Source organism: Mya arenaria, chromosome 9, assembly GCF_026914265.1.
Source record: "Mya arenaria isolate MELC-2E11 chromosome 9, ASM2691426v1".
Classification (NCBI taxonomy): Eukaryota; Metazoa; Mollusca; class Bivalvia; order Myida; family Myidae; genus Mya; species Mya arenaria.
Genome location: NC_069130.1, coordinates 2,585,495 through 2,657,583, shown reverse-complemented (window position 1 = coordinate 2,657,583; position 72,089 = coordinate 2,585,495). Strand labels below are relative to the sequence as shown.

At 35.0% G+C, this 72,089-nt stretch overlaps 3 protein-coding genes and 2 long non-coding RNA genes across 5 annotated transcripts; all 5 read right to left on the bottom strand.

The window, feature by feature from the left end:
* Nucleotides 1-14,231: 14,231 nt before the first annotated feature.
* LOC128246630 (sodium-coupled monocarboxylate transporter 1-like) lies at nucleotides 14,232-19,735 on the bottom strand. The gene is made up of 2 exons (XM_052964928.1): nucleotides 19,606-19,735; nucleotides 14,232-19,089 (listed from the first exon to the last, which is right to left on the bottom strand). Exon 2 carries the CDS (start codon nucleotides 18,798-18,800, stop codon nucleotides 16,920-16,922), a length of 1,881 nt encoding a protein of 626 aa, XP_052820888.1. The 5' UTR covers nucleotides 18,801-19,089; nucleotides 19,606-19,735; the 3' UTR covers nucleotides 14,232-16,919.
* A 10,112-nt stretch (nucleotides 19,736-29,847) lies between these two features.
* Nucleotides 29,848-33,778, bottom strand: LOC128246631 (sodium-coupled monocarboxylate transporter 1-like). The gene has a single exon (XM_052964930.1). The coding sequence runs from the start codon at nucleotides 33,643-33,645 to the stop codon at nucleotides 31,765-31,767; it is 1,881 nt and encodes a 626-aa protein (XP_052820890.1). The 5' UTR covers nucleotides 33,646-33,778; the 3' UTR covers nucleotides 29,848-31,764.
* Nucleotides 33,779-45,759: 11,981 nt separating this feature from the next.
* On the bottom strand, nucleotides 45,760-50,656 carry LOC128246633 (uncharacterized). Its single transcript, XR_008263302.1, has 3 exons — nucleotides 50,531-50,656; nucleotides 46,712-46,863; nucleotides 45,760-45,868 (listed from the first exon to the last, which is right to left on the bottom strand). It is a non-coding gene; the product is annotated as an uncharacterized LOC128246633 (long non-coding RNA).
* A 1,486-nt stretch (nucleotides 50,657-52,142) lies between these two features.
* Nucleotides 52,143-53,654, bottom strand: LOC128246632 (uncharacterized). The gene is made up of 3 exons (XR_008263301.1): nucleotides 53,461-53,654; nucleotides 52,709-52,851; nucleotides 52,143-52,337 (listed from the first exon to the last, which is right to left on the bottom strand). It is a non-coding gene; the product is annotated as an uncharacterized LOC128246632 (long non-coding RNA).
* A 6,080-nt stretch (nucleotides 53,655-59,734) lies between these two features.
* On the bottom strand, nucleotides 59,735-71,856 carry LOC128246629 (sodium-coupled monocarboxylate transporter 1-like). Its single transcript, XM_052964927.1, has 2 exons — nucleotides 71,787-71,856; nucleotides 59,735-63,931 (listed from the first exon to the last, which is right to left on the bottom strand). The coding sequence occupies exon 2, from the start codon at nucleotides 63,641-63,643 to the stop codon at nucleotides 61,763-61,765; it is 1,881 nt and encodes a 626-aa protein (XP_052820887.1). The 5' UTR covers nucleotides 63,644-63,931; nucleotides 71,787-71,856; the 3' UTR covers nucleotides 59,735-61,762.
* Nucleotides 71,857-72,089: the final 233 nt, after the last annotated feature.

Genomic DNA, 72,089 nt, shown 5'->3' with positions numbered 1-72,089 from the left:
TAGATACAGAACAACACTGCTTCAGCTCACTTGCAATTTGATTATTGTTTAAATGAATTTCTCATTTATCTTCACTAAGTCCATGTTCTAATTGATCTGTTCCTGGGTATTCACATTCTGCTTTAGAAGTTTCAATTTCAGTATTTATTTTCTGCACTGTTTCAGCATTGTCAGTTTCCTTCACGTTGGCATCACGATCGCAATCATTACATGATCTTTCCATCTTGCTATTCTGTATGTTTAAAACATCTTGATTGGATGAAACCAGTTTTAATTAAATCTTCTGATTCAACTTTTGTCCTAAATATTCAGATTCCTTACCATTTGATGTCACACTTTCATTAAGAGTATCTTTTTATTATTATTATTTCATCATAATAAACTGATAAGTACTGATGCTGAATGCTTTTTGCCCTATCATTAGCATGTTTTCTCAATTTCCTTCTTATAATCAACTTTCAGTTTACCTTCTGTTTCTTTATTACAATCACCTTTCAAATCACCTTTTGTTTCTTCATTAAAATCACCTTCTTTTTCCTGATTATAATCATGTTCAAGTTCACCTACAATATCTCCAGGAACACATTTTAACTTAATCTCAGTGAGTTCAATAAATTCTACTTGTTCTACATCAATAACACTAACTTCTTCTTCGATAGCACAAATCTCTTCTTCTTCTATAACATAATCAACTATTGCATCCATGTCAGTTAACCTCCTCTCACTGACCTGTTTAGCTGAGTATTTGGCAGCTTCCTTTTCAATAAATTTAATCTCATCAGCAACTTTCTTACATTATCTGTCAAGTCTGTCAAATTCAGCACTTAGAAATTCTCTGTCAATGATACAGGTATTTTTTTCTTTTCTATTTCTGGTTATGATCGTGAAAAATAAAAAAAAATCCAGATTGTTCCGGTTTGAATCATCTTTCCATCATCAATGTTTTTTACAAGCCAATTTTGATCGATTTCTACTTATAAAAAAATTAATTTGAAATCTGTTTAATTTCTAGATTCTAAGAAGTACTTCTATTCATATAACATTCCACAATAAATTAAACACATCTTATAATGTTTCAATATTATTTATATAAAAACAGAATTTTCAATAACATTTTACACTAAACCAAAATTTGAAATTCTCAGTATACATGTTTGAAATACAACACTGAAGTACAGGTATGTTGAAATGTACTATGAGACCAACCTGTCCTGTTAGAGTTGCACAAGTCTGGTTCTCAGCTCAGCTAGAATTTCCTGCTGATCTGCATGGGACCAAAACATGTTTCTTCAAAAACTCGACCTTTTCGATGTATCTGAACTTCTACTAAGGTCTGATAATGAATTTGTTGATTTCTTGTCTTGTCCAGCATCATTTGGGTCTTCAATAACTAGTCCATCGGTATCACTGGATCTATGGTTTTTATTATCATGTTCAGTTGTCTCGTATTTCTTCACTGGATTCACCGTTTGTTGAAAATGAACTTCTGAGTTTGGTCTGAAATTGCGACATAATTACATAAACTAGGCATTCACCCCTTTTGTACTCCAGTGGAGATATTTTTGCTTCAAAGTCTTCAAAAAATCCACTTTCATCTAACTCTGATGTATGGGAAGCATTCATTGCACTTATTTTTTGAGTATCTTTCCCACCAATCAAGTTCTCCATCGTGTTTGAATCTCCTTTTTTGTTCCCGGCTTGAACTGTCACCCCTTTACACAGCTGGTCAGGCTGGGCCCAGATTGGGAACCAGCTCCACTACACTTCCTGACCATGTTATAAATAATAACACCGGTCTCCTGCAAACTCTCTCTAAAAACACTAGAATCAGAGAAGTCTTTATGTACAGTGGTCACAGTTGAGGCTGTAGGTGAGCTTTTTGTGGCACTCTGCAGGGAACCAAATCTCCCATCAGCCGACTCTAAAGAGCAAATACCGCTGTCCCTGTCCCTATTAGCAGTAGATATTCTTAACGCACTGTCACCACGCAGAGTGTGGGGGCTATTGTCAGAGTTTTTACACCTTGTGCTATAGTTGCTTCTGCTGTTAAACAATGACAAAGATTTTTATAGGAATTAAAAACGCTAACTTACAGCTTGAGGTTTCCTGGTGATTTCCACGGCCTCATGGTTAGGATGAGTATCATCCATATATCCCTGGAGCCCATCAGGGGTGGAGGGGGTGGCTGTTTCTGCCATGAGAACCCGTAACCAAGAGCCCAGCTCTGACCAGCTCACGCGCTGTCGAGAGAGTAAAAAAGATAATTTGTTAGTCAGAGTGAATCTAAATTCAAGATATAAGGTGCTAGCTTCCAGACATGACACAAACAACAGCTAATTGTATAAACATTTCAGGCTTGTTTGCACATTTAGATAACCGGATTGGTAAATAGCAATGATTGGATTGGTTAATAGCAATGATTGCATTGGTAAATAGCAATGATTGGATTGGTAAATAGCAATGATTGGATTGGTTAATAGCAATGATTGGATTGGTTAATAGCTATGATTGCATTGGTAAATAGCATTGATTGGATTGGTTAATAGCAATGATTGGATTGGTAAATAAGAATGATTTGATTGGTTAATAGCAATTGTTGCATTAGTAAAAAGCAATGATTGGATTTGTAAATAGCAATGATTGGATTGGTTAATAGCAATTATTGGATTGATTAATAGCAATTATTGGATTGGTTAATAGCAATTGTTGGATATATATTATTGATCATTCACAAATATTATGGATATCTTTAACCAAACCAATGAATAAGCCAGTTTACACAATTGACTGCTATACCCTACTAACATTGACCTTGTTCAAACATTGGGGAAAGCACTAAGTTAGAGAAACAACTTAACAATTAAACTTTTAAAGATGCTTGTTTCTGCCATCTGAACCCTTAACCATGAGCACTGCTATGTACGACAACATAAGGGCTGTGAATAGGATAACAACATAACAATGTCAATGATGAATCTAAGTCTTACATTTAGAGAGATTTTGAATGTTCTTTCCAATGATGGGCTGTAACCATATAAATTATTCAATATACAGAGCCTAAATGACTAAGCATAACAATTTCACATTAACTTTGCACTGTAAAAGCATCCATGCAATGTAACCTACCTCTATGGTGATTTTCTCACGATTATTCTTCGTCAACATCAGACCGAGTTCACTGCTGGTTTCTTTAATTGCCCGCCGTAGTGCACAGTTCTGTAGGAGGAATTCAAGCTCGCAAGTTTCGCTGGTCAGGGAGTGGTAGCACTCAAAGTTATTCTCATGCACAATACCCTAGCGTTTGCCCCATTTCCGCTTGTTGAAACTGCTGTTAATGTCAAGGAAACCTGAGGATTGTATTTAAATCAGTTGTAAATATATACAAAAAGTAAATGCCATACTAAATTTAACAGTATCTAAAACAGTCCACTTGAAACCTCAACCCAGAACTGATTTTAAAGTAATTAACAGAATCATTATGTAATAAAAACAGTACAAGTTTTTTTTCAAAAGTGTCCTCTTACAGACGTAAGAAGCCGTTTCACTAGGAATAACACCAATTTGATCGAAGGCGAAGCTGAGGATAAACTTTGTGTTCGTCCTAGCGAAACGGTTTCTTACCTATGTAAGAGGACACTTTCGAAAACAAAACGATTAACTGTATCTGACTTATACGACGATAAGTGTATTGCATATATTAGTGAGCAAATAAATGCATTAATAAATAAATGAATACAGATTTATTAATAAATAAATAGAAATATTATTTTCAAAAAGATAAACATTAGATTATTATCATGGCCTTTCTAAATACAATGTATGGGCTAGTGGGATTACTCATAATTCTCATGCACGGTCCGCTTACAACAGTAAGAAGGAACATTTTCAATAGCTCTGCTGAGGGTATAGTTGTAAATATGTAATGCATGTAGAATTACTACACTGATTGTCTGACTACTACGTCAGACTACTTTGTTGACTAATATGTCAGACAACTATGCCAGACTACTTTGTCATACTACTTAGTGAGGTTACTTTTTTCGGACTACTATGCTACACTACTTGAAGTGACTATCAAGTTATACTTGTTTATCAGACTAATATGCCTGACTGCCATGTCAGACTACGTTAGCAGACTTCAATGCTTAACTTACATGTCAGACAACTATGCCAGACTACTTTACTAGACGACTTTACAAGACTTCCATTCTAAACTCTCAGACTACAATACCATACTACTTTATTAAACTACTTTGTCAGACTACCATTTCAGACTACTGTATCAGATTTTCCTGTCAGACTACTTCATTAGATTACAGTCAAAACTCACTATGTCAAAATTGTCGGGCCCTCAGAAAATACTTCAAGATAACGAAAATTCGATATAACCAAAATACAACAAGTTTAAAACTTAACCCAGCACATTCGAAAAAAGATCGACATAACCAGAATATCGAGATAACAGAGCTCGGCACAAACAAGAGATAGGACTTCACTATGCTCAAGTACCATATCAGACTACTTCATTAAACTACTATACTACTATGTCAAACTTTTAATTAGACTTTTTTTCGAAATAAGGCAGTACTATTTTTTAAGCCAGAGTAATGAGCCTTGCGATAAGAAATAGCCCTATTGTCCCGCAGGCAACATATCGATGACAACAACACCAGGCCTATGACAATTCCTCAACAATAACACATGTTAAAGCTTGAAAAAAATGTTGAGAGTAAAATACCCAAAATTATTACAAATGGTAGGTAGGGGTTGAACCGGTTGAACATTCAAAGGAATGAATTAAAACAAAAGCTGTCACAGAGACATCGCGCTAGACCGTTCCGCCGCTTTTCAGTGTAAGGATTGAACATTTTTGGCGAAACATGCGTGGATCACTGTATTAAGTCTCAATTCAATAAATCAAGTAGTTGGTGAGATATTAACCTATATGTGCTTAAATGCAAAACCTTGACCAGAATTTCTAAGACAAATAATAAAGGGGCAAAAGTTATATTATATGCAAGATAGAGTTATCTTACTTGATTAATTAAGAAGGTTGGGTGGTTGAGTACAATTTTAAAAAGTCTCAATGCAATACATCAAGTATTTGCTGAGATATTAACCTATGTGTGCAAACATGCAAAACCTTAACCAAAATTTCTAAGTCGCATACTAAAGGGGCAAAAATTATATAATAGGCAAGGTAGAGTTATCGTATTTAATTAATTAAGAATGTTGAATAGTTGGGAGCCTGTGTATAAAGTTTCAATGCAATACATGATGCATTCGCTTAGGTATTGACTTAAAAGTAGTTACATGTTAAACCTAAGCCACAATTTCTACGTTGAATAAAAAAGGGCCATTATTTGAAGTCAATACAAAATTTAATTATTTTACTTGGTTATTTAAGTAGATTGGATGGTTGAGTACCATTGTATAAAATTTCAATACAATACATGAAGCAGTTGCTGAGATAATAACCTATGTACGCTTACATGCAAAACCTTAACCAGAATTTCTAAGTCAAATAATAAAGGCCCATTATTTGCACTATATTCAGAAACGTGTTATCTGACTTCATTAATTTAGTAAGATAGATAGTTGGGGATACATACCTAAAGTTTCAATGCAATACATGATGCATTGCTGAGATATTAACTTAAATGTGGTTACATGCAAAACCTTAACCAGAATTTCTAAGAATAAAGGCCAATTATTTTGCATTAAATGCAACCTAGAGTTATCTAACTTGGTTGATTAAGTAGGTGGATGGTTGAGTACCATTGTATAAAGTCCTAATGCAATACATCAAGTAGTTGCTGAGATATTAACCTATGTGTGCTTACGTGCAAAACCTTAACTAGAATTTCTAAGTAAAATAATGAAGGCCCATTATAATATTCAAATAATTGTTATCTAACTTCATTTATTTAGTAGATTAGATAGATGGGAATACATATCCAAAGTTTTAATGCAATAAATGATGTATTTACTGAGATAATGACTTATATGTGCTTACATGCAAAACATTAACCAAGGTGTGACGCCAACGCCGACGCTAGGGTAAGTAGCATAGCTCTCCTTATTCTTTGAATGGTCGAGCATAAAATTGGCTGAAAATCGCCCCAAAGTCATATTTGGTGGAAGTGATCATCGGGTGTAACATCAAGGGAGATCACTGCATTAGAGATAGATATAAAATGTGAAAAGTCAGTTATTTCCCTTGGTCAGTGTATATTTTTGGAACAATTTCATGATTTAATTGTGTCTGTTAATAATCACTGGACAGAGCACTGGTCAGTCATATGCGTTTCGAAAATAGGATATCAAGAAGGGGGAGTACTGGTCAGCCATTTCCCATGACCTTAGTAGTATATCACCAGAGGGACTGGTCTGCCATAACCCAGTACCTAAGTAGTATATTACAAAGGGGGGCACTGGTCAGCCATATCCCAAAACCTTAGTAGTATATTATTAGGGGGAACACTGGTCAGCCATATCCCATGATCTTAGTAGTATATCACTAAGGGGAGCTCTTGTCAGCCATATCCCATAACCTTAGTAGTATATCACCAAGGGGAGCACTGGTCAGCCATATCCCATGACCTTAGACGTATAACAGCAGGGGGAGCACTGGTCAGCCATATACCATAACCTTAGTATTATATCACCAGGGGGAGCACTGGTAAGCCATGTTTTATTTGGAAGAAGGTTCTTGATGATTTTGTAGTATATGTTCTGTAACATTCTTATAAGGTATATAAATACAAACTTCTCTGTTCATTGGTCTATGGATAACGTTCAAGTTTGTATTAAACTTTCACCAGTGTAAGAATGTTTTTTTTTAAATCTTGGAATTAATTAAATTATTTTTTGAGGATAATATTATAACATTTTGTGAAACTGTTGTTGAATTTAAATAGTGCTCATATATTGTGTTCATTATTTTGTGAGGATTCAAGACAATGAATGTTAAAAATAGCAGAATCAGTAAAGATTTGGACTTTGGACATCATTCTTAGGTCTAGGTATTAATTTTTAGCATAGCTTTTAGAACATTAAATTTCTTTTTATAAAAAAGTATACTGCTGGATTATTTATCTATTGTGATTGTTCGTCATAACAGTTACACATAGACCAACAAATGCACACATATTTGGATTAAATAAATTCTTTTTAACTCTTACTTGTTCAATAAGCCAACAGCAGACATAATCCTATCTGATATCAATAATACCCATGACAAAATCGGGTACTACATAATAATGCCTCGCTATGACTTTTTTAACGTTAATATGATTAGAAAATAACACTTAGTTTGCTAATCATTAAATCAGTTATTACATCTACATGGCTGCTTATGTACAACTATAAAGACGATTATCCAAAACTAGGACAGATCCGTGGTCTAGTGATAACACACTTGACTGTCAACAGGGATCACAGGTTTGATTCCCAGCCTCACCACTAAATTACTAATCGTCTTCCAGGGGGACGTTAAATGGGGGTTCTGTGTGACAGTGTTATACACTGGTGCACGATATAGAACCAGGGTAGCTCTAACTAGGTTTACATTATATCTGTGCACTATGGTACAAAAACCAAGAATGACTAAAAATCTTATCGGCGCACTCACCTAATGGGCAAGGCCTTAGTGCGAGTATAAAAATCTTACGTGCACACACACACACACACACACACACACACGCACACACACACACACACACACACACACACACACACCCACACTCTAGATTACCTTATAGCAGACTAGCCTGCCTGGTCAACGCTGCTAGTTTCTTGGTCCAGGATAGCTTGCTTCGGTAGTAAAGCTCACCGGAGATCACCACATCGTCCAATGCCTGTTATGGCAGGCTGACTTCCCAAAGTTATGTTAGAGACTTTCCTAGCTTTCTTTGGGCTCGGGCTTTTCTCCTTGTGAGTCTGAAGAAATATGGAGCAATTATTACATAATGCCGGGGTCAATGGGACTTATACGCAGTTAACGGGTCAACCCGTAAGAACTTGAGGGTAATCATAGGGCATGGCGAGTGGGCACTCACAATATTTCCAAGATTTGGACCTTATATATTATAAAACCTTAATAATGACCCATGACTGAAGTTTTGAGCATGCACAACTGTGAGGAAGGGCGGGCTTATGGATTAGGGTCTTAAAATATCATTATACAATTGTACAGGGCCAAGGATGATCATATTGTTTTAAGTCTAACCAGAATCACCCAAAATTAATTGATATAATTATTTAAATAAAATTGACCTGGGCAGTCTGATATGGTCTGGTGTCCGTGGCTGGATAAATGAGCCCGAGGGGTTATCAGGGGATCCCACTGACATCGCATCATACTCCTCTTTAACACAGAATTTCTTTAACAACTCATTTCACAACAAGCTTTACTACGGCAGCCATATTTACTTTTATGACTTATATATATGCTTTAATTTGATCCACTCTGTGTGTAAAGTAGCACAGTTATTGCCCCCAGTGCCAGGAATTAAATGTGAAATATTCTTTTAAGGTATTAGCCGCGTAATACACACTTTTTTAAAGCTTTAACCGACAACATAGTTATAATCACGGTACACTATGGGACTTTAAACTAAATTTTGAAGATTTATTACCGTGAATTAAAAAAGTTATTTATGTTTCATTACACCCACCCCCAAACTCCAAGGGCTGCAAAGAGCGACAAGTAAATATTTTGTTTATATTTGAATTTTTTTCGCATTATCAGAGATTATGAAATAAACACAACAGTTTTTGGTAAAATAAACATCAGTTAACAGAAAACTAAGGTTAAAACGAACACATTATTGATACACATGGAAAAAATCATTTTGATTGATCTTATGATTCTTCGGAAAAGAGCAGTTTTTCGATGTTTGAAAATATATAGCAGTTTTATAAAATTCATAAAAAAGAGTTAACTATAAGGCAATCTGCTGAAATCATTTTAGATATTATCTATGATGTCTATTGAACAATTTAAAAGACAATTTATGATAGTTTACCGTCCAGTTTTGAAGAAAATATACATAATGTCATGTTACCATACTTTTTTATAGCTAATAAAATGCTTAAAAATCAACCTTTTTCTTGTAAAAAATTATAAAGCTTAATTGGACTTATTCATAAAATGTACTCTTTCAAATAAATGAATTTTACTTATGATACTAACTCAGAATACAGAGTTTAAAATAAATGAGTGTACTTTTAAACTAAAATATGTGAAGAAACAAGAACACTAAGTGGGCTTGCCCCTCAAAAAATATCAGAGTGAAAGTTCTCAACTAATGTTTTTTTTTAATATTATAACATGTAAACAATATCTGTGGGTAATTTGATGTATATCTGTTTTATTTTGTCATTGGTATTCTAACAATTAGATTTTTTCACAATAATTCTTCACTCTTCAACATTTGAAGTTTGGTCTGTTCCCATGCTTTGTACTTGTAGTGTGTGCACAGATGATAACTCAATGCTGAGTCAATGCTGATTTGGTTTTCATGCACCTTCAGGTACCTTACCCATCAAGAATGTTTAGTGCTGTAAAGGAAAAAAGTTGTACTTTAAAGCCTTTCTAACTAAATAGTATAGATAATTATACTGCCATACATATACAAAATAAAATATAAACAGTTTAATATTTCTCAACATTATTTTGAAAAAAACAGCAACAAGCTGATACATACATGTATATATATAAAGAAAATTATTAAATTTATCAATAAAATTCATCATCATCATCATCATCATCATCATCATCATCATCATCACCACCACCACCACCACCAACACCACCACCACCACCACCACCACTTGACCACCATCACCACCACCACCACTTGATTATTGAATACAGTAGGTTTATAAAAACAAAAACCAAGTCAAATATATTTTATATGAAATACTCACATCATCTCGATCAGATGCGACTGCCTTGTGGATGGACGTGGCTGTCAAATCCGCTCTCAAGGATCCAACATAGTATTTAATGTAGGCTGGAATTCTTCATAACCCAGTGTTGTTGACTAAGTAATATTCAGACCTTTTCCTGCCTGGAAGAAATTAGACTTCTGATTATCAACCAGCTGAAACTACCACCGTAAAATACAAATGCACAAGTATTATACATTCTGCACTAAAATCTGTTTTAGCTAAGAGTAAGGGTTGGTAGGCACAAATGTGTAGTTGTTGTGCATACGGTTGATAATGATTCACAACAGTATGGGGTTTTAACGAGACCTACACCAAGCCAATGGATGTCAATAGTGTCCTAGCAGATGCGGCTTCAAGCCCCAAACCACATACAACTTTTTTTGTAAACAAATAACAGGTATGTACATGTATTGTGGTATGTTAGAAATAGGTCACGTGCCAAAACACATCATTTTAAAACAAAGTTTTAAGTCTAATATTTTTCTAAGATAAAACAATCAATTAAAAGATTACATACTCATATTATATTTTAAACATAAGTTATGTGCATAAGTACATATAAAAATATGTAACATGTACATAAGTACATGTACATGTAAAATATGAACATGCTGTCTAAACATTTAGCTAATAAAAATGATTTAAGAATTCCAAAGATAAATTAAAAAACAAAGGTTTTTGAACACAAACGTACAAAACTGCTCAAGGATACTTACATTCAGAGCCCTTTGATACGAATATCCCAGCTCATGCCGATTGTTGACAAAATCTTCTCTTACGCGTATATTTCACTTATAATCCATGTTTAACTGTAATGACTCAAATTGTGAGATGTATCGTAATCAACTGTCAGCGTGTACTTTTAGTGTTTATTTATTTTAAACGTATATTCATGAGAAAAACATCACAATGTTTCCAAATCCTACGATGTAGAAATTCCATTATTGACCTAAGAATAGCCGGGAAATACCTTCTGTTTCTAAAAATAGCAACATCCGGTACAGGCCGAATACGTCCGATGTTCGTCGCGATCTGTTACGGCGAGTGGCGATATATGTCGATGTTACCCGATGTTTCCCGAGTTGTATTATATGGCTAATACCTTAATCCAGAAAAGAAGCCAGAGTTATAACATCATTTTCATTTAGGACATTACTTATGAATCTCAGTTAAGCTAAATACTCTTTCATTCTCACCTTGGATGACCTACTAAAGGTGACTGACTTTTAACGTTATGCATACTTATATTAAGCTAAATAATCTTCAAATCCACAAACATACCCTCAGCAGAGTGTGTACTCTTTCTATCCAGGCTTTCACTGTGCTCCCCATACTTCGCATCTGGGGTTGCGATGATATGTTCATCTAAGAATCTACCGATTGTTGCGTTCGATGAGGCCCTGTCTATACGAGGAGGAAGAGGGTGTGGCTTTGTGATGCCTGCAATAAATACATCCTTTAACATATTAACTCTTTATTCTGTATTCTTTTCAATACAATCTATTCCGTGCAGAAATATAGTAGTTTTAGATTTATATAGATATACATTACATAATTACGTTACTTTATGGTATTTGTAACTTAAATCAATTCCAGTAGCTACGTTTTTGTTTAATTTGAGATGCATTTTGGCTGGTATCTGAATAAATTATATCATTTGAGTGTGTATCCTGGCAGTAATTACAACCATGATGAGGGGTTTTGAAGAAAGACCGGACCTTAACTAGAGTTTTGCAAAGTTGAAAGTGTAACTTGTTTGTATGGCCCATCATAGTCAGATAAATTATAATACAAATTTGAATGTTCAAAGAGCAACATTTGTAATAAAAGGACTAAATGAGATTTATTTCGCAATCAAATTTGGTCGAGATATTATGCCGACAAACACTGTAACCAAGTCTCCATCGTAGTTAGGTAATTGATATAGAAGTTATAGTCTGCACAAGGTTTTGCTGCTGGTTTTGATGCCGACAACGCTGTGTAGCCAAATGCTTAAACGTAAAACATAGTAGTCACCTGAAAAGGCGGCACAAAATGAAAAGCAGACAAGATTTATACATATTTCTGAATATTAATACAAACACCAACTTTAAGACTCTTTTTGTGTAAAGTTTTATAACAAAATAGCATAATCCTAATTTAAGTAACTAGTTTATGTGCTATGACATGATGTTAAACAATTTGCTGCTCTTTTTACAAAACACTTGAGCTTGCTCGCCTGAGCTTATGGATTTACTCAGGGGAGACATATCTTTCGCCTTCTCATAGCCAGAGTCGCTTCGTATCACCGAAGTTGCGGAACTTAGTATACATCATCATCATCATCCGGTGACTTGCTGCCCTTGACCTCGGATAAAATGGAAGGTCATAAAAGCAGAACTTCAATATTTTGTACACTAAAAATTAATGTTAGATGTTTTAAAGGGACTAGACACCAGATGATACATGGAAAAAAGAAAAGTGTCAAAAATTTACAAAAAAAATAAATATTGTAGTGTACAACGCGTTGAATCTTACTTCCTGATGTATCACATCGCTTATGTAACATGCATCGTTTGCAGTTTTTGCGTATTTTTCCAATTAGATATTTACTGCGTTTGTCTAACACGTAAAACCAAGTTAATTTAAAAATAATGTCTGTACATGTATCAGTACTAATCACATGATTTTCATGTGCTAAATATACACACTCTAAACTGGGAAACCATTATGCACTAATTTTAGATGAGTTAACTCAGCTGAGTTATACAAAATCATCTTTTTATTATGTAAAATGATGTATTATCCACTGCTTTTAGCTTGTATTGACAATTGTAGGCTTGTCTTGTGGAAATAATGTATTTGCCCATTTTGGGACCATCTGGTGTCAAGCCCCTTTAAAGTCGGCTGAAATTCACTTCCCTTATTCACACTTGAAAATATTCATGTAAATCAAGAGCCTTGTAGAAAACACACTAAGCCTTGAGTTATAAAATTATATTGCTTCACTGATCGCTAAAAGGCAGCCAAGCTCAAATGCATCTATAAACCTACTTAAACATAATTTAGTGATAAACATCTTGTACTGCAAATTTCATAACATAAACATTGTTCTAGATAAAAGAAAATTGCACAATAACTCAACAAAAATAAAAATAAACTTTATAAAAAAATAACTCTATATGGAATGCCCTGTTCTTGTTGATGGAAGGGAAATACAGAAACTACATTAACCGTATGATTTTGTAACAAATATATCTATCATGGTGAAGATATAGCCCGGATAAAGCTCAGTCCATACCAGTCCAATCAACAGTACTTTTTGACATTTAATCTATAAGTGATCTTTGAGGTATATACCTGGGTATAGTGCGCAACATGTCGCCTCATCATAATGAACATTCATTGCAAGGTTTTTTTTAAATCCTATTATGTATGGTCATGATATGACCTGTAACCTTGACATTTGAGGTACAGACCTGGGTCTTGTGCGTGACATGCTGCCTGATCATGGTGAACCCTCAAGGCAATTTTTATTTGAAATCCTACAATGTATGGTCAAGATACAAGCACGGTTAAGGAGTTTTTCAACCTTCGGACCTGTAACCTGTAACCTTGCCCTGGTACCAGGTACAGACCTGGGTCTTGTAGGGACACGCCGTCTCATCTCGGTGAAAATTCATGGATATTTCAAGTTATTTGAAAAGCCTATAAAGCATGATCAAGATACATTTCAACCTTAAATGTTGCACATACGAAACGGACGCATGCACATGCATTCTATTCAGTTAAAAGGAAGGTAAGCCAATTAAATTGTCTCTGAAACATATTTCTTAAGTGAGTGATTTTGTTATGCAATATGATAGTTTGTCATTAAACTATAAATGACTTTAAGAAAAGTAAATAAAATACTTCTGGATGTTGTAAAAAAGGGAGAAAATGTAATAGTAACCTGCACCAATGAGCTAAACAGCAATGATGAAAATGCCCTGAAATTCTGAACAAAATCTCCAGGGGAGCCTTTCAAAAGTATGGCATGTATGCGTACATGAAAACGCCATTATGACAACTTTGTCTCACTCACCACAAACGAGCTCCACAAAAATAGAGCATTTTGATTTATCCAGTCATTGAAAACCCCCATTTCTTTTATTGTTATATCATCCGGGCTGGAATAGGGCAAATTTTGTCTTTCATATTTTGTAAACATCACATGATTTCTGTCACACAAATATCTTTACTTTGGATATTTTCTTAAATGTGGTTGAATGCCTTTAGAAGATATGATAATTAAGTTAAATTCTTTGTTACGCTGGCGGTCTAGCATACAAACCGCAACATAAATATCTTCACTTCACATTAAAAAGTTGTATAATAAACATGTTTGAAAGCCACTTTTATGTGAAAACGGATTTATAAATACTGCATAAAGAAGGTTTTTCACCATGGTTATTAAACAAGCAAACAAACTTGTCATAAAAAACGTGCAGGTTTTACAATAACCACAAACATATTAATGATTATATGACAAGTTAGCGCAAACTTTGGTTTGATTAATTGTATTACAGAATCACAATAAACTGCTGAAAACTGATGCAAGCCCACAGAAGACGTAGAGCACAACTACATAATGAGCGTTGTCAGTCAGGAGGGTATGTAATGGCACGCAAGACTGATAGGGTATAATAGGAGCGTTCTCAAGTTTGGCTTCCAGTTACAACTTGCATTATCCTAAAAGCCACACTCTCATGGCTTTGTTCCGTGAATTTGTTAATATTCATGAATTAGAAAGGAATAAATTAATTTGCTGTATTTTAAGGCCTCTAGTAGATTTCTTATTAACATTCTGTCTGATCGCAAAAAAGCAAGAATAATAACTTTGTTAAACAACTTTTTTTACTTTTTGTCTTTGAACAAGCCATTATTTGCGAAAATGCATGGAAACCAGTGATATAAGACTGCTGACAAAAAATCCGATCGCAGTTTTTCATATTTATGACCAAAACTTGATATTTTATGCATTTTGTATTAGTGTTAGTAACACTTTTAGCCATAACTAATTCATGCTATGCACTATTTACGTTAATCAGACAAATTATTATGCTTAACAAGTCAAGGTGATTCATGATTTTAAACAAAAGCTGAATAGTTGGTGTTTCTCTAACATTGACATAATCTGCAACATGCTATACGCATACCCAGAACTCTGCTAGACATTCATTTGAAATATAGATTTTAAAATCTGGCAAAAAAAACGCAGTCGATGTGAACGAAATGCAAAAAAGCTTTCTGCCTGCCGGGTTTTCCTCAAATAAATATAGGTTTGAAGATATAAATCTTTAAAATCATTGGAGCGTAACACCTGAATAACATTCAGTTAATATTATTTATAGAAATATTTACTATTCAATCTTAATGCATAAGTGATCTAGCGTATTTTTTCAAACTCACATGAGAAGATTACCATTCCAAAAAAGCGCAAATAAAATAAAAGCTTTAAAATTCATCAAAGCCTTCAATTTGATCACGCGTTAATCGTTTTTGAGGTTTCAATATTATTTTATAAAAACATATTTCCTCACTGTGTTTTTTAAAGTTGCACTCTCACAGATTGAACTTTTCAACATTTTTTTTTATTTTTTGTCTTGGAACAAGCCAGTATTTGCGGAAATGCATGGAAAAAGTGACATAATACATAACTGACAAAACATTAGATCACAGGTTTTCATATTTATGATCAAAAATTGATGTTTTATCAATTTTCCTGAAAGATTTTAGTAACACGTTTAGCCATTAATCATTAAATTTCTAACGTAAATAGGGTAAGATCTTCTGTCAGCAGCCTTATACCACTCAGGTAATAATAAAAATTGTCCCAGTCCGAGACAAAATAAACAAAAAGTAAATCTGTGAGAGTGCAGCTTTAAGTGTCCTTGTGTTACGTCTCCAATAAACATTGTTACTCATAACTTTAGATAATACAATTATAACTGATGATAGATAAGCGTAGGAGTTGTAAATGGCTTCGTACTCTGAAAATATATTGTAGGCTTGAATAAAAAAAAATTATGAATTAAAGTGTTTTTGAACTGACATTTCACTAATTCACCAATTTCGAATCTAACCTTAATTTCCATAATCTATTATCATATTCCTTTAAATTTTTGAACTTGTGGTTTAAGTTTAAACGTTTTGAAGTCACAAAATATTAAAATTGAGGACTTAAAATCTGACACATTAATTTTGTAAAATCTGACATATTTTACTGTTCAAAATATTTCTGTAAACCATTAGGACTGAACATATGGAGGTCTTCACAAACAGGCAAATCTAAAATTGTTTTTTGGTGCCAAGAAAAAATAAAAGACAATTTAACTGAGACAAATAAAATATCGACTTCCCGCCAGAGGTTTGCACTTGCCAAATAAACAAGAAATTGAAAGGTTAATGTCTTTAATTAAATTTCATTTTACAAATGTTCAGGTCGTTAAGTGCTTACTGTGCTGTATTTAATTACAATTAACAATTAAGTTGTTTGATTTGAGTGCTAGAAATAAAGCATCGCATTAAAGTATACACAAAAAATGATATATTTCTATTTACTGTTAGAGAGCAGCTTTAAAGCAGAAAGCGTAATAGCATTTAGCACAAATCATATTACACTTTTCCGTTTGGTTATAGTAAACTATCATATATAGATTGAAATAGCAACAGATTCTTTTTAGAAAACATATATAACAGGAAGATCAAATAAACTCTCATAAATCAGTAAATGGGGTTCATATAGATTGATGTTTCGGTAACGATTTTCTAGAATGCTTCTAGAAATGGCAACATGTGCTTGCCAACAGTTAGGTACAAAGGCACAATTTTATCACATATAGAAAATGAATAACAAAACAGTATTAAAATTTCAATTAGCGGTTTGGAAGTATGACCCCTTGCCCTTCCATAGTGCATGCATGTGGAAATTAGTTTATGTTTTAGCAAGAGCTTTCTTGTTGCTCTCCGTTTTCAAGGGGTTCCGTGGCAGCTAGTGCCGCATAATTTGGCATACATTTAAGGAATCTCCGATTCAGCTTTAACATCAAATATTTTGGTACGGGTTTTGGTCTGTCTTTTGTTAACCTGCTAGCAATGAGACCAGTGGTTATTGTGACGATTGAGACAAGTAATGAAATGTACATGTACGAAATAGAATACAACCAATCCAGCCCTTCAATGCGTCCGTCAGTGCGTCCCGAGTTCAAAGGCGTACTACTGTCGCCATCAATGGAACATACAGACGGCGTGTTGTTCGCGTCTCTGCTGCCAGTCGTTGTGTTCAAAATAGTGCTTATATTTATTTGAGATTGAAAAGTGTTCTGCTGGTTCAAAGATATATTGTCGAAGGTTGTAAAGTTGTTAACTGTACATCCATCAGTGGGTCCAAGAGGTAGCCATGGCGTCTTCCTACGTCCTGGCGAGAAGTTGTAGCCAAGTGACATCCATAAGGCAAAACACAAACCAACTACGATGCAGACATAGAGACCGCGCCGTGTTGTGAACTTGCAGAATATTGAGAGATAGAATACTGCTGAAACGGGTCCATCCACAGCGCCGAGAATGCTGTCTGCAATTTGTCCCATTGGGGCTCCGTCTACGTAGCTAAAGAGTATCCCTACGCCAATACATACAGCACCAGTCAAAACCACTACGAGTCTTGAAATATTAGTCAGGTACTTTTCTGATTTGTGTTTCAAGCGTGGTCGAACAATGTCCTCCGATGCGACGGCCGAGACGCCACTCAATAAAGAGGAAATTGTGCTCAGAGACGCGCTGCATAGAGCAGCTAAAAAAAGCCCTGCAATGCCCGGTACGTCCTGGAAAAGGTCCATAACGAGATACGGCACTATTTGGTTAGGGTTTGAGATGGCTCCGGAAGCAAGTGGGTCACATCTTTTGTTTGAAAAATAGGCATAGGCCACCAAACCTTCAAACATAACAAGGGCTTGCATTATCACGAATCCGGGTATTGCGAGAGCTACGACCTTCTTGGCTTCATTTATAGACCGAGTAGAATTAAGTCTTTGAACAATTGGTTGCCGAAACGATATCCCCGCGCAAATCCAACCATATCCTATAACCAGTGTCCAAAACGTGTGTCTTTTGTAAGGATTGGGGTCGAAATCAATCAAATCCAAACGTCCAGCTGGCTTGTTAATAGCTATCACTTCTGAAAATCCTCCTACTTTAATAGTTCCATAAATGACAACTGCGCAAATGACGATCATCATTATCACCCCTTGTACGACGTCGGTGACCACAACTGCTTTTATTCCACCAAGCGACGTGTATATTACTGCAGAAACTGTGATTGCGATTATGAAGACCCATACACGGACCCTCGTCACTGATTCCATGGCTATAGCTGCCCCGAAAATGACAATTCCCGCGTATATTATCATGACAAATGTCCCCATCCACATTGCAATCTGACGAAGTAGTCTAGATTCGTGTCTCATTTCAAGATACTCATACACACTTGTAACTTGCAGTGGGTAGAACAGGGGGATTATTATGAAAAACATGGCAAGATAACCAAGAATTAATCCAATGTTCAGTAGCCAATACATTGATCCGTAGATGTAGATTTCAGTCGGGTATCCAAGGTAGAAAATGGAAGATTCGAACGTCACAAGTAGCGAAATTGCCACTGGAATGGCATTTAATTTTCCATCTCCTCTGTGAAACCGAAGTAACGTTGAATGTTTGCGCTCTTTGATTGCGTAAAAGACACCTGTTGCAAAAGATGCAGCTATTCCAAATCCAAGGACAACATAGTCCGCCAAATGGAGCCTTATTGGATAATCCATGACGGTCATTATACGAATGGAGTTACAAATACAATGAAGCTTGTTTGCAGTTCATATCGAATAATTAAACCCATTTACAAAATTATGATACAGGTATATGACGATATATAAAATCACTTTAATTTCGCCAGTTTTTATGCCAATCCAAGTTAAATTATTGGTAAACACTAATAGGCCCTGCATGTTATATTTTTGTGTGTGTGGTCCATCACGTTGCTACCAATCTAGCAGCCCAATCAATTGTAGTTATGTTCTTCATTGAAAGTAATGATCTCAAAAGATAACATCAGCATTTTATCTGTAAAGAAAGGAATGGAACATAAAAAGGGTAATTATATTTTTCTTTTTAAAGTAAGTTGCTCTCAGACTTATTTATGGATGGGTTTTAAGACAATCTGGACCCCGATTTAATTCCAGTCCGGTGGCCGTTATATTATTTAAACATAACTAACTAGCACCAAATCATTCAGAAGACTACACAGGTGCAGGTGACAGCATGACATATTACCTGGTAATATACATACAGATTCCTCATTAGATGACTGTCAGATAGTAAAACAGACTAATGTATTATTTGTGTTAATTCTCAAAACAAATGTTTTAGAAAAGATGATAATTATTTGTTGCTAATAATACTCCAATAAGAATAGTAACTGCAGTCTTTTCTGAACCATCTACCCCACCCACCATGACAAACTGTCTAGGTAAACAGGCAAGCGATTTATAGTTCATGACATTCAAATAATATCACAACAATGCAATATAAACTCATTAAAATGACAAATCTAATAAAAATTAATAAATTGTAACAAACCTGGAATAATATTAGTCCGTTTTTATCGCTATTATTATACTTCGTTATAACCCGGAAAAAACCAGATGTTACCCTGCAGCAATAGCTACAATACTGAGTGATCAGGGATACTTTTTTATTTTGACATTACGTATGCATCCCTGTAACGCTACACCTATAAACGGTATTATTTGAGCCGTAATGTCTATTTATGTGAAAGCAACGATTGCATTCCATAAACGCTCTTATTAAGATAAATATAGATCTTCTGAATGCCATTTAAAATCACCAAACCAAATGTATACATACATATGAATTGAAAAATAACTATTTTATATTCAAGATTGAAACAACTGAATGTCTGTCGTATCTTTTTTCGTTTGATTACAACATGTATGATTCAGTGTGTTTCGCATTAGCTGTATAACATCACTCAAAGTTTGACCTAAAGCAATGAAGAACATGTAAACTAGCACACGAAAAATAGTATAAGTATTAACTGATACAAGCTAGGGCAACAGTGTTGGCTGTTGTTTTTCCCTAATAAAAGCCTTGCTGCTGTTGTCGGTTGCAACGATGACATCGTGTTGCAAAGAAATCAGTCAACCTTTGCATAACTTAAAATTGTTGAAAGTATTCACATGAAACAGTATATACTAATAAGATTCTGGCTTTCATAACAGTGTTTTACTGTTAAATGTAGAGAAAAGTAGAAAAGAGAGAGAAATGGCCATTGTAGTGGATCCGTGGTATAGTGGTAATACACTTGACTGTCAATCCAGGAATTGCAGGTACTAATCCTCTACCAGAAGGGATGTAAGGTGCACGTTAAACAACGATGGTATACCTTACCAGGGCTACATTCGGTCTGAGCACTATGCTAAAAAACCAAATATGACTTAAACTCTTACAGGAGCACTCGCCGAAAGGCCCGTAATAAACTCACACACACACACACACACACACACACACACACACACACACACACACACACACACACACACACACACACACACACACACACACACACACACAGCCTAGTTTAAGCTTTCTCCGTCTTAACAGATACCCGATCTGAGTATCCTGCTGTGCAGTTTTGGAGGTTTTATTATATAAATAGACCCTAAATGGCCCTGAGCCAATAAACAAATACACAGGAAATTGGCCCCCACTGTGACGCCAGTGCAATAAATAGGGAATGCACTGCTTTCCATAATCAGCCATATCTATAGCAGTATTCATTCCGGAGTTATGGCCCTTGAATATTCAAAACTTGTTTTGCGCAATATCTAATTAATGTTTTTTGCATGATTCTGAGAAGGGAATGAAAATTAATGTACTTGTTTCTTTCGTTCCAAAATGGAGTAAAATTGACTAAGAAAGCTGCTTCATAATATTACACAGGTTAAGAACAACACGGTGAACAATTGTTCTAGCACATGAATATCAACAAATAATGTAAAAAATATAATAATATTTAATGAATAACAGAAATAGCGTTTACTTGTAAATGTAAAATGTTCAGCAGTTATTTACATGTTTATATTCGGTTATCATAAATAAAATGATTTCTCATTTAAATTCAAACAAGACACTGAAATGTATACGAATATAATAAACTGTTGCACGGTCTATAAGTAATTTTCATTCATAATATTCAGCACACATACACACACACTACAGGAATTTGGTAGATTGTAGATAAAGCATGTCGTAAAAGCAAATTTAGATAATGACCTACAGTATAAGCCAAGCTGATCACGTATCAGTCTCAACTGAATACCATGCTTAATGCTAAAATTCACAGTTTGATAACTTAACAGACAAAACATCATAATGTGGATCCCTGCTTGCTCTAAACTTTGAAGAATTTTAATGTCTAAGAATGGCTCACCAGGAGGATCACTGATCAGCCATATCCAATAACTTTAGTAGAGTATCACATAGGGAGCACTGGTCAGCCATATCCCATTACCTAAGTAGTAAACCATCAGGGGGAGCACTGATCAGTCATATCCCACAACCTTAGTAGTAAATCACCAGGGGGAGCACTGGTCAGCCATATCACATGACCTTAGTTTTATATCACCAGGGGGATCACTGGTCAGCCATATCCCTTGACCTTAGTAGTATATCACCAGGGGGAGAATTGGTCAGCCATATCCTATGATCTTAGTAGTATATCACCAGGGGGGACTTGTTAGCCATACCCATGACTTTACTAGTGTATCACCATGGGGAGCACTGGTCAGCCATATCCCATGACTTTAGTAGTATATCACCGGGTGGAGCACTGGTCAGCCATACCCCATGACCGTAGTTGTATATCACCAGGGGGAGCACTCGTCAGCTATTTCCCATGACCATATTAGCATATCAGCAAGGGGAGCACTGGTCAGCCATATCCCATAACCTTAGCAGTATATTGCCTTGGGGAGCACTGGTCAGCCATTTCCCATGACCATTGTAGCATATCAGCAAGTGGAGCACTGGTCAGCTATAACTTATGACCTTAGCAGTATATTACCAGGGGCAGCACTGGTCAACCATATCCCATGACCTTAGTAGTAAATCACCAAGGGGAGCACTGGTCAGCCATATCACATGACCTTAGTAGTATATCACCAAGGGGAGCACTGGTAAGCCATATCCCATAACCTTAGTAGTATATCACCAAGGGGAGCACTGGTCAGCCATATCTCATGACGTTAGAAGTATAACACCAGGGGGAGCACAGGTTAGACATATACCATAACTGTAGTAGTATATCACCAGGGGTGGGGGGGGGCACTGGTAAGCCATGTTTTATTTAGAAAAAGGTTCTTGATGATTTTGTAGTATATGTTCTGTAACATTCTTATAAGGTATATAATATATATATATATATATATTATAATCTTAGTTACTGTAGTATATCACCAAGGGGAGCACTGGTCAGCCATATCCCCTAATCTTAGTAGTATATGACCAAGTGAAGCACTGGTCAGCCATATCCCATTTCCTTTAACCAGGGGGAGCACTGTTCTCATCGCTAAGAATCATGGGATTAAAGTGAATTACATTCCAGGGGTTCAAACAAACTAAGATTTGAGAGGTTCAAACAAACTGAGATTTGAGGGGTTCAAACAAACAAAGGTTGGAAGGGTTCAAGAGAACTAAGATTCGAGAGGTTCAAGCCAAATAAGAAACGAGGGGTTCAAGAGAACTAAGATTCAAGTGGTTCAAGCCAACATTGATCTGGGGGCATCAAGTCAACTATGATTCGAGGGGTTTAAGTGAACTGAGATTCAAGTGGTTCAAGTCAACTAGGATTCAAGGGCATCAAGTTAACTAAGATTCTAAGGGTTCAAGTCAGCTAAGATTTGAGGGGTTCATACAAACTAAGATTTGAGGGGTTCATGGCAACTTAGATTCGAGTTGCTCAAACAAATAAAGATTCAAGGGGTTCAATCAAATTAAGATTTGAGGGGTTCAATCCAAATAAGATTTGAGGGATTTAAGCCAATAAAGATTCGGGGGCATCAAGTTAAGATTCGAGGCGTTCATGCCAACTCAAATTTGAGGGATTCATGCGAACTAAGATTCAAGGAATTCAAGCGAACAAAGATTTAAGTGGTTTATTTAATGCTATTGTTTAAATTAACTTATTCTAAGTGACTCTCGATTGCCCGTTGTTGCACACAAGTGTGGTCTTGTGTTGGGTGAAAACCCTTGAAGATCAACAACCAAACTTACATGCGCTCAGACTGGGAATGGAGCCCTGGTCGCCTTGGTTCAACCAGATTCAACCTGTTATATGACTTTTTAAGATATTACATTATGTAACATATATATGAGCTTAAAATTCAGTACTTCATTCTTTGATAATCTGGTTTCTGATTACCTAGACATATATAATAATGACTTTCACAAATGGTATGAATGTATTAATCAGGATATGTTTAATTTTGAAGAATGTTCTTGAAGATTCTTGTAGTATATGTTCTTGACCATTCTTATTCAGTATATAAGACAATCTTCTCTGATAATTGTTCTTTCAGATAAAGTTTTAAATAAAAGTTATAATAACCAGTGCTATAACTTTCTACAATCTTATATTGAATAAAATTATTATGTGTGATAAACATTTTAATCTTTAGTTGGAATTATTCTGACACTGTTGTAAAATTTTGATAGTGCTTATAAATTGTTTATATAGTGTGTTCAATATTTCATATGGATTCAATGCTGTAGTGTTAAAGATACTAGGTATTTCATTATTAGCATTATTTATTTATAATTGCTTTTTAAAACTGATAGAAAATTCAATTAATTTTGTTTTTATATCAAGTATGATGCTGGATTATTTTTGAACACTTACATGTACTTGTTCAATAAGCCAACATCAGACATAATTCTATCTTATATCAATAAGACCCATGACACAATCAGGTTCTACATAATTATGCCTCGCTTTGGCATTTTTAATGTTATGATTAGATTATAACACTTAGTTTGTTTATCATTAAATCAGTAATTACATGTCCATGACTGCTTATGTACAACTATAAAGAAGATTATCCCAAACTAGATTATTGGGGATCACTGGTCTAGTGGTGACACACTTGACTGTCAATCCAGGTTCGATATCCAGCCGCACCACTAAAAAATACTAATAATCTTCCATTAAATGGGGTTCTCGTGTAACAGTGCAGGGACGTTAAATGGGGTTCTCGTGTAACAGTGCAGGGACGTTAAATGGGGTTCTCGTGTAACAGTGCAGGGACGTTAAATGGGGTCCTCGTGTAACAGTGCAGGGACGTTAAATGGGGTTCTCGTGTAACAGTGCAGGGACGTTAAATGGGGTTCTCGTGTAACAGTGCAGGGACGTTAAATGGGGTTCTCGTGTAACAGTGCTATACACTGATGCACGATAAAGAACCAGGGTAGCTCTAATCAGGGCTACCTTATTTCTGTGCACTATTCTCCAAAAACCTAGAATGACTAAAAATCTTATCGGAGCAATCTCCAAATGGGCAAGGCCCGAGTGCTAGTATAATTAAACTTACGCACACACACACACTAGATTACCTTATAGCACACAAGTCTGCCATTGGTCAAGGCTGTTAGTTTTTTGGTCCAAGAAAGCTTACTTCGGTAGTAAAGCTCACCTGAGATCACCACATAGTCTAATGCCTGGTATGGTTGGCTGACTTCCCAAAGTGATGTTAGAGACTTTCCTAGCTTCCTTTGGGCTCTGGCTTTTCTCCAGAGGTCTGAAGGAATATTGATCATTATATAATGCCGTGGTCAAATGGGACTTATAAGTAGTTAACGGGTCAACCCTTGAGAACTTGAGGGTAATCAGAGGGCATGGCGAGTGGGCCCTCACAGTATTTTGAAGATTTGGACCTATAATGCTGCCATAATTATGTCCCATGACCCAAGATTTTGGCATGAATTTCTTTGAGGGAGGGCACGCTTACAGATTTGGGTCTTAAAAGACCCATAGACAGTTGTACATGGCACAGTTTCTTCATAATTAACAGATCTATAACCATAACAAAACTTTTACAATTTTATCAGTAAAAACCTCATCCAGGTATACAAACTTGTGCTTAAAATAATTACTCGAAATCACTTAATGCATGAAAATTAATGATAAAGAATGCTATAAAGTGACTAAAATGTAATTGGCTAAGAAATAGTGTCATGTCGGATGGTCTCGGCTGCCTTGCATTGATCCCAAAATAAATCCCTTTCATTATAACTAAGCATTAGTTATAAGTACTGCACAATGAGTCAATTCAGTTACTGTTTTGTCAATAACTATCATGCGTATAAGTGATTAGCGCTGTAAGTTATCCACACAATAGTTACTGCACAGATAAGCTCCGCCTAACATGGTACTATTAATATTAAATAATTGATTGATGTTTTTCAAACCCAGAACAGGCATTTTTAAAATAAAAATTATTAATCATCTTCAAGTATGTTATGCTTTTTGTTTCCCGGTACACTAAATTTATTAAACAGAACATAGAAGAAGGTCAAATTGACTTAACAACCGGAATCACCCGAAATTACTCAATATAATTACTTAAATAGATTGACCTGGGCAGTCTGATATGGTCTGGTGTCCGGGGCTGGATAAATGAGCCCGAGGGGTCATCAGGGGACCCCACTGACATCGCATCATACGCCTCTGTAACACAAATTTTTAAACACCTCATTCCATAACAAGCTTTACTACGACAGCCAATTTACTTTTGTCACTTGTGCCATGTATTAATTGTAAAATATTCTTTCGATCCAGAGAAGAAACTGTAGTTACAACATTATTTACATTTAGGACATTACTAATGAATCTCAGTTAAGCTAAATACTCTTTCAATCTCACCTTGGATGACCTACTAAAGATGACTGACTTTTAACATTATGCATACTTATATTAAGCTAAATAATCTTCAAATCCACAAACAAACCCTTAGCAGAGTGGGTACTCTTTCTATCCAGGCTTTCACTGTGCACCCAATACTTCGCATCTGGGGTTGCGATGATATGTTCATCTAAGATACTACCGATTGATGAACGACTTGCTGCGTCGGATGAGGCCCTGTCTCTACGAGGAGGAAGAGGGGGTGACTTTGGGATGCCTACAATAAATACATCCTTTAACAAACTAACTCTTTATTCTGTATTCTTTTCAATACTATCTATTCCGTGCAAAAATAAAGTAGTTTATGATTTATATATAGATATTCATTACATAATTATGTTTCTTCATGATATTTGTAACTTTAACCAAATACAGTAGCTACATTTTTTGTTTAATTTGAGATGCATTTTAGCTGGTAGCTGAATATATAATATCATTTGAGTGTGTATCCTGGCAGTAATTACAACCATGATGAGGGGTTTTGAAGAAAGACCGAACCTAAACTTGAATTCTGCGAAATTGATAGTGTAACTTGTTTGGAGGGCCCATCATAGTCAGATATATTTAATACAAATTTGAATGCTCAAAGAGCAAAATATGTAATAAAAGAAATAATTGAGATTTATTTCACAATCAAACTTGATCAAGATATTATGCCGACAAACACTGTCACAAAGTCTCAATCATAATTGGGTAATTAATATAGAAGTTATAGTCTGCACAAGGTTTTGCTGCTGATGTTGATGCCGACAACGCTGTGTAGCCAAATGCCAAAAAGTAAAACATAGAAATCACCTGAAAAGGCGGCACAAAATAAAAAGCAGACAAGAGTTATACATATTTCTGAATTTTAATACAAACACCAACTTTAGGACTCTTTTTATGTAAAGTTTCATTACAAAAAAGCATATCCCTAATTTAAGTAACTAGTTTATGTGCTATGACATGGTGTTAAACAATTTGCTGCACTTTTTACAAAACACTTAAGCTTGTTCGTCTAAGCTTGTGGATTTACTCAGGGGAGACATATCTTTCGCCTTCTCATAGCCAGAGTCGCTTCGTACCACCGAAGTTGCGGAACTTAGTATACATCATCATCATCATCCGGAGACTTGCTGCCCTTGACCTCGGATAAACTGGAAGGTCATAAAAGCAGAACTTCAATATTTTGTACACTAAAAATTAATGTTAGATGTTTTAAAGGGACTAGACACCAGATGATACATGGAAAAAAGAAAATTGTCAAAAATTTACAAAAAAATAATATTGTAGTGTACAACGCGTTGAATCTTACTTCCTGATGTATCACATCGCTTATGTAACATGCATCGTTTGCAGTTTTTGCGTATTTTTCCAATTAGATATTTACTGCGTTTGTCTAACACGTAAAACCAAGTTAATTTAAAAATAATGTCTGTACATGTATCAGTACTAATCACATGATTTTCATGTGCTAAATATACACACTCTAAACTGGGAAACCATTATGCACTATGTTTAGATGAGTTAACTCAGCTGAGTTTTACAAAATCATCTTTTTATTATGTAAAATGATGTATTATCCACTGCTTTTAGCTTGTATTGACAATTGTAGGCTTGTCTTGTGGAAATAATGTATTTGCCCATTTTGGGACCATCTGGTGTCAAGCCCCTTTCAAGTCGGCTGAAAATTCACTTCCCTTATTCACACTTGAAATATTCATGTAAATCAAGAACCTTGTAGAAAACACACTAAGCCTTGAGTTATAAAATTATATTGCTTCACTGATCGCTAAAAGGCAGCCAAGCTCGAATGCATCTATAAACCTACTTAAACATAATTTAGTGATAAACGTCTTGTACTGCAAATTTCATAACATAAACATTGTTCAAGATAAAAGAAAATTGCACAATAACTCAACAAAAATAAAAATAAACTTTATAAAAATTTAACTCTATATGGAATGCCCTGTTCTTGTTGATGGAAGGGAAATACAGAAACTACATTAACCGTATGGTTTTGTAACAAATATATCTATCATGGTGAAGATATAGCCCGGATAAAGCTCAGTCCATACCAGTCCTATCAACAGTACTTTTTGACATTTAATCTATAAGTGATCTTTGAGGTATATACCTGGGTATAGTGCGCAACATGTCGCCTCATCATAATGAACATTCATGGCAAGGTTTTTTTTTTAAATCCTATTATGTATGGTCATGATATGACCTGTAACCTTGACTTTAAGGTACAGACCTGGGTCTTGTGAGTGACATGCTGCCTCATCATGGTGAACCCTCAAGGCAATTTTTGTTTGAAATCCTACAATGTATGGTCAAGATACAAGCACGGATAAGGATTTTTTCAACCTTTGGACCTGTAACCTTGCCCTGGTACCAGGTACAGACCTGGGTATTGTAGTGACACGCCGTCTCATCTCGGTGAAAATTCATGGAAATTTCAAGTTATTTGAAAAGCCTATAAAGCATGGTCAAGATACATTTCAACCTTAAATGTTGCACATACGAAACGGACGCATGCACATGCATTCTATTCAGCTAAAAGGAAGGTAAGCCAATTAAATTGTCTCTGAAACATATTTCTTAAGTGAGTGATTTTGTTATGCAATATGATAGTTTGTCATTAAACTATAAATGACTTTAAGAAGAGTAAATAAAATACTTCTGGATGTTGTTAAAAAGGGAGAAAATGTAATAGTAACCTGCACCAATGAGCTAAACAGCAATGATGAAAATGCCCTGGAATATGACTCAAATCCCCTGAAATTCTGAACAAAATCTCCAGGGGAGCCTTTCAAAAGTATGGCATGTATGCATACATGAAAACGCCATTATGACAACTTTGCCTCACTCACCACAAACGAGCTCCACAAAAATAGAGCATTTTGATTTATCCAGTCATTGAAAACTCCCATTTCTTTTATTGTTATATCATCCGGGCTGGAATAGGGCAAATTTTGTCTTTCATATTTTGTTAATATCACATGATTTCTGTCACACAAATATCTTTACTTTGGATATTTTCTTAAATGTGGTTGAATGCCTTTAGAAGATATGATAATTAAGTTAAATTATTTGTTACGCTGGCGGTCTAGCATACAAACCGCAACATAAATATCTACTTCACATTAAAAAGTTGTATAATAAACATGTTTGAAAGCCACTTTTATGTGAAAACGGATTTATAAATACTGCATAAAGAAGGTTTTTCACCATGGTTATGAAACAAGCAAACAAACTTGTGATAAAAAACGTGCAGGTTTTACAATAACCACAAACATATCAATAATTATCTGACAAGTTAGCGCAAACTTTGGTTTGATTAATTATATTACAGAATCACAATAAACCGCTGAAAACTGATACAAGCCCACAGAAGACGTAGAGCACAACTAGATCATGAGCGTTGTCAGTCAGGAGGGTATGTAATGGCACGCAAGACTGATAGGGTATAATAGGAGCGTTCTCAAGTTTGGCTTCCAGTTACAACTTGCTTTATCCTAAAAGCCACACTCTCATGGCTTTGTTCCGTGAATTTGTTAATATTCATGAATTAGAAAGGAATAAATTAATTTGCTGTATTTTAAGGCCTCTAGTAGATTTCTTATTAACATTCTGTCTGATCGCAAAAAGGCAAGAATAATAACTTTGTTAAACAACTTTTTTTACTTTTTGTCTTTGAACAAGCTATTATTTGCGAAAATGCATGGAAACCAGTGATATAAGACTGCTGACAAAAAATCCGATCGCAGTTTTTCATATTTATGACCAAAACTTGATATTTTATGCATTTTGTATTAGTGTTAGTAACACTTTTAGCCATAACTAATTCATGCTATGCACTATTTACGTTGATCAGACAAATTATTATGCTTAACAAGTCAAGGTGCTTCATGATTTTAAACAAAAGCTGAATAGTTGGTGTTTCTCTAACATTGACATAATCTGCAACATGCTATACGCATACCCAGAACTCTGCTAGACATTCATTTGAAATATAGATTTTAAAATCTGGCAAAAAAACGCAGTCGATGTGAACGAAATGCAAAAAAGCTATCTGCCTGCCAGGTTTTCCTCAAATAAATACAGGTTTGAAGATATAAATCTTTAAAATCATTGGAGCGTAACACCTGGATAACATTCAGTTAATATTATTTATAGAAATATTTACTATTCAATCTTAATGCATAAGTGATCTAGCGTATTTTTTCAAACTCACATGAGAAGATTACCATTCCAAAAAAGCGCAAATAAAAAAAAGCTTTAAAATTCATCAAAGCCTTCAATTTGATCATGCGTTAATCGTTTTTGAGGTTTCAATATTATTTCATAAAAACATATTTCCTCACTGTGTTTTTTAAAGTTGCACTCTCACAGATTGAACTTTTCAACATTTTTTTTTATTTTTTGTCTTGGAACAAGCCAGTATTTGCGGAAATGCATGGAAAAAGTGACATAATACATAACTGACAAAACATTAGATCACAGGTTTTCATATTTATGATCAAAAATTGATGTTTTATCAATTTTCCTGAAAGTTTTTAGTAACACGTTTAGCCATTAATCATTAAATTTCGAACGTAAATAGGGTAAGATCTTCTGTCAGCAGTCTTATACCACTCAGGTAATAATAAAAATTGTCCCAGTCGGAGACAAAATAAACAAAAAGTTGTCAAAAAGGTAAATCTGTGAGAGTGCAGCTTTAAGTGTCCTTGTGTTACGTCTCCAATAAACATTGTTACTCATAACTTTAGATAATACAATTACAACTGATGATAGATAAGCCTAGAAGTTGTAAATGGCTTCGTACTCTGAAAATATATTGTAGGCTTGAATAAATTTTTTTTATGAATTAAAGTGTTTTTGAACTGACATTTCACTAATTCACCAATTTCGAATCTAACCTTAATTTCCATAATCTATTATCATATTCCTTTAAATTTTTGAACTTGTGGTTTAAGTTTAAACGTTTTGAAGTCACAAAATATTAAAATTGAGGACTTAAAGTCTGACACATTAATTTTGTAAAATCTGACATATTTTACTGTTCAAAATATTTCTGTAAACCATTAGGACTGAACATATGGAGGTCTTCACAAACAGGCAAATCTAAAATTGTTTTTTGGTGCCAAGAAAAAATAAAAGACAATTTAACTGAGACAAATAAAATATCGACTTCCCGCCAGAGGTTTGCACTTGCCAAATAAACAAGAAATTGAAAGGTTAATGTCTTTAATTAAATTTCATTTTACAAATGTACAGGTCGTTAAGTGCTTACTGTGCTGTATTTAATTACAATTAACAATTAAGTTGTTTGATTTGAGTGCTAGAAATAAAGCATCGCATTAAAGTATACACAAAAAAATGATATATTTCTATTTACTGTTAGAGAGCAGCTTTAAAGCAGAAAGCGTAATAGCATTTAGCACGAATCATATTACACTTTTCCGTTTGGTTATAGTAAACTATCATATATAGATTGAAATAGCAACAGATTCTTTTTAGAAAACATATATAACAGGAAGATCAAATAAACTCTCATAAATCAGTAAATGGGGCTCATATAGATTGATGTTTCGGTAACGATTTTCTAGAATGCTTCTAAAAATGGCAACATGTGCTTGCCAACAGTTAGGTACAAAGGCACAATTTATCACATATAGAAAATGAATAACAAAACAGTATTAAAATTTCAATTCGCGGTTTGGAAGTATGACCCCTTGCCCTTCCATAGTGCATGCATGTGGAAATTAGTTTATGTTTTAGCAAGAGCTTTCTTGTTGCTCTCCGTTTTCAAGGGGTTCCGTGGCAGCTAGTGCCGCATAATTTGGCATACATTTAAGGAATCTCCGATTCAGCTTTAACATCAAATATTTTGGTACGGGTTTTGGTCTGTCTTTTGTTAACCTGCTTGCAATGAGACCAGTGGTTATTGTGACGATTGAGACAAGTAATGAAATGTACATGTACGAAATAGAATACAACCAATCCAGCCCCTCAATGCGTCCGTCAGTGCGTCCCGAGTTCAAAGGCGTACTACTGTCGCCATCAATGGAACATACAGACGGCGTGTTGTTCGCGTCTCTGCTGCCAGTCGTTGTGTTCAAAATAGTGCTTATATTTATTTGAGATTGAAAAGTGTTCTGCTGGTTCAAAGATATATTGTCGAAGGTTGTAAAGTTGTTAACTGTACATCCATCAGTGGGTCCAAGAGGTAGCCATGGCGTCTTCCTACGTCCTGGCGAGAAGTTGTAGCCAAGTGACATCCATAAGGCAAAACACAAACCAACTACGATGCAGACATAGAGACCGCGCCGTGTTGTGAACTTGCAGAATATTGAGAGATAGAATACTGCTGAAACGGGTCCATCCACAGCGCCGAGAATGCTGTCTGCAATTTGTCCCATTGGGGCTCCCTCTACGTAGCTAAAGAGTATCCCTACGCCAATACATACAGCACCAGTCAAAACCACTATGAGTCTTGAAATATTAGTCAGGTACTTTTCTGATTTGTGTTTCAAGCGTGGTCGAACAATGTCCTCCGATGCGACGGCCGAGACGCCACTCAATAAAGAGGAAATTGTGCTCAGAGACGCGCTGCATAGAGCAGCTAAAAAAAGCCCTGTAATGCCCGGTACGTCCTGGAAAAGGTCCATAACGAGATACGGCACTATTTGGTTAGGGTTTGAGATGGCTCCGGAAGCAAGTGGGTCACATCTTTTGTTTGAAAAATAGGCATAGGCCACCAAACCTTCAAACATAACAAGGGCTTGCATTATCACGAATCCGGGTATTGCGAGAGCTACGACCTTCTTGGCTTCATTTATAGACCGAGTAGAATTAAGTCTTTGAACAATTGGTTGCCGAAACGATATCCCCGCGCAAATCCAACCATATCCTATAACCAGTGTCCAGAACGTGTGTCTTTTGTAAGGATTGGGGTCGAAATCAATCAAATCCAAACGTCCAGCTGGCTTGTTAATAGCTATCACTTCTGAAAATCCTCCTACTTTAATAGTTCCATAAATGACAACTGCGCAAATGACGATCATCATTATCACCCCTTGTACGACGTCGGTGACCACAACTGCTTTTATTCCACCAAGCGACGTGTATATTACTGCGGAAACTGTGATTGCGATTATGAAGACCCATACACGGACCCTCGTCACTGATTCCATGGCTATAGCTGCCCCGAAAATGACAATTCCCGCGTATATTATCATGACAAATGTCCCCATCCACATTGCAATCTGACGAAGTAGTCTAGATTCGTGTCTCATTTCAAGATACTCATACACACTTGTAACTTGCAGTGGGTAGAACAGGGGGATTATTATGAAAAACATGGCAAGATAACCAAGAATTAATCCAATGTTCAGTAGCCAATACATTGATCCGTAGATGTAGATTTCAGTCGGGTATCCAAGGTAGAAAATGGAAGATTCGAACGTCACAAGTAGCGAAATTGCCACTGGAATGGCATTTAATTTTCCATCTCCTCTGTGAAACCGAAGTAACGTTGAATGTTTGCGCTCTTTGATTGCGTAAAAGACACCTGTTGCAAAAGATGCAGCTATTCCAAATCCAAGGACAACATAGTCCGCCAAATGGAGCCTTATTGGATAATCCATGACGGTCATTATACGAATGGAGTTACAAATACAATGAAGCTTGTTTGCAGTTCATATCGAATAATTAAACCCATTTACAAAATTATGATACAGGTGTATAACGATATATATAATAACTTTTAGTATGCCATTTTTATGGCAATCTAAGTTAAATTATGGTAAACACTAATAGGCCCTGCATGTTTTATTATTGTGTTCACCCACCAGAACAAACTATCTAGGTAAACAGTCAAGCGATTTATAGCTCACGACATTCAAATAATATCACAACAATGTAAGATAAACTCAATAAACTCATTAAAATGACAAATCTAATAAAACTAAATAAAAAATATATATATATAATCACTCATTCTCAGGAGAATTGGGATATTGGCAAGAAGAAAAATGAAAACTTATATATTTTATTGAAATCTGACAGAAAAAACATTGAAATATAAGTTTGCAAATTATCTTGAACATGAAAAAAACAATAAAGTTGAGGTGAGCGCTGAAAGAAACAGTACAGTTTTTGCTATTTTTCAATTTCAAATGTATGATACCTTATCCTTACCATAAACAACCATCAAGTAAAACGGTTTGAATGGTTTAATAAAAACATATAAACTATCTCGAAGTAAACACATAATATCTCAAAATCTTAGTATGAAGAGTCTTTCATTTTTTTTCATTTCATATGCATATTTTTTATTGTGAAATTAAATAACATAACGCATATGTAGATTGGAATACACTGTCCATAGGATCACTAGGTTAGACTTTTAATATTGCTGAGCCATACCTGATTTAGAATATCTGTACTTGGGTTTATCTGACAGATGAATGTAGTAATATTCTAGTAATGTTAATATACTAAAATTGGTACGAAGCTTTCAAATAATTGCAAATATGAAATTTGTATCAAACTTTACATACCGGGGTAGGTTTTGATTAAAGATATGTGTAAACAAATACTCTGGAATATAAAATTAAAACTTTGCCCCCATAAGTTGACTTTTAACATTATTTTGTTTTAAGATACTTTGCCAGTAATTCATTATTGATAAGAAAGATGACAAACTTATTTTATCAAAATCTTTGGTCCTAACAGCAATAAAACTGTAAATATGCATTTATCATCTGTTTCTGAGCTTCTGAGCTCAATGCAAATAAGAAAGGGTGACCAATTTTAAACAATAGAACAAAGAATTTAAAATTGAACATGTAGCGAACATTACATTTTTAAACATACAGGTGACTACTATATCACAATCACTTGTGTGTGTCTTTTCAAGTATTTAAATCGTATGCGAATAATAAAAATATTAATACAAGCTTTAACATCAATAAGGACAAATATTTACATTTTATTGATAGAAATGCTAAGTTTACTTAATATTAAACAAACATACTGCATATCAAATTGATTTTTTTTTATAACATTTTGGGAAAATGGACAGTTTTTCGCAAGGGGAGCAGCCTTAAGAAGGCAGTAAATTGCACCAAAAAGTCAATATCATTGTACCTTTAATTGGCCGCAACTCCTCAGACGAGTTTGCGAGCTTGCTTGCCTTCTATGAAAGCTATGTCCGGAACAAATCAATTTTACGAAGGTAGATTACTCCGTCGCCCATGTGAAGAAGTCAGACTCATTCTTAATCATGGCCATGACAGTATAATTGCAGAGGGCAGAACTACATCGATATTTACCCAATATCTGGCCGCCTAGTATCATGTGCAAACCACCTATTGTTCCTTTGTTTTGCTCTTTTCACGGATCTGATTACTAATTATTTTCTCACTTTATATTTCTGTACCTCTACGAGTCAGGCATCTTTCACCAAAGCTTCCGTTTTGCTTCTTGTTGTGTTTGGAGTGCTTTGGAGACTCTTATTCACCCTTTGTCGCCTTCTTTGTTCTGTTTTCAGGTTTCTAGCTAAGTCAATATTGGCATGCTTCAGTTGTAATACCATCTCATTGGCATGTTTAAGATCGTTAGCAAGATTATTCTTGGTCCTGCTGATCTTCTCGGAAATTGCATTGCCACTACCAAATTGTTGTTGCTTTCGTTTGGAACATTAACACTTTCATAACCACTTGTGTCCATCGATTCATTTTGAACGTTTATATTGTTTCTTGTATTTCTTTCGTTCACGGCATCTTTTACAGCCTCTCGACCATTTTGCCGCCTTTCAGCTTTTTCTAATTCACTTAGTTGTTTTGTTGGCACATAGGTTCTTCGTCTTCTTACTCGTTCCCTACGTAGGTCTGAATAAATGTCCTTCTCTTTTAATCATTTTCGGTAATATCTGCAAATTTCTGATCTTGATTTTACCATTGTTCGCTACAATTGGTAGCGTACATTACAAATCATGATAATCATACATGTTTATTTATTTTTACAGCTGTAGATATCCTTAAACGTTGTACACTATTTCTGCTTTCAAAAAAGTATGCACTTAAAAATACATGCATCTCATCAACTTCATAACTTGTTCGTAAAAATACAAGAAAAAAGTACTCACCAAATGTATTTTTTTTTGTTTTCGTAAAAACTGTAACAACTGTTCTAATAAAGCCGAAATATATGATGATGTAAATGCGACATTACAAGTAAAGCGTCATATTCGGAAATTACGTAGATTAAAGAGAGAACTTGGCAAATATTGATGGTGTTATTAAAAAGGTATTGAACATTTCAGTCTTGTACATTACACATCAGTGAAATTTGTTCAAAAAATAAATTGTGTATGATTAGAGAATCTTCGCTGGGTGATTGTTTTAATGTCTACTATTATTACTATGTGATAAATCAACAATTATTGCAAAACAGATAAGGAAAAAAGAACTAAATTGACGTAGCGAACATTACATTTTTGTTCACATAAAAAATAGGTTGTACGTTTGAAAGCATATTTTTTACATACGTGATAGTTTATAGTATATAAATACCCACTTAATCGTATAAGAGTGTCTTTCTAGAGTTGATCTTAGCAATGATTGTTCATAAGGCGACATTACATCGTCTTTAACAAGTTTTATTGTGCCAGAATCGCGGAGATTACAGCAATATACCAAACACAGGCGACAGCGGTTTTTCACATACTTTTAAGCCTAATGGCAATTACCGTGTATAAAAGTCACAAAATTAAATACACGTGAATTAGTTTTATAAACATATGTACAATATAGCATCAGATGCAACAGGTTTTAAATGAACATTTGTTCAAAGTTGAAGAAGTTAAAAAGCGACAGTCTCGAACATTACAAAGTGCTGGTAAAGTCCGCATGTACCAATAACGTTGACAATGCAACTAATATTCCTAATATTATGGTGTTAACTTTTTGTGGTAGATAGTACTACACATTCACCATAATAGTTTTGGATCACATACACAATATACAGCATTGATACTAGGCGACATCAATATCCCAATTCTCCTGAGAATGACAAACCTGGAATGATAATTAGTCCGTTTTTATCGCTGTTATTATACTTCGTTATAAACCGGAAGTCACCCTGCCGCAACAGCTACAATAATGAGCGATCAGGGATATTTTTTACATTTCGTATGTATCCCTGTAACGCTACAACGCGCTACCATTTAACACAAGGCGAACGAATATATAGTCGTATAAGGCATCAATGTTGAATAATAATGACAAAGTTGTTCAATATATACCGACAGTGATCTAAACCGGATTAAATTTGTCATTAGAGTCGTTATTTTCACATAAATATACATTCTGAGTCACAAATACCGTTACATCACAATCTGTCAGATTTGTCCCAGATACACTTGATAAACAATCGACACATGTAAGGTTTTTATGATATCTGAATATGTCTTGGCATAATGACATAAATAAATTGGCCGCGAGGAATCTCTGCGCAAGGACCGTTCGCTACTTGTTGCTGGGATGGTGGACGTCACGACATGTTATCGGGTCACAAAGGGTATCTATTACGCTTTAAAAAGTAAGGCGAAGATGTGTTTTGACTTAGATTTGCCCCATAAAACTGGCATATAAAGCATGGGGTTTTTAAATGCTCAGCAATTTGTTTACATTTGAAGCAGTGGGTTACCAAATGGTGTGTGTTTTAAAATAGATTTGAAATTATCTCCAATTTGAAGACATAAAAAAAAAATGTACCAAAGACTGTTGTTTTTTTTCAATATCATTGATTTTTCCATTGGTGAAAACGGGGTAAAACCGCTTTCTGTTGATATTGAAGATAAAATGACCGCCCACTGGACAAATTTATTATATGAAATTAATTAACAAATACTGATGACAGTATAAGGAGACTTTCGTCTATAATAACCTTGGCCTACCTTAAAATCGTTGAAAGTATTCACATGAAACTGTATATACTAGTAAGATTCTGGCTTTCATAACAGTGTTTTACTTTTAAAGGAGAGAAAAGTATAAATGAGAGAGAAATGGCCATTATAGCGGATCTGTGGTACAGTGGTAACACACTTGACTGTCAATCCAGGGATTGCAGGTACTAATCCTCTACCAGGAGGGATGTAAGGTGTACGTTAAAGAACCATGGTAGACCTTACCAGGGTTACATTCCTTCTGAGCACTATACTAAAAAAACCTAATATGACTAAAGCTCTTACAGGAGCACTCGCCGAAAGGCCCGTAATAAACTCACACACATACACACACACGCACACACGCGCACACGCGTACACACACACACACACACACACACACACACACACAGATGGCCACTCTCTACCATAAAGGCCTAGTTTAAGCTTTCTATAAGTGAACCCCTTCCCCCCGAAATCGATGTATAGTACACAACCTCTGTGTATTGATCTTAATCTAATTGCCTGGTACCGTCTTATCAGATACCCGATCTGAGTATCCTGTTGTGCAGTTTTGGAGGTTTTATTATATTAATGGACCCTAAATGACCCTGAGCCAATAAACAAATACACAGGAAATTGGCCCCCACTGTGTCACCAGTGCAATAAATAGGGGTTACACAGCACGGGATTATCATGCCAAACATTCCTTAAACTAGGCATTTCAACTTGCAAAAAACGGAGATGCTTTACAACAAACGATATAATTTATGACTAAATAAAACATGTTTTTTTTCTCGACAATGAGAATGGGCATATGATAATATGTCGATCGCTTTCCATAATCAGCCATATCTGTAGCAGTATTCATTCCGGAGTTATGGCCCTTGAATTTTCAAAACATGTTTTGAGCAATATCTAATAAATGTTTTTGCATGATTCTGAGAAAGGAATGAAAATAATTGTACTTGATTCTTTCTTTCCAAAATGGTCGAGTAAAATTGACCCAGAGAGCTGCTTTATAATGTTACACAGGTAAAAAACAACACGGTGAACAATTGTTTTAGCACATGATGTTATTTTTAAAAATAAAACAATATCAACAAATAATGTAAAAAATATAATTATATTTAATGAATAACAGAAATAGCGTATACTCGTAAAAGTAAAATATTCAGCAGTTATTTACATGTTAATATTCGGTTATCGTAAATAAAATGATTTCTCATTTAAATTCAAACAAAACACTGAAATGTTTACGAATATAATAAACTGTTGCACAGTCTATATGTAATTTTCATTCATCATATTCAGCACACACAAACACACACACACTACAGCCAATTGGTAGATTAAAAATAAAGCATGTCATAAAAGCAAATTTAGATAATGACCTACATTATTAGCCAAGGAGATCACGTATCAGTCTCAATAAATACAATGCTTGAAGTTAAAATTCGCAGTTTTATAACTTAACAGACAAAACCTCATAATGTGGATCCCTGCTTGCTCAAAACTTCGAAGAATTTTAATGTTTAAGAATGGCTCACTCGCTACATGTTGCTTTAACCTTCTTAGTCCTTCAGATTTTGCACAATATATTCTTACTTATAGCAAGATTTCTTTTGCATTTACAGTTGATAAATGAAATTGGCATTTGAATACATAAGGCACTTTTTATGGCATATACAAATAAAAGTAAGTGCACAAACAGGCATCTCGAAAAAAAATTATAACCTAATGCATTTGAATATAATAATTATCATTAGTCTTCAAAATAAACAAATAAAACGAACATCTTAGAATTATTGGATAAAAATACTGTTGCCGGAAGCTAGGGTGCATGACCTATAGAGACAATGTCAGGGTTCTTTAAACTCCCCTTGCCCTGTCCAGTTTCATCAGTTTTGCAATTCTAATGGCATCAATTTCTTTCAGATGGCAACTGATGTTACGCATGCTTGTCTATCCATCTAACAGTTTCCATCCCAGACTGCTTTCACTTCCAGCTAGAAAAGTTATGATTAGGTTATTCACAATTATTTTTCTTAAATGCTTTACAAATAAAAACTATTTTGGAACTCTTAATTTTAAGTAGAGTTTCAGTTGCTATTTGTTAGATGACAAATCTTTCCACTCTTTCCTTTTTTAGATACAGAACAACACTGCTTCAGCTCACTTGCAACTTTGTTATTGTTTATATGATTTTCTCTTTTATCTTCACTAAGTCCATGTTCTAATTGATCTGTTCCTGGGTCTTCACATTCTGCTTTAGAAGTTTCAATTTCAGTATTTATTTTCTCCACTGTTTCAGTATTGTCAGTTTTCCTCACTTCGGCATCTCCATCGTCATCATTTAGCCCTGAGTTACTTTCTCCATTATTAGTACATTTTTCCTTTTCTATATCATGGCATTTTTCTGAGTTTAAATTACATGATCTTTCCATCTTGCTATTCTGTATTTTTGAAACATCTTGATTGGATGAAACCAGTTTTAATTAAATCTACTGATTCAACTTTTTGTCCTAAACATTCAGATTCCTTACCATTTGATGTCACACTTTCATGAAGAGTACCTTTTTCTAAAGTTATTTCATCATTATAAACTGTTAAGTACTGATGCTGAATGCTTTTTGCCCTATCATTAGCATCAATTTCCTTCTTATAATCAACTTTCAGTTTACCTTCTGTTTCTTCATTACAATCACCTTTCAAATCACCTTTTGTTTCTTCATTAAAATCACCTTCCTTTTCTTGATTATAATAATGTTCAAGTTCACCTACAATATCTTTAGGAACACATTTTAACTTAATCTCAGTGAGTTCAATAAAGTATACTTGTTCTTCATCAAAAACACTAACTTCTTCTTCGATAGCACTAATCTCTTCTTCTTCTATAACAGAAAATCTCCTCCCATGTACCTGTTTGGCTGAGTATTTGGCCGCTTCCTCTTCAATAGATTTAATCTCATCAGCAACTTCCTTACATTCTGTCAAGTCTGTCAAAATCAGCATTTAGAAATTCTCTGTCAATGCTACAGGTAACTTTTTCTTTTCTATTTCTGATTGTGATCCTGAAAAATAAAAAAAAAACCCAGATGATACCGGTTTGAACCATCTTTCCATATTGGCCATCAAACATCAATGTTTTTTTTTTTACCTAAGACAAGCCAATTTTAATCAATTTCTAATCATGAAATAAATAATTGGAAATCTGTTTAATTTCTAGATTCTAACAACTACTTCTATTCATTTAACATTCCACAACAAATTAAACACATTTTATAATGTTTCAATATAATTTATATAAAAACAGAACTTTCAATAACATTTTACACTCAAACAAAATTTGAAATCCTCAGTATACATGTTTGAAATACAACACTGAAGTACAGGTATGTTGAAATGTAATATGTGACCAACCTGTCCTGTTTGAGTTGCACAAGTCTGGTTCTGAGCTCAGCTAGCATTTCCTGCTGATCTGCATGGGACCAGAACATATTTCTTCCAAAACTCGACCTTTTCGATGTATCTGAACTTCTACTAAGGTCTGATAGAGAAATTGTTGATTTCTTGTCTTGTCCAGCATCATTTGGGTCTTCAATTACTAGTCCATCAGTATCACTGGATTCATGGTTTTTATTATCATGTTCAGTTGTCCCACATATTTGTTCACTGGATTCACCGTTTGTTGAAAATGAACTACTTAGTTGGGTCTGAAATTGCGGCATAATTTCATCAACTAGGCTTTCACCCCTTTTGTACTCCAGTGGAGATATTGTGGCTTCAAAGTCTTCAAACAATCCACTTTCATCTAACTCTGATGTATGGGAAGAATTCATTGCACTTATTTTTTGAGTATCTTTCCCACAAATCAAGTTCTCCATTGTGTTTGAATCTCCTTTTTTGTTCCCGAAATGTACTGTCACCCCTTTAACAGAGCTGGTCAAGCTGGGCCCAGATATTATTAACAGTAGATATTCTTAACGCACAGTCACGACACAGAGTGTGGGGGCTATTGTCAGAGTTTTTACACCTTGTGCTATAGTTGCTTCTGCTGTAAAACAATGACAAAGATTTTTATAGGAATTTATAACGTTAACTTACAGCTTGAGGTTTCCTGGTGATTTCCACGGCCTCATGGTACGGATGAGTATCATCCATATATCCCTTGAGCCCATCAGGTGTGGATGGGGTGGTTTTTTCTGCCATGAGAACCCGTAACCAAGAGCCCAGCTCTGACCAGCTCACGCGCTGTCGAGAGAGTAACAAAAGAGTAATTAGTTACTCAGATTGAATCTAAGTTCAAGATATAAGGTGCGAGCTTCCAGACATGACACAAACAGCAGCTAATTGTATAAACATTTCAGGCTAGGTTGCACATTTAGATAACTGGATTGGTTAATAGCAATGATTGGATTGGTAAATTGCAATAATTGGATTGGTAAATAGCAATGATCGGATTTGTTAATAGCAATTATTGGATTGGTTAATAGCAATTATTGGATTGGTTAATAGCAATTATTGGAGCGATATTGATCCATCAGAATCTATATAATTGCTTCCAGGCATTAAACTATATTAAGTGTAGAGAAAAAAGCAAATAACAATCACAATATGATTTTAATGTGATTTTTGTAAGTATTTTGTTAGAGAAACAACATTTTGAAGTCTTACAAATCAAATTTAACGACAGGGTGTTTTTTTCTGGCATCTGAATGCTTAACCATGAGCACTGCTATGTACGACCAACTTAAGGGATGTGAGTGGATAACAATTTTTTGCATATCGGACGTGTGTTTCCGGTCATGTGACCGGTGCTGGAAAAACTCATCTTACCTACCTAATGTAAGATGAGTCACGCGCAACAACGCGCCACTTCTTATTTCTTTAATTGTATGGTTAATGAAAAGTATATTATGCAATTTTAATAAGGACGATTAAAAATATAAGCATACAATACTTTTGATTAAAATTGGAAATAAATAATCGTAAAAGCGCGGTTTAAAATTACAGCGCTTTATGACGTCAGTACACAGCGTCGCTCGCGCTTTTTGGTAAAATGTACAAAAATGCGTTTTCTACGTATGTTTTCCTCAAATTCATAATTTTAGGTATGCAAGAAAAAAATATCGTCTAAATATAGAAAAATCCGACCCTCGGGCACGCTGCGTGACCGGTAACTCGGCAAGCCTCGTTACCGGCATACGCGCGTGCCCTCGGGTCGGATTTTTCTATCCGTACTGGAAACAGTATGATAGATACTTATAATCACAATGTAAATAATGAATCTTAAGTCTTACATTTAGAGAGATTTTGAACGCGGTTCCGTATGATGTACTGTAACCTTTAATGTTATTCAATATACAGACAGAGCCCAAATGACTAGGCATAACAATAAACGCACAACAATAGCATGCTTACATTGCAACATACCTCAATGGTGATTTTCTCACGATTATTTTCCTTCAACATGAGACCGAGTTCACTGCTGGTTTCTTTGATTGCCCGTCGCAGAGCACAAGTCCTCAATAAAAATAAGTATCAAACACAAACGTACATACACAAGTATTCAGGCCCTGTTTGATGTGTTGTGGGTCACGCTTTGACATTTGTTTGCCAAGAAGAGCTCAATATCAGAAGGGATGACATTTTAATTAACGACTACATAAAATGAAAATATGAGATATTTTGTCAAAAATTATGCGGCCTGATCACGATTATTCAATAGATTTATTTTAAGAAAGAGGCACTGATAATTGACTTTTAGCCTCAAAATCAATAGCTTTCATCTGCTGGTCAATGGCAGTTACCGCTTATACTGGTTTCATGGTAGAATATCACATTGTTGTCTTTAAAATACTACTGAACATTTGCTTGACCTGATACATGCATAAAGCCCCTACCCTGGTGTTTGAAATGCTTCTTGACCCCTACTGGTGAGACTTCTTCAACAATTTTTAACTCTGGTGATCCCGGGGTTCGGGGGATTATCATATCTGGCAGGGATTTCTGCGAACTGGACGTCCCTGGAGGTAAAGAAGCGGGATTATATATGATATTCCACATATTGTCTTACCTTTAAGTTTGAACATGTATTTCACAACCAAACCTATGTTTGTGAATGTACATATTCGAAAATGAAATGGACTTGTCAGTTGCATAACACAACGCTTTTATTTTAGAATTATTATTCTAAAGGCTACGATTTAACAATAATTGTCTTGAAATTCTATGTAAAATTAAAAGACTGTTTATTTTCTGACAACCACTTGACCCATATCTGTGAGTTATCCCATTCTGACCCAGTCAAGCAGGAAGTGTGTAGACTGGTTTTGTGACTCAAGGTTTTTCTTCACAGAATATAACTTTGTAAAAGACTAGTAACTTAATCATAAACGTCTGAGCCAGCCTGTGTACACTCAAATTCTGAGCCAGTCAAGCTAGGCTGTGAGAGACACTGTCTACACTGGTTATGTGACAAAAAGGTTTTCTTAAGAGCATATGACTTGGTACATACTGGCACAGACACATTAACCATGGTTTATAGGTCTGTGATAATTTTCACTTACTTATAAGCATTTGACTCAGCCTTTTCATTCTGTAATTCTGAGACAGTCAATCCCGGAAGTGAGGGTGCACGATCTAGACTGGATAAGCGATTGAGACTTTTCTTCACAGACGAGCGGTTACTGAGAGAGTCAAAGAATAATGACGCACGGTGTGCGATCTGTCCAACTTTGGCACTCTTACTTGTAGAATGGTTTGAAATTAAGTAAAATATAAAATCTTTCATAAAAAATATGGAAACCAGATTTAAGACCTTTTAGTTTCACACGAACTTGAACGGCTATTCAACAAATAAACATAAACATCAATATTTATTTGAACGTTTAAGCTTCCTGTAAGTGACCCCTGCCACCCAACACTTCCCCCCCCCCCATCATTTTTGCCCGCTGGGGTATCATCGATTAGATATCTGAACAATCAAAGCATAACTAGCGCAGCCCTTTATCTTTGGATACAGCCCTAAATGGTAATTGGCTGTTAAAAAAGATACAGTAAATTTGGCACCCTGCTGTCACATCAGGGCAACAAGCCAGATATTTGTTAAACCAGGCCTTTACACCAAAGTCCATACTCACCATGTTTCCTGACCTTGCCGCATTCTGATTCCACGCTGTCACTTCCTGCTAGCGACACATTGAAACTTGAGTGACCAGGGCTTGCCTACAAAAAATACACAGTTTATAACATGAAACTTGAAACAGGACAACAAGAGTGCAAAGTGAGCAAACCCCAATGCTTGTCTATTTTTTTGGTCGAAATAAGGCAGTACTATTTTTTTAAGCCCGAGTAATGAGCCCTGTTATAATAAATGGCCCGATTGTCTCTCGGGCAATATGTCGATGACAACAACATTAGGGCCTTAATGAAAAAAAAATTTGGCATAAAATCCCCAAAATTATTACAAATGGTAGGTAGGGTTTTAAAAGAACAAATGATATTTTTCCAAATATACTTTGTCAAGATCATTGTCTTGCAAATAGCACTATTTCTTGCAAATATCACTTATATATTGCAGCTTACTTATCGGTCAAAAATTAATGACAGTTTATACTTCAACAAAATTGTGTCTTTGTTTTTGTTTTTTAAATACTAGGGTCGGCAGTTTTTATAAGGTCGGGTCAGATTACCCGACAAAGAAACATTTTTTAGTTAGGCCTCAATGAGGATTTGTTTTGAAAATCAGATAAGCTTACACATTATCATACACTATGTTAAATTATTTTATTTCTTCAACTTCAATAATGTTCTACCGTGGTTAGTCTGTAAGGGAGTGGGTCAGTTTTGTCCGACAGGGCTTCTCTTGTTAGATGGGCAACAGGTACTGGGGCTCTCTGACCTTCAGTTGTGGCATTAAGGTGCTAAAAATGCCAAGATAACAAGTAAAAAAGGGTTATTCTCCCTAATTTATTCGCCATGTTTGTCCACCTATAAATAAAATGACATGCTTAATATCTGAATGACTGCTGTATCTGCATATAACCTCAAGTTACATTGCAAGCGATGAAAGCGAAAAGGTTCTATCTCATTCTTTATTTAATGTCACTTAGAACCTTTTCGCATTTACCCTTCGAGTGGCACACAGACAATCAGACCTAGCATGTGCTTCCAGTATACAATATTGTCCTCTCAATGTCCAGTACCTTACACCTGATAACTGTCCAAGGCACACTGACTCCCAGCCTTTCAGGTTAGTGTATGAACATTCAGTTAATGCTATGATCACATATGGCCCACTACATGACTTTGTATAGAACCTCTCACCAGATATCTGCCACTCCCTGAAGCCACACAAAGGCTTTCAGCCAATCATACTGGATCATGCCCATCAAGTATACAATATGATGACATATTTCCATGTACATATATAAAACCTCCTACCAGATATCTGCCACTCCATGAAGATACTGGCTTTCAGCCAATTAAATTGTACAAAGTGCATCAGGTAAACATTACAACTATATACTGCCCCCTTCCTATAACCAGAATTCTTCCCAATCTTTAATTTAAAAGTCACAATTGTTCTCTGCCAATCAATTTCTAGCATATGCATCAAAATATATAATATGATCATAATATAATAACTGCCCACTGCCTAACAACAAATGTGAGCCTACTATCTAAAGTGACAGTCTCGCTCGGCCAATCATAATCAAGCATGCGCATCAAGTGTGTCATATGAACAAATATATATTGCCCCCTACCAGATATCGGCCCACTCCAGGGACTGATGAGACTCAAAGCTGTCATGGTCCAGGTGAATCTCGTAGCTCTGCCTACCGTCACGCTTGTGGGCTGTGGCTAGATATCCCATCAATATGATTACAAGCGAGGGCCGAGTGTCCAGCTTGTCAACCTGTGGACGGATAAAGAATGTTAATTAAACAGCCCATTACCATATGACCATGGCTAGAAAGCCCATTAATGTGACCATGGCTAGAAAGCTCTTCAATATGACCATGGCTAGAAAGCTCTTCAATATGACCATGGCAAGAAAGCTCATTAATATGACCATGGCTAGAAAGCTCTTCAATATGACTATGGCAAGAAATCTCTTCAATATGACTATGGCAAGAAAGCTCATTAATATGACCATGGCTAGAAAGCAATTCTATATGACCATGGCTAAAAAGCTCATCAATATGACCATGAGCTTAAGAGCTCATCAATATAACCTGGGCTAGAAAGCCCATCAATGTTACCATTGAAAAACCTATCAGTATGACTATGGGTAAAAAGCCTATTAACATGATCATGGCTTGAAATACTATCAAAATGATCATGATGGAGGGTCTTTAACAAGGATATTATTAAGAAATTGTGTTAAACTTCTGATCTGTTCAATTTCATAAGCTCTGAGTACACACTCCCTGGTTAAAGGTAACCATCGCAGCATACGGTCTCATATAATCTATATATGGACTAATTATGAAGACAATCTTTTCTTTGATGGTTAGGAGGATTTCATTAAGTCAAGTTCAATTATTTTTTCTGTATCATCTTTAATTTCAAATGCTTTAGTTTTATTCAATAGATTTTAAAGATATTTGTTTCCTTAACTATCCCAATTATAGTTCCAATGGTATAATAATCAAATAGAACAAGAGCTGTCACAGAGACAGCGCGCTCGACTATTCCGCCGCTTTTCAGTGTAAGGATTGATATATTTGGCGAAACATGCTTGGATCACTGTAAAATTAGATTTGAATGATGCCTGCAAAGATTTGTGTAAAATTCAAAAACATTCAGCCTTTAATGAAAAACAGACTTGATAGAAATAGCATGCAAATACATTGAAGGAGTATAGGTTGTATAAAATAATATTTTAACTCCAATAATAAAGGGGCATTATTTGCAAAATTTAGTTATCTAACTTGGTTATTCAAGGGGGTTGAGTGGTTGAGTACCATTGTAAAAAGTCTCAACGCAATACATCAAGTAGTTGCTGAATTATAAACCTATGTGTGCTAACATGCAAAACCTTAACCAGAATTTCTTAGTCGCTTCATAAAGGGGTAAATATTATATAATATGCAAGATGGAGTTATTTTACTTAATTTATTAAGAAGATTGAATGGTTTGGAGCCTGTGTATAAATTTGCAAAGTAATACATGATGTATTCGCTGAGGTATTGACTTAAAAGTGGTCACATGCACAACTTTAACAGAATTTCTATGTCGAATAAAAAGGGCCATTATTTCACTTTAATGCAAATTAGAGTTGTCTTACTTGGTTATTTAAGTAGATTGGATGGATAAGTACCATTATATAAAGTATCAATGCAATACACCAAGTAGTTGCTGAGATATTTTCCTATGTGTGCATACATGCAAAACTTTAACCAGAATTTCTAAGGCAAATAATAAAGACCCATGATTTGCAATGTATTCAAAAATGTGTTATATAACTTCATTAATTTAGTAGGTTAGATAGTTGGGAATATATATCTAAAGTTTCAATGCAATACGTGATTTTTTTTGCTGAGATATTGACTCAAATGTGGTTACATACAAAACCTTAACCAGAATTTCTAAGTCGAATAATAAAGGGCAATTATTTGCATGTAATGCAAACTAGAGTTATCTAAATTGGTTAATTAAGTAGTTTGGATGGTTGAGTACCATTGTATTAAGTCTCAATGCACAAAATGAAAAAGTTGTTGAGATATTAACCTATGTGTGCTTACATGCAAAACCTTAACCAGAATTTCTAAGTCAAATATTAAAGGCCCATTTTTTGAATTATAATCAAATAATTGTTATAAAACTTCATTAATGTAGTAGGTTAGATAAATATGAATACATATCCAAAGTTTCAATGCAATAAATGATGTATTTACTGATATAATGACTTAAAGGTGCTTACATGCAAAACCTTAACCAAGGTGTGACGCCAACGCCGACGCTGACGCCGACGCCGACGCTAGAATGAGTAGTATAGCTCTCCTTATTCTTTGAATAGTCGAGCATATAAATGGCTGAAATTCACCCCAAAGTTATATTTGTAGGAAGTGATCATTGAGTGTAACATCAAGAAAGATCACTGCATTAGAGATAAATATAAAATGTCTTTGTGAAAAATAAGTCAGTTATTTCCCTTGGTCAGTGTATATTTATTTGGAACAATTACATGATTTAATTTTGTCTGTTAAGAGCACTGGTCAGTCATATACGTTTCGAAAATAGGATATCACGAAGGGGGAGCACTGGTTAGCCATATCCCATGACCTTAGTAGTATATCACCAGGGGGAGGACTGGTCAGCCCTATCCCAATACCTTATTAGTATATTACCAGGGGGAACACTGGTCTGCCATATCTCAAAACTTTAGTAGTATATTACCAGGGGGAGCAATGGTCAGCCATATCCCATGACCTTAGTAGCATATCACCAAGGGGAACACTGGTCAGCCATATCTCATGACGTTAGAAGTATAAAACCAGGGGGAGCACAGGTTAGACATATACCAAAACTGTAGTAGTATATCACCAGGGGTGGGGGGGGGCACTGGTAAGCCATGTTTTATTTAGAAAAAGGTTCTCGATGATTTTGTAGTATATATTCTGTAACATTCTTATAAGGTATATAGATACAAACTTCTCTGTTCATTGGTCTTTGGATAAAGTTCAAGTTTGTATTAAACTTTCACCAGTGTAAGAATGTGTTGCTTTTTTTAAATCTTGGAATTAATTAAATTATTTTTAGGATAATATTATAACATTTTGTGAAACTGTTAAATAGTGCTCATATAGTGTGTTCATTATTTTGTAAGGATTCAATTCAATGAATGTTAAAAATAGCAGAATCAGTAAAGATTTGGACTTGGACATCATTCTTAGGTCTAGGTATTAAATTTTATCATAGCTTTTAGAACATTAAATTTCTTTTTATAAAAAAGTATACTGCTGGATTATTGATCTATTGTGATTGTTCGTCATAACAGTTACACATAGACCAACAAATGCACACATATTTGGATTAAATAAATTCTTTTCTAACTCTTACTTGTTCAATAAGCCAACAGCAGACATAATCCTATCTGATATCGATAATACCCATGACAAAATCGGGTACTACATAATGATGCCTCGCTATGACTTTTTTAACGTTGTGATTAGAAAATAACACTTAGTTTGCTAATCATTAAATCAGTTATTACATCTACATGGCTGCTTATGTACAACTATAAAGAAGATTATCCAAAACTAGGACAGATCCATGGTCTAGTGATAACACACTTGACTGTCAACAGGGATCACAGGTTTGATTCCCAGCCTCACCACTAAAATACTTATCGTCTTCCAGGGGGACGTTAAATGGGGGTTCTGTGTGACAGTGTTATACACTGGTGCACGATAAAGAACCAGGGTAGCTCTAACTATGTTTACATTATATCTGTGCACTATGGTACAAAAACCAAGAATGACTAAAAAATCTTATCGGCGCACTCACCGAATGGGCAAGGCCTGAGTGCGAGTATAAAAAACTTACGTGCACACACACACACTCAAACACTAGATTACCTTATAGCAGACTAGCCTGCCTGGTCAAGGCTGCTAGTTTCTTGGTCCAGGATAGCTTGCTTCGGTAGTAAAGCTCACCGGAGATCACCACATCGTCCAATGCCTGTTATGGCAGGCTGACTTCCCAAAGTTATGTTAGAGACTTTCCTAGCTTTCTTTGGGCTCGGGCTTTTCTCCTTGTGAGTCTGAAGAAATATGGAGCAATTATTACCTAATGCCGGGGTCAATGGGACTTATACGCAGTTAACAGGTCAACCCGTAAGAACTTGAGGGTAATCATAGGGCATGGCGAGTGGGCACTCACAATATTTCCAAGATTTGGACCTTATATATTATAAAACCTTAATAATGACCCATGACTGAAGTTTTGAGCATGCACAACTGTGAGGAAGGGCGGGCTTATGGATTAGGGTCTTAAAATATCATTATACAATTGTACAGGGCCAAGGATAATTATATTGTTTTAAGTCTAACCAGAATCACCCAAAATTAATTGATATAATTATTTAAATAAAATTGACCTGGGCAGTCTGATATGGTCTGGTGTCCGGGGCTGGATAAATGAGCCCGAGGGGTTATCAGGGGATCCCACTGACATCGCATCATACTCCTCTTTAACACAGAATTTCTTTAACAACTCATTTCACAACAAGCTTTACTACGGCAGCCATATTTACTTTTATGACTTATATATATGCTTTAATTTGATCCACTCTGTGTGTAAAGTTGCACAGTTATTGCCCCCAATGCCAGGAATTAAATGTGAAATATTCTTTTAAGGTATTAGCCGCGTAATACACACTTTTTTAAAAGCTTTAACCGACAACATAGTTATAATCACGGTACACTATGGGACTTTAAACCAAATTTTGAATATTTATTACCGTGAATTAAAAAAGTTATTTATGTTTCATTACACCCACCCCCAAACTCCAAGGGCTGCAAAGAGCGACAAGTAAATATTTTGTTTATATTTGAATTTTTTTCGCATTATCAGAGATTATGAAATAAACACAACAGTTTCTGGTAAAATAAACATCAGTTAACAGAAAACTAAAGTTAAAACGAACACATTATTGATACACATGGAAAATATCATTTTGATTGATCTTATGATTCTTCGGAAAAGAGCAGTTTTTCGATGTTTGAAAATATATAGCAGTTTTATAAAATTCATAAAAAATAGTTAACTATAAGGCAATCTGCTGAAATCATTTTAGATATTATCTATGATGTCTATTGAACAATTTAAAAGACAATTTATGATAGTTTACCGTCCAGTTTTGAAGAAAATATACATAATGTCATGTTACCATACATTTTTATAGCTAATAAATTGCTTAAAAATCAACCTTTTTCTTGTAAAAAATTATAACGCTTAATTGGACTTATTCATAAAATGTACTCTTTCAAATAAATGAATTTTACTTATGATACTAACTCAGAATACAGAGTTTAAAACAAATGAGTGTACTTTTAAATTAAAATATGTGAAGAAACAAGAACACTAAGTGGGCTTGCCCCTCCAAAAATATCAGTGAAAGTTCTCAACTAATGTTTTTTTTTTAATATTATAACATGTAAACAATCTCTGTGTGTAATTTGATGTATATCTGTTTTATTTTGTCATTGGTATTCTAACAATTAGATTTTTCACAATAATTCTTCACTCTTCAACATTTGAAGTTTGGTCTGTTCCCATGCTTTGTACTTGTAGTGTGAGCACAGATGATAACTCAATGCTGAGTCAATGCTGATTTGGTTTTCATGCACCTTCAGGTACTTTACCCATCAAGAATGTTTAGTGCTGTAAAGGAAAAAAGTTGTACTTTAAAGCCTTTCTAACTAATTAGTATAGATAATTATACTGCCATACATATACAAAATAAAATATAAACAGTTTAATATTTCTCGACATTATTTTGAAAAAACAACAACAAGCTGATACATACATGTATATATATAAAGAAAATTATTAAATTTATCAATAAAATTCATCATCATCATCATCATCATCATCATCATCATCATCATCATCATCATCACCACCACCACCACCACCACCACCACCACCACTTGACCACCATCACCACCACCACCACCACCACTTGATTATTGAATACAGTAGGTTTATAAAAACAAAAACCAAGTCAAATATGTTTTATATGAAATACTCACATCATCTCGATCAGATGCGACTGCCTTGTGGATGGACGTGGCTGTCAAATCCGCTCTCAACGATCCAACATAGTATTTAATGCAGGCTGGAATTCTTCATAACCCAGTGTTGTTGACTAAGTAATATTCAGACATTTTCCTGGCTGGAAGAAATTAGACTTCTGATTATCAACCACCTGAAACTACCGCCGTAATATACAAATGCACAAGTATTATACATTCTGCACTAAAATTTAGCTAAGAGTAAGGGTTGGTAGGCACAAATGTGTAGTTGTTGTGCATATGGTTGATAATGATTCACATCAGTATGGGGTTTTAACGAGACCTACACCAAGCCAATGGATGCCAATAGTGTCCTAGCAGATGCGGCTTCAAGCCCCAAACCACATACAACTTTTTTTGTAAACAAATAACGGGTATGTACATGTATTGTGGTATGTTAGAAATAGGTCACGTACCAAAACACATCATTTTAAAACAAAATTTTAAGTCTAATATTTATATATATGTAATATTTTTCTAAGATAAAACAATCAATTAAAAGATTACATACTCATATTATATCTTAAACATAAGTTATGTGCATAAGTACATATAAAAATATGTAACATGTACATAAGTACATGTACATGTAAAATATGAACATGCTGTCTAAACATTTAGCTAATAAAAATGATTTAAGAATTCCAAAGATAAATTAAAAAACAAACGTTTTTGAACACAAACGTACAAAACTGCTCAAGGATACTTACATTCAGAGCCCTTTGATACGAATATCCCACTTCCATGCCGATTGTTGACAGTTCGTTTTTTCGAGAGAAAATCTTCTCTTACGCGTATATTTCACTTATAATCCATGTTTAACTGTAATGACTCAAATTGTTAGATGTATCGTAATCAACTGTCAACGTGTACTTTTAGTGTTTCTTTATTTTAAACGTATATTCATGAGAAAAACATCACAATGTTTCCAAATCCTACGATGTAGAAATTCCATTATTGACCTAAGAATAGCCGGGAAATACCTTCTGTTTCTAAAAATAGCAACATCCGGTACAGGCCGAATACGTCCGATGTTCGTCGCGATCTGTTACGACGAGTGGCGATATATGTCGATGTTACCCGATGTTTCCCGAGTTGTATTATATGGCTAATACCTTAATCCAGAAAAGAAGCCAGAGTTATAACATCATTTTCATTTAGGACATTACTTATGAATCTCAGTTAAGCTAAATACTCTTTCATTCTCACCTTGGATGACCTACTAAAGGTGACTGACTTTTAACGTTATGCATACTTATATTAAGCTAAATAATCTTCAAATCCACAAACATACCCTCAGCAGAGTGTGTACTCTTTCTATCCAGGCTTTCACTGTGCACACAATACTTCGCATCTGGGGTTGCGATGATATGTTCATCTAAGAATCTACCGATTGTTGCGTCCGATGAGGCCCTGTCTATACGAGGAGGAAGAGGGTGTGGCTTTGGGATGCCTGCAATAAATACATCCTTTAATATATTAACTCTTTATTCTGTATTCTTTTCAATACAATCTATTCCGTGCAGAAATATAGTAGTTTTAGATTTATATAGATATACATTACATAATTATGTTACTTTATGGTATTTGTAACTTAAATCAATTCCAGTAGCTACGTTTTTGTTTAATTTGAGATGCATTTTGGCTGGTAGCTGAATAAATTATATCATTTGAGTGTGTATCCTGGCAGTAATTACAACCATGATGAGGGGTTTTGAAGAAAGCCCGGACCTTAACTAGAGTTTTGCGAAATTGAAAGTGTAACTTGTTTGTATGGCCCATCATAGTCAGATAAATTATAATACAAATTTGAATGTTCAAAGAGCAACATTTGTAATAAAAGGACTAATTGAGATTTATTTCGCAATCAAATTTGGTCGAGATATTATGCCGACAAACACTGTAACCAAGTCTCCATCGTAGTTAGGTAATTGATATAGAAGTTATAGTCTGCACAAGGTTTTGCTGCTGGTTTTGATGCCGACAACGCTGTGTAGCCAAATGCTTAAACGTAAAACATAGTAGTCACCTGAAAAGGCGGCACAAAATGAAAAGCAGACAAGAGTTATACATATTTCTGAATTTGAATACAAACACCAACTTTAAGGTATTAGCCATGTAATACAACTCGGGAAACATCGGGTAACATCGACATATATCGCCACTCGCCGTAACAGATCGCGACGAACATCGGGCGTATTCGGCCTGTACCGGATGTTGCTATTTTTAGAAACAGAAGGTATTTCCCGGCTATTCATAGGTCAATAATGGAATTTCTACATCGTAGGATTGGGAAACATTGTGATGTTTTTCTCATGAATATACGTTTAAAATAAATAAACACTAAAAGTACACCCTGACAGTTGATTACGATACATCTAACAATTTGAGTCATGACAGTAAAACATGGATTATAAGTGAAATATACGCGTAAGAGAAGATTTTCTCTCGAAAAAACGAACTGTCAACAATCGGCATGGAACTGGGATATTCGTATCAAAGGGCTCAGAATGTAAGTATCCTTGAGCAGTTTTGTACGTTGATGTGTTCAAAAACGTTTGTTTTTTAATTTATCTTTGGAATTCTTAAATCATTTTTATTAGCTAAATGTTTAGACAGCATGTTCATATTTTACATGTACTTATGTATGTACATGTTACATATTTTTATATGTACTTTTGTACATAACTTATGTTTAAGATATGATATGAGTATGTAATCTTTAAATTGATTGTTTTATTTTAGAAAAAATATTAGACTTAAAATTTTGTTTAAAAATGATGTGTTTTGGTACGTGACCTATTTCTAACATACCACAATACATGTACATACCCGTTATTTGTTTACAAAATGCATATTTTCAAAATTAACCTGTGAAAAAAAGTTGTATGTGGTTTGGGGCTTGAAGCCGCATCTGCTAGGACACTATTGACATTCATTGGTTTGGTGTAGGTCTCGTTAAAACCCCATACTGTTGTGAATCATTATCAACCATATGCACAACAACTACACATTTGTGCCTACCAACCCTTACTCTTGGCTAAAACAGATATTAGTGCAGAATGTATAATACTTGTGCATTTGTATTTTACGGTGGTAGTTTCTGCTGGTTGATAATCAGAAGTCTAATTTCTTCCAGGCAGGAAAATGACTGAATATTACTTAGTCAACAACACTGGGTTATGAAGAATTCCAGCCTGCATTAAATACTATGTTGGATCCTTGAGAGCGGATTTGACAGCCATGTCCATCCACAAGGCAGTCGCATCTGATCGAGATGATGTGAGTTTTTCATATTAAACATATTTGACTTGGTTTTTGTTTTTATAAACCTACTGTATTCAATAATCAAGTGGTGGTGGTGGTGGTGATGGTGGTCAAGTGGTGGTGGTGGTGGTGGTGGTGGTGGTGGTGGTGATGATGATGATGATGATGATGATGATGATGATGACGATGAATTTTACTGATAAATTTTCTTTATATATATACATGTATGTATCAGCTTGTTGTTGTTTTTTCAAAATAATGTCGAGAAATATTAAACTGTTTGTATTTTATTTTGTATATGTATGGCAGTATAATTATCTATACTAATTAGTTAAAAAGGCTTTAAAGTACAACTTTTTTCCTTTACAGCACTAAACATTCTTGATGGGTAAAGTACCTGAAGGTGCATGAAAACCAAATCAGCATTGACTCCGCATTGAGTAGTTATCATCTGTGTGCTCACACTACAAGTACAAAGCATGGGAACAGACCAAACTTCAAATGTTGAAGAGTGAAGAATTATTGTGAAAAAAAAATAATTGTTAGAATACCAATGACAAAATAAAACAGATATACATCAAATTACCCACAGAGATTGTTTACATGTTATAATATTTAAAAAAAAACCACATTAGTTGAGAACTTTCACTCTGATATTTTTTGAGGGGCGAGCCCACTTATTGTTCTTGTTTCTTCACATATTTTAGTTTAAAAGTACACTCATTTGTTTCAAATTCTGTATTCTGAGTTAGTATCATAAGTAAAATTCATTTATTTGAAAGAGTACATTTTATGAATAAGTCCAATTAAGCTTTATAAATTTTTACAAGAAAAAGGTTGATTTTTAAGCATTTTATTAGCTATAAAAATGTACGGTCACATGACATTATGCATATTTTCTTCAAAACTGGACGGTAAACTATCATAAATTGTCTTTTAAATTGTTCAATAGACATCATAGATAATATCTAAAATGATTTCAGCAGCTTGCCTTATAGTTAACTATTTTTTATGAATTTTATAAAACTGCTATATATTTTCAAACATCGAAAAACTGCTCTTTTCCGAGGAATCATAAGATCAATCAAAATGATTTTTTTCCATGTGTGTCAATAATGTGTTCGTTTGAACTTTAGTTTTCTGTTAACTGAAGTTTATTTTACCAGAAACTGTTGTGTTTATTTCATAATCTCTGATAATGCGAAAAAAATTCAAATATAGACAAAATATTTACTTGTCGCTCTTTGTAGCCCTTGGAGTTTGGGGGTGGGTGTAATGAAACATAAATAACTTTTTTAATTCATGGTAAAAAATCTTCAAAATTTGGATAAAAGTCCCATAGTGTACCGTGATTATAACTATGTTGTCGGTTAAAGCTTTTAAAAAAGTGTGTATTACGCGGCTAATACCTTAAGACTCTTTTTGTGTAAAGTTTTATAACAAAATAGCATAATCCTAATTTAAGTAACTAGTTTATGTGCTATGACATGGTGTTAAACAATTTGCTACACTTGAGCTTGTTCGCCTGAGCTTATGGATTTACTCAGGGGAGACATATCTTTCGCCTTCTCATAGCCAGAGTCGCTTCGTATCACCGAAGTTGCGGAACTTAGTATACATCATCATCATCATCCGGTGACTTGCTGCCCTTGACCTCGGATAAAATGGAAGGTCATAAAAGCAGAACTTCAATATTTTGTACACTAAAAATTAATGTTAGATGTTTTAAAGGGACTAGACACCAGATGATACATGGAAAAAAGAAAAGTGTCAAAAATTTACAAAAAAATAAATATTGTAGTGTACAACGCGTTGAATCTTACTTCCTGATGTATCACATCGCTTATGTAACATGCATCTTTTACACTTTTTGCGTATTTTTCCAATTAGATATTTACTGCGTTTGTCTAACACGTAAAACCAAGTTAATTTAAAAATAATGTCTGTACATGTATCAGTACTAATCACATGATTTTCATGTGCTAAATATACACACTCTAAACTGGGAAACCATTATGCACTAATTTTAGATGGGTTAACTCAGCTGAGTTATACAAAATCATCTTTTTATTATGTAAAATGATGTATTATCCACTGCTTTTAGCTTGTATTGACAATTGTAGGCTTGTCTTGTGGAAATAACGTATTTGCCCATTTTGGGACCATCTGGTGTCAAGCCCCTTTAAAGTCGGCTGAAAATTCACTTCCCTTATTCACACTTGAAAATATTCATGTAAATCAAGAACCTTGTAGAAAACACACTAAGCCTTGAATTATAAAATTATATTGCTTCACTGATCGCTAAAAGGCAGCCAAGCTCGAATGCATCTATAAACCTACTTAAACATAATTTAGTGATAAACGTCTTGTACTGCAAATTTCATAACATAAACATTGTTCAAGATAAAAGAAAATTGCACAATAACTCAACAAAAATAAAAATAAACTTTATAAAAATTTAACTCTATATGGAATGCCCTGTTCTTGTTGATGGAAGGGAAATACAGAAACTACATTAACCGTATGGTTTTGTAACAAATATATCTATCATGGTGAAGATATAGCCCGGATAAAGCTCAGTCCATACCAGTCCTATCAACAGTACTTTTTGACATTTAATCTATAAGTGATCTTTGAGGTATATACCTGGGTATAGTGCGCAACATGTCGCCTCATCATAATGAACATTCATGGCAAGTTTTTTTTTAAATCCTATTATGTATGGTCATGATATGACCTGTAACCTTGAGTTTGAGGTACAGACCTGGGTCTTGTGCGTGACATGCTGCCTCATCATGGTGAACCCTCAAGGCAATTTTTGTTTGAAATCCTATAATGTATGGTCAAGATACAATCACGGATAAGGATTTTTTCAACCTTCGGACCTGTAACCTTGCCCTGGTACCAGGTACAGACCTGGGTATTGTAGTGACACGCCGTCTCATCTCGGTGAAAATTCATGGATATTTCAAGTTATTTGAAAAGCCTATAAAGCATGGTCAAGATACATTTCAACCTTAAATGTTGCACATACGAAACGGACGCATGCACATGCATTCTATTCAGTTAAAAGGAAGGTAAGCCAAATAAATTGTCTCTGAAACATATTTCTTAAGTGAGTGATTTTGTTATGCAATATGATAGTTTGTCATTAAACTATAAATGACTTTAAGAAGAGTAAATAAAATACTTCTGGATGTTGTAAAAAAAGGGAGGAAATGTAATAGTAACCTGCACCAATGAGCTAAACAGCAATTATGATGAAAATGCCCTGGAATATGACTCAAATCCCCTGAAATTCTGAACAAAATCTCCAGGGGAGCCTTTCAAAAGTATGGCATGTATGCGTACATGAAAACGCCATTATGACAACTTTGTCTCACTCACCACAAACGAGCTCCACAAAAATAGAGCATTTTGATTTATCCAGTCATTGAAAACTCCCATTTCTTTTAATGTTATATCATCCGGGCTGGAATAGGGCAAATTTTGTCTTTCATATTTTGTTAATATCACATGATTTCTGTCACACAAATATCTTTACTTTGGATATTTTCTTAAATGTGGTTGAATGCCTTTAGAAGATATGATAATTAAGTTAAATTATTTGTTACGCTGGCGGTCTAGCATACAAACCGCAACATAAATATCTAGTTCACATTAAAAAGTTGTATAATAAACATGTTTGAAAGCCACTTTTATGTGAAAACGGATTTATAAATACTGCATAAAGAAGGTTTTTCACCCTGGTTATTAAACAAGCAAACAAACTTGTGATAAAAAACGTGCAGGTTTTACAATAACCACAAACATATCAATAATTATCTGACAAGTTAGCGCAAACTTTGGTTTGATTAATTATATTACAGAATCACAATAAACCGCTGAAAACTGATACAAGCCCACAGAAGACGTAGAGCACAACTGGATAATGAGCGTTGTCAGTCAGGAGGGCATGTAATGGCACGCAAGACTGATAGGGTATAATAGGAGCGTTCTCAAGTTTGGCTTCCAGTTACAACTTGCATTATCCTAATAGCCACACTCTCATGGCTTTGTTCCGTGAATTTGTTAATATTCATGAATTAGAAAGGAATAAATTAATTTGCTGTATTTTAAGGCCTCTAATAGATTTCTTATTAACATTCTGTCTGATCGCAAAAAGGCAAGAATACTAACTTTGTTAAACAACTTTTTTTTTTTGTCTTTGAACAAGCCATTATTTGCGAAAATGCATGGAAACCAGTGATATAAGACTGCTGACAAAAAAATCCGATCGCGGTTTTTCATATTCATGACCAAAACTTGATATTTTATGCATTTTGTATTAGTGTTAGTAACACTTTTAGCCATTACTAATTCATGCTACATGTATGCACTATTTACGTTAATCAGACAAATTATTATGCTTAACAAGTCAAGGTGCTTCATGATTTTAAACAAAAGCTGAATAGTTGGTGTTTCTCTAACATTGACATAATCTGCAACATGCTATACGCATACCCAGAACTCTGCTAGACATTCATTTGACATATAGATTTTAAAATCTGGCAAAAAAAAACGCAGTCCATGTGAACGAAATGAAAAAAACTTTCTGCCAGCCAGGTTTTCCTCAAATCATTACAGGTTTGAAGGTATAAATCTTTAAAATCATTGGAGCGTAACACCTGGATAACATTCAGTTAATATTATTTATAGAAATATTTACTATTCAATCTTAATGCATAAGTGATGTAGCGTATTTTTTTCAAACTCACATGAGAAGATTACCATTCCAAAAAAGCGCAAATAAAAAGAAGCTTTAAAATTCATCAAAGCCTTCAATTTGATCATGCGTTAATCGCTTTTGAGGTTTCAATATTATTTCATAAAAACATATTTCCTCACTGTGTTTTTTAAAGCTGCACTCTCACAGATTGAACTTTTCAACAACTTTTTTTTATTTTTTGTCTTGTGGTTTAAGTTTAAACGTTTAAACGTTTTGAAGTCACAAAATATTAAAATTGAGGACTTAAAATCTAACACATTAATTTTGTAAAATCTGACATATTTTACTGTTCAAACTAACTTAGTTAGTTAAAAACAGGCAAGTCTAAAAATGGTTTTTGGTGCCAAGAAAAAATAAAAGACAATTTAACTGAGACAAATAAAATATCGACTTCCCGCCAGAGGTTTGCACTTGCCAAATAAACAAGAAATTGAAAGGTTAATGTCTTTAATTAAATTTCATTTTACAAATGTTCAGGTCGTTGAGTGCTTACTTTGCTATATTTAATTACAATTAACAATTAAGTTGTTTAATTTGAGTGCTAGAAATAAAGCATCGCATTAAAGTATACACAAAAAATGATATATTTCTATTTACTGTTAGAGTGCAGCTTTAAAGCAGAAAGCGTAATAGCATTTAGCACGAATCATATTACACTTTTCCGTTTGGTTATAGTAAACTATCATATATAGATTGAAATAGCAACAGATTCTTTTTAGAAAACATAAATAACAGGAAGATCAAATAAACTCTCATAAATCAGTAAATGGGGTTCATATAGATTGATGTTTCGGTAACGATTTTCTAAAATGCTTCTAGAAGTGGCAACATGTGCTTGCCAACAGTTAGGTCCAAAGGCACAGTTTTATCACATATAGAAAATGAAAAACAAAACAGTATTAAAATTTCAATTCGCGATTTGGAAGTATAACCCCTTGCCCTTCCATAGTGCATGCATGTGGAAATTAGTTTATGTTTTAGCAAGAGCTTTCTTGTTGCTCTCCGTTTTCAAGGGGTTCCGTTGCAGCTAGTGCCGCATAATTTGGCATACATTTAAGGAATCTCCGATTCAGCTTTAACATCAAATATTTTGGTACGGGTTTTGGTCTGTCTTTTGTTAACCTGCTTGCAATGAGACCAGTTGTTATTGTGACGATTGAGACAAGTAATGAAATGTACATGTACGAAATAGAATACAACCAATCCAGCCCTTCAATGCGTCCGTCAGTGCGTCCCGAGTTCAAAGGCGTACTACTGTTGCCATCAATGGAACATACAGACGGCGTGTTATTTGCGTCTCTGCTGCCAGTCGTTGTGTTCAAAATAGTGCTTATATTTATTTGAGATTGAAAAGTGTTCTGCTGGTTCAAAGATATATTGTCGAAGGTTGTAAAGTTGTTAACTGTACATCCATCAGTGGGTCCAAGAGGTAGCCATGGCGTCTTCCTACGTCCTGGCGAGAAGTTGTAGCCAAGTGACATCCATAAGGCAAAACACAAACCAACTACGATGCAGACATAGAGACCGCGCCGTGTTGTGAACTTGCAGAATATTGAGAGATAGAATACTGCTGAAACGGGTCCATCCACAGCGCCGAGAATGCTGTCTGCAATTTGTCCCATTGGGGCTCCCTCTACGTAGCTAAAGAGTATCCCTACGCCAATACATACTGCACCAGTCAAAACAATTATGAGTCTTGAAATATTAGTCAGGTACTTTTCTGATTTGTGTTTCAAGCGTGGTCGAACAATGTCCTCCGATGCGACGGCCGAGACGCCACTCAATAAAGAGGAAATTGTGCTCAGAGACGCGCTGCATAGAGCAGCTAAAAAAAGCCCTGCAATGCCCGGTACGTCCTGGAAAAGGTCCATAACCAGATACGGCACTATTTGGTTAGGGTTTGAGATGGCTCCGGAAGCAAGTGGGTCACATCTTTTGTTTGAAAAATAGGCATAGGCCACCAAACCTTCAAACATAACAAGGGCTTGCATTATCACGAATCCGGGTATTGCGAGAGCTACGACCTTCTTGGCTTCATTTATAGACCGAGTAGAATTAAGTCTTTGAACAATTGGTTGCCGAAACGATATCCCCGCGCAAATCCAACCATATCCTATGACCAGTGTCCAGAACGTGTGTCTTTTGTAAGGATTGGGGTCGAAATCAATCAAATCCAAACGTCCAGCTGGCTTGTTAATAGCTATCACTTCTGAAAATCCTCCTACTTTTATAGTTCCATAAATGACAACTGCGCAAATGACGATCATCATTATCACCCCTTGTACGACGTCGGTGACCACAACTGCTTTTATTCCACCAAGCGACGTGTATATTACTGCGGAAACTGTGATTGCGATTATGAAGACCCATACACGGACCCCCGTCACTGATTCCATGGCTATAGCTGCCCCGAAAATGACAATTCCCGCGTATATTATCATGACAAATGTCCCCATCCACATTGCAATCTGACGAAGTAGTCTAGATTCGTGTCTCATTTCAAGATACTCATACACACTTGTAATTTGCAGTGGGTAGAACAGGGGGATTATTATGAAAAACATGGCAAGAAAACCAAGAATTAATCCAATGTTCACTAGCCAATACATTGATCCGTAGATGTAGATTTCAGTCGGGTATCCAAGGTAGAAAATGGAAGATTCTAGCGTCACAAGTAGCGAAATTGCCACTGGAATGGCATTTAATTTTCCATCTCCTCTGTGAAACCGAAGTAACGTTGAATGTTTGCGCTCTTTGATTGCGTAAAAGACACCTGTTGCAAAAGATGCAGCTATTCCAAATCCAAGGACAACATAGTCCGCCACATGGAGCCTTATTGGATAATCCATGACGGTCATTATACGAATGGAGTTACAAATACAATGAAGCTTGTTTGCAGTTCATATCGAATAATTAAACCCATTTACAAAATTATGATACAGGTATATGACGATATATAAAATCACTTTAATTTCGCCATTTTTATGCCAATCCAAGTTAAATTATTGGTAAACACTAATAGTCCCTGCATGTTATACTCTTGTGTGTGTGGTCCATCACGTTGCTACCAATCTAGCAGCCCAATCAATTGTAGTTATGTTCTTCATTGAAAGTAATGATCTCAAAAGATAACATCAGCATTTTATCTGTAAAGAAAGGAATGGAACATAAAAAGGGTAATTATATTTTTCTTTTTAAAGTAAGTTGCTCTCAGACTTATTTATGGGTGGGTTTTAAGACAATCTGGACCCCGATTTAATTCCATTCCGGTGGCCGTTATATTATTTAAACATAACTAACTAGTACCAAATCATTCAGAAGACTACACAGGTGCAGGTGACAGCATGACATATTACCTGGTAATATACATACAGATTCCTCATTAGATGATTGTCAGATAGTAAAACATACTAATGTATTATTTGTGTCAATTCTTAAAACAAATGTTTTAGAAAAGATGATAATTATTTGTTGCTAATAATACTCCAATAAGAATAGTAACCGCAGTATTTTCTGAACCATCTACCCCACCCACCATGACAAACTGTTTAGGTAAACAGGCAAGCGATTTATAGTTCATGACATTCAAATAATATTACAACAATGTAATATAAACTCATTAAATTGACAAATCTAATAAAAATAAATAAATTGTAACAAACCTGGAATAATATTAGTCCGTTTTTATCGCTATTATTATACTTCGTTATAACCCGGAAAAAATGGTGTTACCCTGCAGCAATAGCTACAATACTGAATGATGAGGGATACTTTTTTATTTTGACATTACGTATGCATCCCTGTAACGCTACACCTATAAACGGTATTATTTGAGCCGTAATGTCTATTTATGTGAAAGCAACGATTGCATTCCATAAACGCTCTTATTAAGATGAATGCCATTTAAAATCACCAAACCAAATGTATACATACATATGAATTGAAAAATAACTATTTTATATTCAAGATTGAAACAACTGAATGTCTGTCGTATCTTTTTTCGTTTGATTACAACCTGTATGATTCAGTGTGTTTCGCATTAGCTGTATAACATCACTCAAAGTTTGACCTAAAGCAATGAAGAACATTTAAACTAGCACACGAAAAATAGTATAAGTATTAACTAATACAAGCTAGGGCAACAGTGTTGGCTGTTGTTTTTCTCTAATAAAAGCCTTGCTGCTGTTGTCGGTTGCAACGATGTCATCGTGTTGCAAAGAAATCAGTCAACCTTTGCATAACTTAAAATTGTTGAAAGTATTCACATGAAACAGTATATACTAGTAAGATTCTGGCTTTCATAACAGTGTTTTACTGTTAAATGTAGAGAAAAGTAGAAAAGAGAGAGAAATGGCCATTGTAGTGGATCCGTGGTATAGTGGTAATACACTTGACTGTCAATCCAGGAATTGCAGGTACTAATCCTCTACCAGGAGGGATGTAAGGTGCACGTTAAACAACGATGGTATACCTTACCAGGGCTACATTCTATCTGAGCACTATGCTAAAAAACCAAATATGACTTAAACTCTTACAGGAGCACTCGCCGAAAGGCCCGTAATAAACTCACACACACACACACACACACACACACACACACACACACACACACACACACACACACACACACACACACACACAGCCTAGTTTAAGCTTTCTCCGTCTTAACAGATACCCGATCTGAGTATCCTGCTGTGCAGTTTTGGAGGTTTTATTATATAAATGGACCCTAAATGGCCCTGAGCCGATAAACAAATACACAGGAAATTGGCCCCCACTGTGACGCCAGTGCAATAAATAGGGGATGCACTGCTTTCCATAATCAGCCATATCTATAGCAGTATTCATTCCGGAGTTATGGCCCTTGAATATTTAAAACTTGTTTTGCGCAATATTTAATTAATGTTTTTGCATGATTCTGAGAAGGGAATGAAAATTAATGTACTTGTTTCTTTCGTTCCAAAATGGAGTAAAATTGACTAAGAAAGCTGTTTCATAATATTACACAGGTTAAAAACAACACGGTGAACAATTGTTCTAGCACATGAATATCAACAAATAATGTAAAAAATATAATAATATTTAATGAATAACAGAAATAGCGTTTACTTGTAAATGTAAAATGTTCAGCAGTTATTTACATGTTTATATTCGGTTATAATGAATAAAATGATTTCTCATTTAAATTCAAACTAGACACTGAAATGTATACGAATATAATAAACTGTTGCACAGTCTATAAGTAATTTTCATTCATAATATTCAGCACACATACACACACACTACAGGAATTTGGTAGATTGTAGATAAAGCATGTCATAAAAGCAAATTTAGATAATGATCTACAGTATTAACCAAGCTGATCACGTATCAGTCTCAAATGAATACCATGCTTAATGCTAAAATTCACAGTTTGATAACTTAACAGACAAAACATCATAATGTGGATCCCTGCTTGCTCTAAACTTTGATTTAATGTCTAAGAATGGCTCACCAGGAGGATCACTGATCAGCCATATCCCTAATCTTAGTAGTATATCACATAGGGAGCACTGGTCAGCCATATCCCATTACCTAAGTAGTAAACCATCAGGGGGAGCACTGGTCAGTCATATCCCATAACCTTAGTAGTAAATCACCAGGGGGAGCACTGGTCAGCCATATCACATGACCTTAGTTTTATATCACCAGGGGGAGGACTGGTCAGCCATATCCCATAACCTTAATAGCATATCACCAGGGGGATCACTGGTCAGCCATATCCCTTGACCTTAGTAGTAAATCACCAGGGGGAGAATTGGTCAGCCATATCCTACGATCTTAGTAGTATATCACCAGGGGGGACTTGTCAGCCATATCCCATGACCTTACTAGTGTATCACCATGGGGAGCACTGGTCAGCCATATCCCATGACCTTAGTAGTATATCACCAGGTGGAGCACTGGTCAGCCATATCCTATGACCGTAGTTGTATATCACCAGGGAGAGCACTCGTCAGCTATTTCCCATGACCGTATTAGCATATCAGCAAGGGGAGCACTGGTCAGCCATATCCCATAACCTTAGCAGTATATTGCCTTGGGGAGCACTGGTCAGCCATTTCCCATGACCATAGTAGCATATCAGCAAGGGGAGCACTGGTCAGCCATAACTTATGACCTTAGCAGTATATTACCAGGGGGAGCACTGGTCAGCCATATCCCATGACCTTAATAGCATATCACCAGGGGGATCACTGGTCAGCCATATCCCTTGACCTTAGTAGTAAATCACCAGGGGGAGAATTGGTCAGCCATATCCTACGATCTTAGTAGTATATCACCAGGGGGGACTTGTCAGCCATATCCCATGACCTTACTAGTGTATCACCATGGGGAGCACTGGTCAGCCATATCCCATGACCTTAGTAGTATATCACCAGGTGGAGCACTGGTCAGCCATATCCCATGACAGTAGTTGTATATCACCAGGGGGAGCACTCGTCAGCTATTTCCCATGACCGTATTAGCATATCAGCAAGGGGAGCACTGGTCAGCCATATCCCATAACCTTAGCAGTATATTGCCTTGGGGAGCACTGGTCAGCCATTTCCCATGACCATAGTAGCATATCAGCAAGGGGAGCACTGGTCAGCCATAACTTATGACCTTAGCAGTATATTACCAAGGGGAGCACTGGTCAGCCATATCCCATAACCTTAGTAGTATATCACCAAGGGGAGCACTGGTCAGCCATATCTCATGACGTTAGAAGTATAACACCAGGGGGAGCACAGGTTAGACATATACCATAACTGTAGAAGTATATCACCAGGGGTGGGGGGGGCACTGGTAAGCCATGTTTTATTTAGAAAAAGGGTTCTTGATGATTTTGTAGTATATGTTCTGTAACATTCTTATAAGGTATATACTATATATATTATAATCTTAGTTACTGTAGTATATCACCAAAGGGAGCACTGGTCAGCCATATCCCCTAATCTTAGTAGTATATGACCAAGTGAAGCACTGGTCAGCCATATCCCATTTCCTTAGTAGTTTAACCAGGGGGAGCACTGTTCTCATCGCTAAGAATCATGGGATTAAAGTGAATTACATTCCAGGGGTTCAAACAAACTAAGATTTGAGAGGTTCAAACAAACTGAGATTTGAGGGCTTCAAACAAACAAAGGTTGGAAGGGTTCAAGAGAACTAAGATTCGAGAGGTTCAAGCCAACTTAGAAACGAGGGGTTCAAGAGAACTAAGATTCAAGTGGTTCAAGCCAACATTGATCTGGGGGCATCAAGTCAACTATGATTCGAGGGGTTTAAGTGAACTGAGATTCAAGTGGTTCAAGTCAACTAGGATTCAAGGGCATCAAGTTAACTAAGATTCTAAGGGTTCAAGTCAGCTAAGATTTGAGGGGTTCATACAAACTAAGATTTGAAGGGTTCATGTCAACTTAGATTCGAGTTGCTCAAACAAATAAAGATTCAAGGGGTTCAATCAAATTAAGATTTGAGGGGTTCAATCCAAATAAGATTTGAGGGATTTAAGCCAATAAAGATTCGGGGGCATCAAGTTAAGATTCGAGGGGTGTATGCCAACTCAAATTTGAGGGATTCATGCGAACTAAGATTAAAGGAATTCAAGCGAACAAAGATTCAAGGTTTTTTTTAATGCTATTGTTTAAATTAACTTATTCTAAGTGACTCTCGATTGCCCGTTGTTGCACAAAAGTGTGGTCTTGTGTTGGGTGAAAACCCTTGAAGATCAATAACCAAACTTACATGCGCTCAGACTGGGAATGGAGCCCTGGTCGCCTTGGTTCAACCAGATTCAACCTGTTATATGACTTTTCAAGATATTACATTATGTTACATGTATATGAGCTTTAAATTCAGTACTTCATTCTTTAATAATCTGGTTTCTGATTACCTATACATATTAAAATAATGTCTTTTCACAAATGGTATGAATGAATTAATCAGGATATGTTTTATTTGGAAGAATGTTCTTGAAGATCCTCGTAGTATATGTTATTGACCATTCTTATTCAGTATATAAGACAAACTTCTCAGATAATTGTTCTTTCAGATAAAGTTTTACATAAAAGTTATAATAACCAGTATTATAACGTTCTACAATCTTAAATTGAATTCAATTATTATGTTTGATTAACATTCTAATCTTTAGTTGGAATTATTCTGACACTGTTGTTAAATTTTGATAGTGCTTATAATTTTTTTATATAGTGTGTTCAATACTTCATATGGATTCAATGCTGTAGTGTTAAAAATACTAGATATTTCATTATTAACATTATTTATTTATAATTACTTTTTAAAACTGATAGAAAATTTAATCTGTTTTTATATCAAGTATGTTGCTGGATTATCTATATCTATTGTGTTTGTTTGTCCTAACAGTAACACCTAGACCAACAAATGCACACATGTTTGGATTAGGCCCTGCATGTTTTATTCTTGTGTGTGTGGTCTGAACGAAACAGCATGCATAGGTAAAATTGTCAGCTAGCTGTCCATCACGTTGTTACCAATCTAGCAGCCCAGGCAAGTGTAGAGATGCGGTTATATTAATTATTAGGTTATTTTCGCGAAAATAGCTTTTTTGACTAAAATACGAAAATAAGGTTATTTTTGATGAAAATAAAGTTATTTTCGCGAAAATAAGATTTTGAAAGAAATATGAAAATAGAGTTACTTTTGGCGAAAATAACATTTTTGACAAAAATATAGTAAGTTTTGGGCAAAAATAAAGTTATTTTCGCGAAAATAAGATTTTGAAAGAAATATGAAAATAGGTTTTGGCGAAAATAACATTTTTGACCAAAATATAGTAATTTTTTAGCAAAAATAAGATTCTGATGTAAATATGAAAATAGGGTTAGTTTTGGCGAAAATAACTATTTTTTGACAATAATGTATTTAGTTTTTACTAAAATAAAGTTATTTTCGCGAAAATAAGATTGAGATATAAATATGAAAATAGAGTTAGTTTTGGCGAAAATAACATTTTTCGACAATAATGTATTTAGTTTATTAAAATCAAGTTATTTTTGCGAAAATCAGATTTTGATAAAAATCTGAAAGTAGGGTCAGTTTTGGTGAAAATAACATTTTTGACAATTATGTGGTTAGTTTTTGGCAAAAATAAAGTTCTTTTCGCGAAAATAATATTTAAAAAAAAATGGGAAAAATACCTTCTTCTGTTGCCGTAATTGACAATTTTTAATCCAAAATATTAAAAAACTTTTATTCGATCTACATAACACATATGACAGGTGCATTAGTGTTTCGAAACAATTGTGTTTTTAAGAAAATTGAACAATGATAATTGATAGTATTTTGACATGTTTCTGTTGATCACACCTCCTTCCGAAATGTGCAACATCAAAGCGGTTATACACACTTGTTTGTCATTAAGCGGATTAAGTTAATGACAATGACCCATACTTATAGACCGTTATTGCTACTGCAGCAGGTACACGATAAAACTAAAGGGAACAATCAAAGATATGTCCTACAACAATAGTAGTCTGAAATCGCTCATTGCTGATAGTATTGCTCATCCCGATTTTTATGGTAAAGTTTTAAAGAACACTTGCCTTCTTGTTTTTGAAGATGAATACCTGAAACAAAATATTGGGTTGAATATAGCATCCTTTCATAACTAAGCTTTCAGTGCTTTGATTTTTATAAATATTTTGCTATTTCATGTTATCTTTAAAACCGTATTTGGCGAACACGTTTTGGCTGACTCCGAGTGTATTGAAGGAGATACCCACATGTCCAAAATGTTATTCTCGCCCAAAATAACCCTATTTTCAGATTTTTACCCAAACTTATTTCACCCCAAACAATTTATTTTATCCAAAAACTAACTACTTTTTTGTCAAAAATGGTATTTTCGCCAAAACTTACTAGATTTTTATCAAAGTCTTATTTTCGCGAAAATAACTTTATTTTAGCCCAAACTAAGTACATAATTACCAAAAAAATGTAATTTTCGCCAAAACTTTCCAGATTTTTATCAAACTACATGTTTGTCAAAGATGTTATTTTCGCCAAAACTAACCCTATTTTCAGATTTTTACCAAAACTTATTTCCGCGAAAATAACTTTATTTTATTCAAAAACTAACATTTTTTTCCAAAATGTTATTTTCGCCAAAACTTACCCTATTTTTAGAGTTTTACCAAAACATATTCCCCCCCCCCAAAAAAAAAAAAATAAATAAATAAAATTAAATAATATATATATTTTATCAAAAAACTAACTTAAATTTTTGTCAAAAATGTTATTTTCGCGAAAATAACTTATTTTCATCAAAAATAACCTTATTTTCGTATTTTAGCCAAAAAAGCTATTTTCGCGAAAATAGCCTATTTTCGCGAAAATAGCCTATTTTCGTATTTTAGTCATACCCGTAGAGATGTTCTTCATTGAAAGTAATGATCTCAAAAGATAACATCAGCATTTTATCTGTAAAGAAAGGAATGGAACATAAAAAGGATAATTATAATTTTTATAAAAAAGTAAGTTACTCTCAGACTTATTTATGGATGTGTTTTAAGAAAATCTGGACCCCAATTTAATTCCAGGCCTGGGTGTATGCGACTAGTCCGGTGGCCATCATAATATTTAAACATAACTAACTAGTATCAAATCATTCAGAAGACTTAGTTAAACCTGGTAATGTACATACAGATTCCTCATTAGATTATGACTGTCAGATAGTAAAACAGACTAATGTATTATTTGTGTTAATTTTCAAAACATATGTTTTAGAATAGGTGAGAATTATTTGTTGTTAATAATACTCCAATAAGAATAGTAACCGCAGTCTTTTCTAAACCATCTACCCCACCCACCAGAACAAACTGTCTAGGTAAACAGTCAAGCGATTTATAGCTCACGACATTCAAATAATATCACAACAATGTAATATAAACTCATTAAAATGACAAATTTAATAAAAACAAATAAATTATAACAAACCTGGAATGATAATTAGTCAGTATTTATCGCTGTTATTATACTGCGTTATAAACCGGAAGTCACCCTGCCGCAACAGCTACAATAATGAGCGATCAGGGATACTTTTTTTACATTTCGTATGTATCCCTGTAACGCTACAACGCGCTACCATTTAACACAAGGCGATATCATATATAGTCGTATAAGGCATCGATGTTGAATGATAATGACAAAGTTGTTCAATATATACCGACCGTGATCTAAACCGGATTAAATTTGTCATTAGAGTCGTTATTTTCACATAAATATACATTCTTGGTCACA

Excerpts from the sequence above, each read along its gene's own strand:
- LOC128246630 (XM_052964928.1), bottom strand. The coding sequence starts at position 18,800 with ATGACCGTCATGGATTATCCAATAAGGCTCCATTTGGCGGACTATGTT.
- LOC128246631 (XM_052964930.1), bottom strand. The coding sequence starts at position 33,645 with ATGACCGTCATGGATTATCCAATAAGGCTCCATTTGGCGGACTATGTT.
- LOC128246629 (XM_052964927.1), bottom strand. The coding sequence starts at position 63,643 with ATGACCGTCATGGATTATCCAATAAGGCTCCATGTGGCGGACTATGTT.